General features: G+C 45.2%; 3 protein-coding genes and 1 pseudogene across 6 annotated transcripts; 1 reads left to right on the forward strand and 3 right to left on the reverse strand.

The window, feature by feature from the left end:
- The first annotated feature begins 8,539 nt into the window (after positions 1-8,539).
- Positions 8,540-17,692, forward strand: LOC121538281 (innate immunity activator protein-like). Its single transcript, XM_041846150.1, has 8 exons — positions 8,540-8,550; positions 8,813-8,867; positions 9,135-9,375; positions 14,372-14,425; positions 14,529-14,931; positions 15,160-15,321; positions 16,065-16,890; positions 17,226-17,692. The coding sequence occupies exons 1-7, from the start codon at positions 8,540-8,542 to the stop codon at positions 16,264-16,266; spliced, it is 1,128 nt and encodes a 375-aa protein (XP_041702084.1). The 3' UTR covers positions 16,267-16,890; positions 17,226-17,692.
- Positions 17,693-21,539: 3,847 nt separating this feature from the next.
- On the reverse strand, positions 21,540-25,862 carry LOC121538290 (annotated as a pseudogene).
- A 720-nt stretch (positions 25,863-26,582) lies between these two features.
- Positions 26,583-37,251, reverse strand: fance (FA complementation group E). Of its 3 annotated transcripts, none has more exons than XM_041845027.2 (10): positions 36,788-37,243; positions 35,992-36,619; positions 35,852-35,896; positions 35,710-35,766; positions 35,477-35,620; positions 34,787-34,910; positions 34,520-34,595; positions 34,334-34,400; positions 27,362-27,487; positions 26,583-27,088 (listed from the first exon to the last, which is right to left on the reverse strand). In XM_041845027.2, the coding sequence occupies exons 1-10, from the start codon at positions 36,994-36,996 to the stop codon at positions 26,984-26,986; spliced, it is 1,581 nt and encodes a 526-aa protein (XP_041700961.1). In that variant the 5' UTR covers positions 36,997-37,243; the 3' UTR covers positions 26,583-26,983. The 3 variants fall into 3 exon arrangements, with proteins under 3 accessions (XP_041700961.1, XP_041700963.1, XP_041700962.1); XM_041845029.2 differs by having other exon boundaries at positions 27,001-27,289; positions 27,324-27,487; positions 36,788-37,251; XM_041845028.2 differs by having other exon boundaries at positions 27,005-27,088; positions 27,294-27,487; positions 36,788-37,251.
- Positions 37,252-55,201: 17,950 nt separating this feature from the next.
- LOC121537838 (peroxisome proliferator-activated receptor delta-like) lies at positions 55,202-69,851 on the reverse strand. 2 transcript variants are annotated; one of them, XM_041845439.1, is made up of 8 exons: positions 69,403-69,851; positions 66,168-66,613; positions 65,723-65,874; positions 65,350-65,488; positions 64,912-65,111; positions 60,280-60,486; positions 56,286-56,529; positions 55,202-55,946 (listed from the first exon to the last, which is right to left on the reverse strand). In XM_041845439.1, exons 2-8 carry the CDS (start codon positions 66,538-66,540, stop codon positions 55,705-55,707), a joined length of 1,557 nt encoding a protein of 518 aa, XP_041701373.1. In that variant the 5' UTR covers positions 66,541-66,613; positions 69,403-69,851; the 3' UTR covers positions 55,202-55,704. The 2 variants fall into 2 exon arrangements, with proteins under 2 accessions (XP_041701373.1, XP_041701374.1); XM_041845440.1 differs by lacking the exon at positions 60,280-60,486.
- Between the last annotated feature and the right edge of the window lie 1,793 nt (positions 69,852-71,644).

Consider the following 71,644-nt stretch of genomic DNA (forward strand, 5'->3'; position numbering starts at 1 on the left):
CTCATACACAGTATGAAGGCTATGGTTACGTGTAATGTTAATATGATGATGTCAATGTCTTGGCAATTAGCTACAAGCTACAGAAAAGTTCTGATGTGTTGCCCACATTCTCCACGCTCATTCACAGTATGAAGACATTATGGCTCATACACAGTATGAAGACATTATGGCAAATGATGTTTGTCTTGGCATAGGTTTACAACTTATAGAAAGGTCCTGAATCCTTTCCACTGTCTCAGTGTAGGCCCCTACCTCAGCCACTCAGCTCTGTTCCTTTCCCCTCTCCTCCTCCTGTAAGTCACACTGGATAAAGCATCTGCTAAATGACTAAACTGTAAAACAAATTCAGGGGATTTGTTTGCCTCTGTGTTTTCAGCCAGCAGTGGTGGGTTCACAGTAGACTACAGATATGAGTTACTATGCTGAATGGGAAGAGGATGGGCCAATATGGGCCGACTCAGCCAGTGGGATTCAACACAATAACATCATGGCCAGGGGTTTCTCATACATGGCACCCTATTCTCTGTATAGACGATATGGGGCCTGGTCAAAAGTAGTGCACTATAAAGGGAAAAGGGTGCTATTTGGGACGCTCACAGGGTGATGTGTCCTCCCCATCCCTACAGGAACAGGCCCAATACCCATCTCTAAACATCACTGCTCTAGATAGGACCAGTGGAGTGTCCTCCCCATCCCTACAGGAACAGGCCCGATACCCATCTCTAAACATCACTGCTCTAGATAGGACCAATGGCCCTTGGCCCTCCTGTAGCTCAGTTGGTAGAGCATGGCGCTTGCAACGCAAGGGTTGTGGGTTTGTTTCCCACGGGGGGCCAGTATGAAAAATGTATGCACTCACTAACTGTAAGTCGCTCTGGATAAGAGCATCTGCTAAATGATTAAATTGGATCACAAAAAAAAATACAGTGGATTACTTGGGCTTGGTAACCCACAGCGGCTAAGGCTACATGACCTGAACGTGTAGAGACGTGAGCTACATGAGTTCCAACATGACCTGAATGTGTAGAGACGTGAGCTACATGAAAGAAGTTTACATACACTTAGGTTGGAGTCATTAAAACTAGTTTTTCAACCACTCCACAAATTTCTTGTTAACAAACTATAGTTTGGCAAGTCGGTTAGGACATCTACTTTGTGCATGACACAAGTAATTTTTCCAACAATTGTTTACAGACAGATTATTTCACTTATAATTCACTGTATCACAATTCCAGTGGGTCAGAAGTTTACATACACTAAGTTGACTGTGCCTTTAAACAGCTTGGAAAATTCCAGAAAATGACGTCATGGCTTTAGAAGCTTCTGATTGGCTAATTGACATAATTTGAGTCAATTGGAGGTGTACCTGTGGATGTATTTCAAGGCCTACCTTCAAACTCAGTGCCTCTTTGCTTGACATCATGGGAAAATCCAAAGAAATCAGCCAAGACCTCAGAAAAAAAATTGTAGACCTCCACAAGTCTGGTTCATCCTTGGGAGCAATTTCCAAACGCCTGAAGGTACCACGTTCATCTGTACAAACAATAGTGCGAAAGTATAAACACCATGGGACCACGCAGCCATCATACCACTCAGGAAGGAGACACGTTCTGTCTCCTAGAGATGAACGTACTTTGGTGCGAAAAGTGCAAATCAATCCCAGAACAACAGCAAAGGTCCTTGTGAAGATGCTGGAGGAAACAGGTACAAACGTATCTATATCCACAGTAAAACGAGTCCTATATCGACATTACCTGAAAGGCCGCTCAGCAAGGAGGAAGCCACTGCTCCAAAACCGCCATAAAAAAGCCAGACTACAGTTTGCAACTGCACATGGGGACAAAGATTGTACTTTTTTGAGAAATGTCCTCTGGTCTGATGAAACAAAAATAGAACTGTTTTGCCATAATGACCATCGTTATGTTGGCGGAAAAAGGGGGATGTTTGCAAGCCGAAGAACACCATCCCAACCGTGAACCACAGGGCTGGCAGCATCATGCTGTGGGGGTGCTTTGCTGCAGGAGGGACTGGTGCACTTAACAAAATAGATGGCATCATGAGGAAGGAAAATTATGTGGATATATTGAAGCAACATCTCAAGACATCAGTCAGGAAGTTAAAGCTTGGTCGCAAATGGGTCTTCCAAATGGACAATGACCCCAAGCATACTTCCAAAGTTGTGGCAAAATGGCTTAAGGACAACAAAGTCAAGGTATTGGAGTGGCCATCACAAAGCCCTGACCTCGATCCTATAGAAAATGTGTGGGCAGAACTGAAAAAGCGTGTTTGAGCAAGGAGGCCTACAAACCTGACTCAGTTACACCAGCTCTGTCAGGAGGAATGGGCCAAAATTCACCCAACTTATTGTGGGAAGCTTGTGGAAGGCTACCTGAAACGTTTGACCCAAGTTAAACAATTTAAAGGTAATGCTACCAAATACTAATTGAGTGTATGTAAACTTCTGACCCACTGGGAATGTGATGAAAGAAATAAAAGCTGAAATAAATCATTCTCTCTACTATTATTCTGACATTTCACATTCTTAAAATAAAGTGGTGATCCTAACTGACCTAAAACAGGGAATTTTTACTAGGATTAAATGTCAGGAATTGTAAAAAACTGAGTTTAAATGTATTTGGCTAAGGTGTATGTAAACGTCCGACTTCAACTGTATATACCTTTCATAATATTTCCCCTAATGTTATTAGCCTACCTCCTCTTTCTCTCTATATTGTTGCTTCATTCATTCCTCGCTTTCAACAGTTTAAACTGAAATGAAATAAGTTTTGTTGTTCTTATCTTCATCATTGTAGAATTAGATGCAGAAGGCTTTCAGTTCTCTTCACAAAGATTGAATGGTTATGGGTCTGAATAAATAACTGCTATAGCCTACTGCCATCGCGCGTTCGCTCTTCTTTCAAACTACCCGTGAGTTCTATTGGCTGCTGTCTTCGAATACTCTATTGGTATAAGAAATGCAAAAACAGAAAAATGTCCAGCAAGCTATTCAAGTCTAGCTTTTCCTGCATTGGACTATAAGAGCTAAGGAGCGTTTTTTAAGGAGAGAGGCCAGCGGAGCACAGGTGCTTGCGTACTGCACTAGAGACAGAGGCTATAAGTTAGAAGCTTATTATCAAATAAAATAAAATGTTATTTGTCACATGCGCCGAATACAACAGGTGTAGACCTTACAGTGAAATGCTTACTTACAAGCCCTTAACCAACAATGCAGTTTTAAGAAAGAATACACCTAAAAAATCACAAAAAAATACAATATAAAATAATACGAAATAAAAGTAACAAATAATTAAAGAGCAGCAGTAAAAATAACAATAGCGAGGCTATATACAGGGGGTACCGGTACCGAGTCAATGTGCGGGGGCACCGGTTAGTCGAGGTAATTGAGGTAATATGTACATTAGGTAGAGTTATTAAAGTGACTATGCATGAATAATAATAATAAACAGAGAGTAGCAGCAGCGTAAAAGAGGGGGTGGGGGGGGCAATGCAGATAGTCTGGGTAGCCATTTGATTAGATGTTCAGGAGTCTTATGGCTTGGGGGTAGAAGCTGTTTAGAAGCCTCTTGGACCTAGACTTGGCGCTCCGGTACCGCTTGCCGTGCGGTAGCAGAGAGAACAGTCTATGACTAGGGTGGCAATTTTTAGGGCCTTCCTCTGACACCGCCTGGTATAGAGGTCCTGGATGGCAGGAAGCTTGGCCTCAGTGATGTACTGGGCCGTACACACTACCCTCTGTAGTGCCTTGTGGTCGGAGGCCGAGCAGTTGCCATCCCAGGCAGTGATGCAACCAGTCAGGATGCTCTCGATGGTGCAGCTGTAGAACCTTTTGAGGATCTGAGGACCCATGCCAAATCTTTTCAGTCTCCTTAGGGGGAATAGGTGTTGTTGTGCCCTCTTCACGACTGTCTTGGTGTGCTTGGACCATGTTAGTTTGTTGGTGATGTGGACACCAAGGAACTTGAAGCTCTCAACCTGCTCCACTACAGCCCTGTCGATGTGAATGGGGGCATGCTCGGTCCTCTTCTTTTTCCTGTAGTCCACAATCATCTCCTTTGTCTTGATCACGTTGAGGGAGAGTTTGTTGTCCTGGCACCACACGGCCACATCTCTGACCTCCTCCCTATAGCCTGTCTCGTCGTTGTCGGTGATCAGGCCTACCACTGTTGTGTCATCGGCAAACTTAATGATGGTGTTGGAGTCGTGCCTGGCCATGCAGTCATGAGTGAACAGGGAGTACAGGAGGGGACTGAGCACGCACCCCTGAGGGGCCCCTGTGTTGAGGATCAGTGTGGTGGATGTGTTGTTACCTACCCTTACCACCTGGGGGCGGCCCGTCAGGAAGTCCAGGATCCAGTTGCAGAAGGTGTTTAGTCCCAGGGTCCTTAGCTTAGTGATGAGCTTGGAGGGCACTATGGTGTTGAACGCTGAGCTGTAGTCAATGAATAGCATTCTCACAAAGGTGTTCCTTTTGTCCAGGTGTGAAAGGGCAGTGTGGAGCGCAATAGAGATTGCATCATCTGTGGATCTGTTGGGACGGTATGCAAATTGGAGTGGATATTACGCATAACACATCATTAATTAGCTAAATATAAGACTAATACTGCATTGAATGTATTACCTGAAAGAGGTAGGCTAGGACATCTATATATAGGGCTATATATATATAGGGCTATATATCAATCTAGAACAGGATTATCTATTTTGGATGCAATTTGAATGGAACTGATGGAGAGAGAAAGACCTGTGAGAGAGTGCTAGGCTGTTTCAAAACTCTGCAGCTGCAATAAAAAATTAAGAAATCTTTTCAATTAAAAAACAAGTTGACCCCTGAAAGCCAGATGGAGATGGGTAAATTAGACGTGCATTCGGTCTTTATATTACTGTACCATAGGATATGCTGCAGCAAATGTAGGCCTACCTGTCACAAGAAAAAAAGTTACAATGGTGAGATGATACGTAGGTCTATATGCATTGTGAACTGCGCTCCTACTGAGATGGACTGTCTGTCCCCACCCTGAGCGTTGATTCATCATGCAGAGGATGTAGAGAAGCCAGATTTAGACATTGCATATAATTTAACAGTTCCATTTCACGCCATGCTGTTCATATAAATAATGTATTATAATTTACCGGTTTCTCTCAGTTATTTATCCTGGGGAACACACACACACACACACACAATAGAATGGACCATAAACATTGTTTATGTGTTCAACAGTGTGAGAATGTGTAAGTGAAATCCTAGATGTGCTATATCATGAATCTTCAGTGTCTTTATGTGAGCTGGCTGATGCTACAGAGACAGGCTCAGCATTGAGATATTGTTCCACTTCAAAAGCCCCTCGAGGGTTGTTTCTCTGGACACTGGTTGAAAGGAGAGCTGTCGGAGTGTGTGTGTGTGTGTGAGAGTGTGTGAGAGTGTGTGTGTGTGTGTGTGTGTGTGACTCTGGGAGGGGGGAACAGGTGAAGTCCATGAGAGGTGTAATTCCCTTGCCCTGAAGCCATCTGCTTTCCTGTTCTCTTTTTTGGGGTGCGACGGTGCGTCCCTTTAAACGCCTTCTGACATTCCTAATGGCAACACACACACACACACTCCCTTCGGAGAACAGCGGTGCGCACTGTGACTGTTGCCATAGAGTCCGGTTTCGGATTAACCCCTGGTCCCATCCCACATGTGCCGAGTCAAGCATGGGGGCTGCTGTCTATTGTGATGGGAGAACAGGGCAGGAGGGAGAAGGGAAAGGAGGAGAGGGAAGGAAGAGGAGGAGGAAGAGGAGGAGGAGGGGGAAAGGAGGAGGAAGAGGAGGAAGAGGAAAAGGAGGAGGAGGAGGAGGAGGAAAGGAGGAGGAGGAAGAGGAGGAGGAGGAAGAGGAGGAGGAAGAGGAAAGGAGGAGAGGGAAGAGATAGGAGGAGGAGGAGGAGGAAGAAGAGGAAGAAGAGGAGGATGAGGAAGAGGAGGAGGAGGAAGAGGAGGAAGAGGGAGATGAGGAAAGGAGGTGGGGGAGAGATATGAGGAGGAGGAGGAGGAGGAGGAGGGGGTAGCTAGTAGGGAGTGGATCAGTATTAAAAGAGACATTCAGCATCAGGAATGGAAACTGATATTTTTTAGGTGAAGCAATTTTCCCCTTTCCTGAGTGATCATAACATTGGCTATGTTTTCTAGTGAATAATGATGATTTAATAAATCTGATTGAATTATTTCTCTCTTTTTCCAACAGGTGTTGTTTTAACACTGTGAAAAGGCCTTCCAACAGCCATGGTGGATAAAGAGGTCAGTGACACGGACACTGGGATCATTCTCAACTCTGGTAAGAGCTTAACACATCAACAATGCTGAACCATACATTTGAAAGCTTTAGATCCATTCTAGGTTCAGATATAAATCCTTACGGAAAGCACAGAACGTATTACTAATGCTAAGACCTAAATCTATCGTATCAAATATTGAACTTCAGGGATAAATTCAGGAGCTAGAAGTTTATTGATAGTAGGGTAGCTAGCTGAAATATCTATAATCTATTAATCTGTTAATTCTGTGATAAAAGCTCCAAATGTGATGCCTGCATGAGGCCTGTGCTCTGTGGAAAAAGCCCAATTAACATAATCTCAGGTCCCGACAGCTCCACATCGCCGGGAAAGGACCTGACCACCCACACCCGGGTCATGAGGCTGAAGCAGCAGGTTCTAGAGGAGCAGCTAGTAGACCTCAAGAAGCTCTGCATTAGAGAGGCTGTGAGTAGTCACACTGTTGTATTTATGCATATCTATACCGTTGTTGAGATATATACAGTTGAAGTCGGATGTTTACATACACATTAGCCAAATACATTTAAACTCAGTTTTTCACAATTCCTGACATTTAAACCTAGTAAAAAATGCCATGTCTTAGGTCAGTTAGGATCAGCACTTTATTTTAAGAATGTGAAATGTCAGAATAATAGTAGAGAGAATTATTTATTTCAGCTTTTATTTCTTTCATCACATTCCCAGTGGGTCAGACGTTTACATACACTCAATTAGTATTTGGTAGCATTTCCTTTAAATTGTTTAACTTGGGTCAAACGTTTCGGGTAGCCTTCCACAAGCTTCCCACAATAAGTTGGGTGAATTTTGACCCATTCCTCCTGACAGAGCTGGTGTAACTGAGTCAGGTTTGTAGGCCTCCTGGCTCGCACAAACTTTTATAGTTCTGCCCACAAATGTTCTATAGGATTGAGGGCAAGGCTTTGTGATGGCCACTCCAATACCTTGACTTTGTTGTCCTTAAGCCATTTTGCCACAACTTTGGAAGTATGCTTGGGGTCATTGTCCATTTGGAAGACCCATTTGCAACCAAGCTTTAACTTCCTGACTGATGTCTTGAGATGTTGCTTCAATATATCCACATCATTTTCCTTCCTCATGATGCCATCTATTTTGTGAAGTGCACCAGTCCCTCCTGCAGAAAAGCACCACCACAGCATGATGCTGCCACCCCGTGCTTCACAGTTGGGATGTTGTTCTTCGGCTTGCAAATTCTCCCCTTTTTCCACCAAACATAACAATGGTCATTATGGCCAAACAGTTATATTTTTGTTTCATCAGACCAGAGGACATTTCTCCAAAAATATGATGATCTTTGTCCCCATGTGCAGTTGCAAACCGTAGTCTGGCTTTTTTATGGCGGTTTTGGAGCAGTGGCTTCTTCCTTGCTGAGCGGCCTTTCAGGTAATGTCCATATAGGACTCGTTTTACTGTGGATATAGATACTTTTGTACCTGTTTCTTCCAGCGTCTTCACAAGGTCCTTTGCTGTTGTTCTGGGATTGATTTGCACTTTTCGCACAAAAGTACATTCATGTCTAGGAGACAGAACGTGTCTCCTTCCTGAGCGGTATGACGGCTGCGTGGTCCCATGGTGTTTATACTTGCGTACTATTGTTTGTACAGATGAACGTGGTACCTTCAGGCGTTTGGAAATTGCTCCTAAGGATGAACCAGACTTGTGGAGGTCTACAATTTTTTTTCTGAGGTCTTGGCTGATTTCTTTGGATTTTCCCATGATGTCAAGCAAAGAGGCACTGAGTTTGAAGGTAGGCCTTCAAATACATCCACAGGTACACCTCCAATAGACTCAAATGATGTCAATTAGCCTATCAGAAGCTTCTAAAGCCATGACATCATTTTATGGAATTTTCCAAGCTGTTTAAAGGCACAGTCAACTTAGTGTATGTAAACTTCTGACCCACTGGAGTTGTGATATTATAGTGAAATAATAAATAATCTGTCTGTAAACAATTGTTGGAAAGATTACTTGTGTCATGCACAAAGTAGATGTCCTAACAGACTTGCCAAAACGATAGTTTGTTAACAATAAATGTGTGGAGTGGTTGAAAAATGAGTTTTAATGACTCCAATCTAAGTGTATGTAAACTTCCGACTTCAACTGTATATATTCTATTTTTTTGGGGTGCATCAGGGAGGCTGTGACTGTCTAACCTAGCCTGAGACCTGAAGACTTATGTTAGCTCCCTGAGGTAATGCCTAGGCTGTAGTTCAGTGGGCTAACATAGTCTTGTGACGTGTAGGAGACCTGAGACTCATATATACATACAAATGGTTCAGATAAGTTACAGACTGCTCTTTCAGCAGTAACAGAGTTACAGACTGCTCTTTCAGCAGTAATCTCTTAGGGGTATGTTTAGAAACGACTTCATTTGACTTTGGATTGTATTTATTTTACAGGAGCTGACAGGTAAGCTGTCTTCAGACTACCCTCTACTTCCTGATGAGAAGCCCCCTCGTGTCCGCAGGAGAATAGGAGCTACCTTTAAACTGGACCACAGTCTCATCTACCAGGATGGAGAGGTACAGACCAATATGAACCCTTCCCACGGTCACCCTTTACACTTCCTATATTACACAGTATTGGTAATCGGTAGGGTCAGGAGTTTTTCCTAACAATATGTTGTAAAGCCTATAAGCAAAGGCAAAGTGCATATCTGATAAGAGCGATTTGAACACAGAATACAGTATTTACTTACTTAAACCCAGCTCAATCAAGAAGGCTATTAAATTGATAATTCATGGTTATTCTTCTAAGCTGAAAAAATATATATACTTTCTCTCCCTCAGGATTCAGAGCTTCACTCCTTAGAGACAGACCTGGCCTTGCAGCTCCAGATCGTTGAAGCGGCTCGTAGACTCTCAGTGGAGGAGCACCTGTCCAAACCACAGAAGAAGAGCAGGCTGCAGCAGTGTAACAGGGAAGAGAGGAAAGTCAAGGATCTCCAGGAAGCTGTGTTTCAGCACAGGATCAGGAACGATTGCTCCTCTCCACCGACCAACAAGAAGAACAACAACACAGCCAAACACAGTGAGTGCTGTGCCTGTGCTACTGCTGCCACCATATGGCCACATTGGGCTCTGCAGTCTGCAGGGAGCTTAGGTTATACAGTATCTGTCACGGTTCAGACAGACGACAAGAGGACCACAATTGCGTCACACCAGAAAGTTTATTTAAACTTAAGGGGAAAGGGATGTAGGGAGTGAGTGAAGGCTCCAGGGGTTATCCCGTCCGATGTGCTGGGTCTGTGCCTCCCCCCAGTGGCAGCGATGCGTCCGATGACGCCGGTGGTTGGTGGTCCAGAAGTCCTGGGGGGAGGAAACACAGACACAACGGGGCGAAATGAAACCAGGCAGCAGTACAGTTCAAGGGAAATCCAAAATACGTAGTAGCAAGGCAGAAGGCTGGTCAGAGTTACCGGGATAGAAGAGTAGTCAGGAGTCGTAATGGCAGAAGCAGGTCTGGATCTCCTGAGGCAGAAGAGTATCCAAAAACCAGGCAGGTCCGGGGGTCACAAAACCAGGGTGAGCCAGAAGCGCGAGCAAACAGGTTCGGGTGTGAGCTTTGCAGACGATCTGACACAGGAGAGCTGAAAGACAGGGCTATAAATACTGGGAGAGGTTAGTGGGTAATGCAGCGCAGCTGGCAGAGTAATTAGAGCCGAGCAGAGCAGGGACAGGTGGAGCTAGTTAGGCTGAGTAGAGAGAGAGTGGTGAGCAGAGTGGAAACAACTTAAGGTGGTAACCCAGTGGAGTGAGAGGGCTCATGACAGAACCCCCCCCCCAAGGGACGGCCCCAGAAGTCCCAAGAGCAACACCACGCCGGGCGGGAGGAGGGGAGCCGGAAGAGGGCTAGAACTCCTCCGAACGGTCCGAGCGAACGTCCTCATCCTCGGAGGAAGCCGGAGGGCCGTGGTCGGGAGATGGGACAGGTCCCGAGACAGGATCAGGCACAGGACAGGAAGCCGAGCGGGCAGGACGGTTAGAGACCCCTCTGGGGCGGCCCCCTACGGATTGCAGGTTGATCAGGATGCCGTTGGTGGAAAGCGGTGATGAGAGTCCTATCCACAATCCGACTAGCTGGCACCCAGGTCCTTTCCTCAGGTCCATAGCCCTCCCAGTCAATGAGGTACTGGAGACCCCTACCCCTCCGTCTGGACCGAAGCAGGCGGCGGACGGTGTAAACCAGACCACCATCGACGAGCCGTGGAGGAGGAGGACAAGGCGCAGCAGGGACCAGCGGACTCCTGGGCACAGGCAGGGGCTGCAGCAATCCGGCTGGGGGGCTGGCAGGACGACTTGTGTTGGTTGCAGATGGGGCAGGCTCGGACGAATTCCCCGTACATCCTTCCTCAGAGAGGGCCACCAGAACCTCTGGGCGAGCAGGTTGTAAGTGCGGGTGGAGCCAGGGTGACAAGCTAGGCGGGAGTCATGTCCCCACTGAACGACCTGGGACCTCAGGTCTTCGGGGACAAAAAGGCGGTCAGCTGGGCAAGTGCTGGGACCTGGCTGGTTACGGAGAGCCTCCAGCACCTGTTCCTCAACAGCCCAGGTCAGAGCTGCAACGATGCAGGGACTTGGCAGAATCGACACAGGGTCCTTGGAGGGGTCAGGAGCGGAGTTAGTAGGTACTGGCCGAGGGGGTAGTGCGGCGGCAAGCAGGCAGGTTCGGTGGCAGTCCTCTCCCCACTCCCTGATCACCCCGGTCACCCAGTCGAGCTGAGGGTTGTGCCGGGCGGAGCCATGGGTAACCCAGGATGAGGGGTTGGCCTGGAGAGGGGAGCAGGTGAAACTGGATAGTTTCTTGATGGTTTCCGGACAGACCCATCGAGACCGGGGCCGTGACATGAGTGACCGATCCGAGTAAGTGTCCGTCCAGTGCCCGGGCAGGAATAGGAGGTGTCAAACGGAGGTTCTCCAGTCCCAGTTGGCGTGCCAGCTTGATGTCCATTATGTTGGCTTCGGGCGCCAGAATCCACCAGAGCAGCCAGGGTGTGAGTTGAGTCAGGGAGGCGGAGGTGAACTTGCAGCAGGGGTTTGCGGTCGGAGGACTGGATGGTCATTGAACTCAACCGGACTCCCCTATGCCCGGTGAGCTTCGGCCCTTTAAAGGGCAGGTTACCACACGATGTCCATCACCTCCACAATAGAGGCAGAGGTTTGAGGTGAAGCGTCGCTGGCGCTCTGCAGGAGTGAGAGAGGCTCGCCCAATCTCCATAGGCTCAGACTGATCAAGCTGAACTGGGTGAGTGGCAGTAGATGACAGGAGCCCAGTCGGATCTCTCCGAATGCCGGTAGTAGGTGGACCTTGGCGCCCCCTCTCACGACGACGGGTCTGTATCCCTCTGTCGATCCTGACAGTCAGTGCGATGGCTTCATCAAGAGTGGAAGGCAGTTCATGGGAGACCAACTTCGTCCTTGATATAGTCAGCCAAACTATGGAAGAACGCGTCCACCAACGATGGTGTGTTCCAAGAACTTCGTCTAGCCAGGGTTCGGAAGTCGATGGAATGGTCTGCGACTGTACGTCTGCCTTGTCGAATACTGAACAGTTCACGAGACGCCTCTGCGGTTGGTGAATCCAGGTCAAACACCTTCAGCATCTCCTCGGCAAACCGGTCGAAGGTTGCACATGCGGGGGGTTTGACGTTCGAACTCTGCTGTTCCCCAGAGTCGAGCTCGGCCCGTCAGGTGAGTGATGGCATACCCAACCTTAGCCCCCTCCGTGGCGAAGGTCCTTGGCTGCAAGGAGAACTGAAGTCGGCAGCTAGTCAGGAATGGCCGGACCTGGGTAGAATCGCCGTTGAACCGCTCGGGGTTTCCAATCTTGGGTTCGGAGCAGCGGCTGCAATGACCGGGGCAGGTAACTCGGGGCAGGGGCTGGTGGGCAGACTGGCTGGGGTCAGGTTGGTGAGGAGTTGAATGATCATGGCGAGTTGTTGTTGCTGCTGCTGGGACTGCTGCTGGTGCTGCTGGAACTGCTGATGCTGTTGGTAGCCGGCCTGAAGCAGAGAGGTGATGTCGCCGCTCATGCGGCCTAGCTCTCTCTCAGTGTGTTCCAGGCGTAGCATGGCGGTGGGTTGCTCAGGTTCTTCGGTTTCCATGTCGGGGGAAGTGTGCGCTGAGTCCATAATGGTCAGATCGTACTGTCACGGTTCAGACAGACGACAAGAGGACCACAATTGCGTCACACCAGAAAGTTTATTTAAACTTAAGGGGAAAGGGATGTAGGGAGTGAGTGAAGGCTCCAGGGGTTATCCCGTCCGATGTGCTGGGTCTGTGCCTCCCCCAGTGGCAGCGATGCGTCCGATGACGCCGGTGGTTGGTGGTCCAGAAGTCCTGGGGGGGGGAGGAAACACAGACACAACGGGGCGAAATGAAACCAGGCAGCAGTACAGTTCAAGGGAAATCCAAAATACGTAGTAGCAAGGCAGAAGGCTGGTCAGAGTTACCGGGATAGAAGAGTAGTCAGGAGTCGTAATGGCAGAAGCAGGTCTGGATCTCCTGAGGCAGAAGAGTATCCAAAAACCAGGCAGGTCCGGGGTCACAAAACCAGGGTGAGCCAGAAGCGCGAGCAAACAGGTTCCGGGTGTGAGCTTTGCAGACGATCTGACACAGGAGAGCTGAAAGACAGGGCTATAAATACTGGGAGAGGTTAGTGGGTAATGCAGCGCAGCTGGCAGAGTAATTAGAGCCGAGCAGAGCAGGGACAGGTGGAGCTAGTTAGGCTGAGTAGAGAGAGAGTGGTGAGCAGAGTGGAAACAACTTAAGGTGGTAACCCAGTGGAGTGAGAGGGCTCATGACAGTATCACAGAGTTTCTAAACCCAGAGGCACAACATCGCGATACTTCTGGGAACGCTTGCGAAGCAGACTAAGCAGACCAAGCCCGGGTTTGAGGTTTGATAAGTCAATGAAAGAAGTAAGAAGTTAGAAATTATTCCTTAGTTGTTAATTTTCTCAAAATGTAAAGGCACAACCTAGATTGGAGCCAATGTCTTAAGTAGTTGAACATGGTATTACTCCAACCTCGTGAAAGTGACAAACTGACACCTTGTGCCTTAGATTTTTATAGTACTGTCGTTCATGCTTAATTGGGACCAATTAATTTATACAGATATTTTATGGATGATAGTAACAGGATCACAGGCGGCCGGTGGCACCTTAGTTGGGGAAGACGGGTCATAGTAATGGCTGGAATGGAATAACTGGAATGGTATCTAACACATCAAACACACAGTTTCCATGTGTTTGATGCCATTCCATTGACTTCATTCCAGCCATTATTATGAGCCGTCCTCCCCTCAGCAGCCTCCTGTGAACAGGATATACTGAAAAAGTATTTCAGCTACTATTTTTATTGGACTGTTAGACCCAATTACATGTTTCTAATCATGAGCTTAGCTAACCCAACGTCTCCATGACATCACCTAAGCGTGATCAGGGATTTCTATTGGAGAAGCAGTTTCTGCATATCAAATGTATTTATAAAGCCCTTTTTACATCAGCAGTTGTCACAAAGTGCTTATACAGAAACCCAGCCTAAAACCCCAAACAGCAAGCAATGCAGATGTAGAAGCACGGTGGCTAGGAAAAACTCCCTAGAAAGGCAGAAACCTATGAAGAAACCTAGAGAGGAACCAGGCTCCGAGGGGTGGCCAGTGGGGATTATAAGAGATTATACGAGTTATATGGAGATTATAAGAGTACATGGAGATTATAAGAGTACATGGAGATTATAAGAGTACATGGAGATTATAAGAGTACATGGAGATTATAAGAGTACATGGAGATTATAAGAGTACATGGCCATTAAGGCTATGTCTATCTTTATACTGTACGGTTTCTGGTTATATTCTCACTCAGTCTGATGGAGGTTGGAGTTTTTTTTTCCTCACAATTGTTTAGTTATTGAATCACATAAGCAGTACATGTCATAAGAATTACACTGTAATGTTGATAATTTCCACAACCCCTTCCCCTAATTGAATGAAGTCTTAAATAAGCCTTATTTTATTTCTGTCCCCAGATCTGTGCATGTCTGACGACAGCTCCCTGTCTGATGCAGTGGCCCTGGACGATGGTGAGTTATCAACTAACACAGTAGAAATGCCAATGCAATTCAACTATACCAAAGTGTCATCATGTCTGACCCTTTGTATTGTGTCTCCTCTGTCTATCCATAGACTCTCTCTCTTCCTCATCGTCTGTAGACCCACTCATACAGTCCTCTTTGGGCTCCCTGTCCTCAGCCCAGAGCCAGAGCCTCGGCTCCAGCTGCAGTGTGGAGCAGACCCAGACCCAGAGCCAGAGCCTCGGCTCCAGCTGCAGTGTGGAGCAGACCCAGACCCAGGGCTCCAGGATGGGCTCCAGCTGCAGTGTGGAGCAGACCCAGACCCAGGGCTCCAGTCTCGGCTCCAGCTGCAGTGTGGAGCAGACCCAGACCCAGGGCTCCAGGATGGGCTCCAGCTGCAGTGTGGAGTTTCCTGAGCGCTCCCCCATCCAGAACTCCCCCTGGAGGGAGTCTAATCTGGACCAGCCCTATCTGAAACCTAACACACCCCTCTCTGTCTGCAGCAGCAGGCCCAGGTAAGAGTCCACATCCTTTTTGGATCGGAATTCTGTTAACTAATAAAGGTGGAGCAACTGAGTTTGCAGGTCCTACTTTACTTCTATAATATTTATTCTGCCTAGAACCCCATAAAAATAGATTTGCTTTTGACTACATAAACTGTACTACTCTAGCAGTTGTCTAACTCCTGCCCTGCCCCCCCTCCCCCCTCCCCCCTCTCTCTCCCTCCCTGTTTCTCTGAGCAGCACCCCAGTAGGGACCCCAGTGTTCCCTGCAGACAGCAGAGTCCTGCCCTCCCACTTCCCCTCCATTAAGAACATGGCTCTGAGACATGGACAGACCAACTCCTCCAGCGCCCCCTCTACTCCAGAGCTGCACGTACGCAGACAGTACTCCCAGTCCTTCAGGTAACCAACCAACGCTTCGCAACGTCACCACCGTTACACAGAACGATGACACCATAACACAGAACGTAAACACTATAACACTGAATGTCGATACCATAACACAGAACGTCAACACCATAACACAGACAGTCCACACCATAACACAGAACGTCAACACCATAATGCGGAACGTCAACACCATAGCGCAGAACGTCAACACTGTAACACAGAACATCAACACCATAACACAGAACATCAACACCATAACACAGACTGTCAAGACCATAACACAGAACGTCAACACCATAACACAGACTGTCAACACCATAACACAGAACGTCAACACCGCAACAAAGAACGTCAACACCGCAACAAAGAACGTCAACACCGTAACACAGAACATCAACACCATAACACAGACTGTCAAGACCATAACACAGAACGTCAACACCATAACACAGAACGTCAACACCGCAACAAAGAACGTCAACACCATAACACAGAACGTCAACACCATAACACAGAACGTCAACACCGCAACAAAGAACGTCAACACCATAACACAGATTGTCAAAACCGTAGACTGTGTTGATTACCTTTATTGTGTTTTGTGTGTCTATTGTTGTGGGTGTGTAATAAATTATATTGATAAAATACATTGACTAGACTAGATCACGTTTAATAATGAAGTTGCTGTATTAATTGCACAATATAGGGAGACAGTAGCTCACTTTTCTCTCCCCTGTCTTTTTTCCACTTCTCAGGCTTCCCAGAAGTCAGTCACTCATGACCTGGGTGAGGGACGTGGGCGAGCCAGGTTGCCACGCCGACGGCCAGAGTTCCTGGTTCGGTCTCCACAGTATGCCCACCAGCGGCTGTACCAGTCCAGCTCTGAGGACAGCAGCTCTGAACACTCTCTCCCCTCCTACACCAGCCCCCTTAGCGGCTGTACCAGTCCAGCTCTGAGGACAGCAGCTCTGAACACTCTCTCCCCTCCTACACCAGCCCCCCCAGCCGGGACAGGGATAAAGATAATCACAAAGACAGGGAGGGCCCCGCATCCACCGAGATCCCCAAGCTCTGCCCTCCTCCCTATGGCTTCCACTACAGAGCCCAAAGTCCGACCAGCCCTGCGTTGAATGTCTCCAACAGCCCCAGCTTTTACAAGAGTAACACCAAGCACCAGTCCTCTCCCAGCTTGAGAAGAAGAATGGCGGCGGAAGGCACCTGTTCCCCTCTTTCCCCACAGGACCTGGATAGTCCCTTGGGGAGGGTTCTTCACCTGTCCCCCTCCCGGCCCCCCCAGCAGCAGCACAGATACTGGCAGCAGGCCCCCCACCGTCATCCCCCAGGAGAGTTCTGAAGCCTCCACCCCCCTACACCCGCCTGGTACGTACCCCGTCACTGAGGGAGTACCCCAACCAATCCGCCCGGGTGCTGCCCAGGGAGATGGCGTCAGAGCTCAAGTCCTGGAACCAGCGGAACCAGTTCCAGAACCAGTTCCAGAAGACACACCCTGGTTCCCTGGAGCGCCTGGGGTCATTGAGAGTGAAGAGCCCCACATCCCCTCACCTCCCACCCTACATGCAGGTGAGGATGCCCCCTAACACTCACGACCATAGCATTACTAGCATTTCCCATTGATATTAGAACAGAAAGATGTCGAGCTAAAGGAACAGGAATGTAATGTAGGGCGGCAGGTAGCCTAGCGGTTAAGAGCGTTGGGCCAGTAACCGAAAGGTCACTGGTTTGAATCTCCGAGCCGACTAGGTGAAGAATCTGTCAATGTGCCCTTGAGCAAGGCACTTAACCCTAACTGCTCCTGTAAGTCGCTCTGGATAAGAGCGTCTGCTAAATGACTAAAATGTAAAGTGTAAATATACATGTAATGAACATGAATGAAATGTGTTGTTGTTGTGTTTCAGGGTCCCCATCAGAAGCTGGTCCTTCAGAGGGCTGCAGATGGAACTCCAGTACAGTGGTTCGTTGAGCCAGAGCCAGGTGTAACCACAGCCATAAACGGTATACGGTACATAATATATATTATATGTATATCTATGCAGTATATGGCTCTGGCTGTAACCCGGGGGAGTTGCCCTACTGCAGTAAGCTATGCTAAACACGATGAGGGAAGGACCTTCTCTAGAGGATTGAGTATGTCTGTATTTATTTAGTCAATGGACTCTCTGTTAGATTATATGTCCCTGGTGAGGGACAACTGTCCTCGACAAAATGCAGAAGAAGACCTTGGCTCCATGGGTAGTTGGGTACCATGATAAGTATCTAGCTTTAGCACTATTTTATCTAATGCTTTATGTAAAGCAAGTTTGACATTTCTATAAAACACGCTTTGCCAATTTATTTATTTTATTTGAAAAATAAAGTTATTATTATTTCAGGTGAGTCAATTAGATTATTTTCTACAGGTTAAATATGATATGTTTTTGTAACGAGTTTCATAAATTCGTTAATGACTATAACATTTCAAGATAGCTTACTGTAAAAGTTATTTGTGTCTGGCACAACAAGGTCCAAATGAAGTTACGGCATTCTTAATATAATGATTTCTTTCTTTAATTGAATTTCTATATATTTGTTTTCTTTCTTTATCGATTACATTCGGAGTAATAAAGCTGCAACATTCCTAATATCATTATTTCTTTCTTTAATTGAATGTCTACAGTATCTTTGTTTTCCTTCTCTATCTATTAGCAGTATATGCACAACATAACTATCACAAAATCCTTAATATAATTGTATTATGTTATTTTTAACATCATTTAGAAAATAGAACTAGAAAATGCTAGAAGCTGTTTCTCCGTAAGCTGGAGTACACTAACAATAACATGAAATAAGCTGAACGTTAACCTGTTAAACTATTAATATATATTAACCTAAGATGCATTTGTTTCTAATTGGTTTGTTTGAAGCATGATTGTGTTGGAGGTTTTCACTGCATTGCGGTTTTGTTGTGGTACTAACCAGTTGATTGTGCACGTTTTGATATCGTTTCCATATTTATAATTAAAGGGCTTGATATGACTGATCGTCAAGTGGCATTTCTTTTTAGAGAGATTCATTTGCAGAGGTGCTTGTTTCTAGTCAGTATAAAATAACTTCATAACAATATGATTAACATCTTTTAAAACTCAGGCATGCGCCATGTGACAGCTTGCAATAGAAGATAACACGAAGCATGTTACTTCTGCCACTACATGCAAATTAACACATTGTCATACTTCAATTGATTAATCACAGAATTGAGACATGAAGATTCTTTCAACTCCATGAAATAGGAACGTTTTATTGAGTGAAGCTGTTCAATGACCAATCTGAAGCCAGGGGCCAGAACCAGGAAGGGCTGTGTCTATCTGTCTCCTTCAGGAAGTGTTGAAGCTCATCACCAGAAAGGATCTTTGTCTTTCACAGCAGACGTTTAGGACTGAGCCAGAAGAGGATGATCTGTAGTACCACAGCAGAGCACTAACAGATACACGCTGAGGACAACCCAACGGCAGTGCCACAGCCAGTGTGCCAGGGGGCGCTCTTTGCACACAGGGCCACACCTAAAGAGAGAAGCTGGGTGTTGCCTTCATGGCAGTAAAGTATGGAAGCATATGTCTGCGCATACATTTTGACAGCAATATGCTTCCACAGTAGTGACATCAGAGGAAAAAGTATAGCCACAGATTGAACAATGAGCCAGATATTTCACCGGATGTAGAAATTTGAAGCATCCGGTTGGAGTTGCCACTCCCTACCAAATATGGTGATGAGAGAAGCCCAGTGGCCGGCAGTGGGAGAAGAATTTTGGCCAACATTCTGCTAATTGTCAAAACTAGAATATGTAACAGAGACTGCGTTTTGTAGACTTTACCCTTTGCCAAAGTTGTAAAATATTGCGTTGTTTAGAAGGAGTGCAAGGGTGAATTGAGTTATTGCACACACGAACTTCACAGAGTAGGCGTTCCCTCACGGAAATATGCAAATAAATGCTAGAACGCGCCAATAGGATCTCACTACCTCATGCTTGGCTCTGCCCACCTCCTTGCTTGTTCTACCCACTATGATTCATTTGTTACCATTGGAAACGACAGGCTCTGGTCTATCTTGGGTTAGTCATACAACTCTTTGGTATACTGTAACTGTTACATTATAAGTGACTTACATTCCAGTGGTGCGTTGGTTGGTGAGTCCACTTTGTTTTCTCTCCACCCTTTCCTTGCCTTTATGTCTGTGCCTTATTAGAGTATCCAAAGGTGAACTTCCACAGACACGCGTCATGGTAGAATACAACAACAAGCCCCTTGTTTGGACAATGCCTTGTTGTGTTACTGTGCCTTTGTCATGTTAATATTGTACCACTGATCATGGTTGATCAAGATGATATACTGTACCTGATGATGTTTTTCTTGGTGACCACTTCGTTTGGCTTGTGAGTGGACAGGGTGCTGGACAGACTGGAGAGGGGTCTGGCTCTGGTGGTGACTGGAGAGGGGTCTGGCTCCGGTGGTGACTGGAGAGAGGTCTGGCTCCGGTGACTGGGCTGAGCTGGACCCCTCTCCAGTCTGTTGGCTAAAGACGGCACGCTCAAGAGTTTTGGAGAGAAAAGAAAGAAAGGATACTGGTCTGTAGTTGTTGACATCGGAGGGATCGAGTGTGGTTTTTTTGAGAAGGGGTGCAACTCTCGCTCTCTTGAAGACGGAAGGGACATAGCCAGCGGTCAAGGATGAGTTGATGAGCGAGGTGAGGTAAGGGAGAAGGTCTCCGGAAATGGTCTGGAGAAGAGAGGAGGGGATAGGGTCAAGCGGGCAGGTGTTGGGCGGCCGGCCTTCACAAGTCGCAAGATTTCATCTGGAGAGAGAGGGGAGAAAGAAGTCAAAGCATAGGGTAGGGCAGGACCAGCAGTGTCATTTGACTTAACAAACAAGGATCGGATGTCGTCAACCTTCTTTACAAAATGGTTGACGAAGTCATCCACAGAGAGAGAGGGGGAGGGGGGTTCAGCAGGGAGGAGAAGGTGGCAAAGAGCTTCCTAGGGTTAGAGGCAGATGCTTGTGTGTGTGTGTGTGTATACAGACTGGTTACTAATGACAACCAAGGTGATTTGATCAACTACTCCCTGTCCCTTGGACTAAATATGAAAGTGGAATACAGGGCAAATAATCAGGTAGGCAAGAACAAGATCAGATCTCTTCACTCTCTCTGTCAGTTCCAGAGGACTGCACTCAGGATGTCATTAATCCTACTATGAGATCCAGTCAGTCAGGGAACGAGACCAGGACAGGTACTGTGTGTGTGTGTGTGTGTGTGTGTGTGTGTGTGTGTGCGTGCGTGCGTGCGTGCGTGCGTGCGTGCGTGCGTGCGTGCGTAATGTTACGAAATCACATACATCAGGGCTGGCTGTGCCCTGGTTAGAGCCAGAGGTTAAGAAGCAGTCTGTTGTCTGTTCTCATACAGTACATCAGGGCTGGCTGTGCCCTGGTTAGAGCCAGAAGTTAAGAAGCAGTCTGTTGTCTGTTCTCATACAGTACATCAGGGCTGGCTGTGCCCTGGTTAGAGCCGGAGGTTAAGAAGCAGTCTGTTGTCTGTTCTAAACGGACATCTGGACGCCAAGACTGACTCTCTCCCACCTACTTACTTACACTAATCATCTTGAAACGACGTGTTGTTTAGTCAAGCTAATGCATTTCTGTTATTGACACAGATAAGTTGTGTATGGCTTCTGCTGTATATTTTCAGATCTACACTACCACACTATTTATTCAAGTCCACTCTATTAAAGTCCACTGTTTATTTTTAGTCCACTGTTTATTAAAGTCCACTCTTTATTGAAGTCCACTCTTTATTGAAGTCCACTGTTTATTAAAGTCCACTGTTTATTAAAGTCCACTCTTTATTGAAGTTCACTGTTTATTAAAGTCCACTCTATTAAAGTCCACTGTTTATTAAAGTCCACTGTTTATTAAAGGTGTCTTAGAGAAAAAGTTCACAACTAGAACACAAACAAGACAGAAGATTGGAGGATCTTGGCAGGTTTATTCATAGAAAAAAAGAAAGACAGTTTGACAGCTAGTTCAAGGCACAACAATAACCAAAGGAGTTGGCAAGACAGCACAAACAGATCTGGGACCAGGCTAGTTTGGTTCTCTAGGAGAGGCGTTGGGGTTTTCCCATGGTGATCCTGATTCACAGGGCAGTGTGATTCTCTAGTAGACTCTAGTGGAGAACAATAGAGACTAGGAGAGGCGCTGAGGTTTTCCCATGGTGCTCTTGATTTACATTTACATTTACATTTTACATTTTAGTCATTTAGCAGACGCTCTTATCCAGAGCGACTTACAGTTAGTGAATACATATTTTTTTATACTGGCCCCCCGTGGGAATCGAACCCACAACCCTGGCGTTGCAAACGCCATGCTCTATCAACTGAGCTACATCCCGGCCGGCCATTCCCTCCCCTACCCTGGACGACGCTGGGCCAATTGTGCGCCGCCCATGAGTCTCCCGGTCTTGTCACCTTGATGTAGAGGGCACGTACGTTCTGCCAGTTCTTCTTGAGCAGAGAGACCAGGAAGTTGATGGCCAGGTGGATGTTGTACACCAGCTCCTCCTCTGTCATCTTTATGTGACCCACCGCCACAGCCAGACACAGTACCTGGAACACACACAGGGAGGGACGGAGGGACGTTTAGCACAAAACCAAAAGTGTTGCAATAAGAAGAGTGTTGTCAATCTCAATCAGTGAGATTCTCCACCATTCTCCCCGAAATGTGTACTTGTTCACCCACTCCTTGATTTACGAATGGACTGGTGGAAGGAAAACGTTGACTACTCCCTCTAGCCCATGCTAACGCCAATTCAATGCTTCAAACCCATTAGGGAAAGTGATTCGAGCTTCAGGGATAAGACCAGAGAATCGGGACACAACCATTGACTGAGGATGGTGAAGCCCATTTACCTTCTTCATCTGAAACTTGATGGTGGATTTGACCTCGTCCACCTTGTTGCTGAGGTTCTCGTTGTGTGTGAGCAGCGAGGGTAACTTGCCAGCCTTGTTGAGGCCAGGCCCCGGGATACGAGGGATCTGCTTGATCAGAGACTCGGACGCCAGGAATGCGTCATACTTCTTGGCTGAAAGACAGAAACACAGAAAAGAGGTTAGTCACAATATACCTTTCGACAAGGTGTGGTGTTGTGCGGTATGTACTCTGTAGAGGGAGCTAGAATCTTCTAGAAGCCAGAGTATGCACCGTTTCCTACTACATGCCCATCCTTCTGCAATTATGCAGCAACAAGTGTCCCTCGTGTCTAGGCAATGTTTGTATGTATTGGGAAACTACTTTGTGACAATACATTCATATTGTCACGTTGTCATGACCACTCATCTCTCTGTAGCAATATTGATGTTACACTCATATTGATATACAACACAAAGCACATTGAAACACTCCCTACAGAGTTTCTTGACAAGCTTCTTGTTCTTGTTGAGTTTCTTCAGGGCTTCAATGTCCATGTGGGGCAGGTCTGCAGCCTTAGCCTCATCACAGTGCTGCTGGTCTCCCCTAAGAACTTGGGCCTGGGCAGGGTCTTCAGCCTGGGGTAAGAAGGGGGGAGGAGAGAGAGACACACACAGAGAGAAAGACAACATTGACCCTCACTGGATAACGTCTGCAGTTGACCCTCCCTCTAGCCTGGTCCCAGATCTGTTTGTGTCATATTGGGAGTTGTCAAGACGGCACAAATAGATCTGGGACCAGACTACCCTGCCTCTTCCAACAGACTCAACATAGAAGCTTTACCCACCTTGGCTGGCTTCCAAACAGTCAGTCAGACGGTCTACCTCCAACGACTGGTACAGTATTTCATAGCACCATGGTCGGCTTGGGGACATGGAATATTTCACCCTCAGCCTACCCTCATATTTTAAAAGACCCAGGGTAGGGGTCCGGCTGCTTTGCTTGCCCCTGAAGTGGTACAGGCTCAGTTAGATTACACATTAATTATTCAATGAATTGTCCTACCCAACCTGGACTTCGCCTGGGGGTTGTGGGTGCATCTCAATACTCTAAAATGGCCTCCTTTCCTCTGCTTGTCTTCTTTCCTTCAGAACTGGACAGGTGAAAGAAAATTCCCAATTCATCACAAGCCATTGCTTTTCTGTTTTGATCCATTTTGTTAAAGAGGATGACATGTTAGACTATTGAGAGACAGGCTGTGATTGTGAATGTGGCCAATTTGTTGCCAACTTGCCATACAGAGGTGGATTCTCACTCTTCAAACAGTGTTAGGGTTAAGGAGCAGACAGAGAGAAGGTTGGGTTAGACAGTAGAGGACTGGGACCAGACCTGACGGTACCAGAGAAACGCTTGTCCTTCTGGGGATCGTAGTTCTTCAGGCTGATCTGTAGTTCCACCATCTCCACAAACCTGAGCAGAGAGAGAAGATACAATTGAAAGATGTGTCATGCATATCAAGGCTTTAAAGGGGAAATCCGTAGTTTAAACAATAAAGCAGACACCCCGCCTCTGTTTTGGTAAAAAAGCTAAGGGGTGGGCCTGGAGAAATTTAACCACTCTTAAATTCATAAACAGAGCTGACCATCCAAGATATAAAAATTATAGTTTTAAGCACATTTTGAGGCTATACAGTGGTTGTTAACATTTACGTTTACAAACATTTAAGTAAAACAAGCTTATATTTCGGCTTCTAATGGGGTACGATAGTTGAACAAAGCTCATGAGGCATTTACAAGTTATATTCAAAACTATGAAATAAGATATGGAATCATCTAGCAACCAAAAAAGTGTTAAACAAATCTAAATATATTTTATATTTGAGATTCTTCAAATAGCCACCCTTTGCCTTGATGACAACTTTGCACACTCTTGGCATTCTATCAACCAGCTTCATGAGGTAGTCACCTGGAATGCATTTCAATTAACAGGTGTGCCTTGTTAAAAGTTACTTTGTGGAATTTCTTTCCTTCTTAATGCATTTGAGCCAATCAGTTGTGTTGTGACAAGGTATGGGGGGGGGGGGTATATAGAGAAGATAGCCCTATTTGGTAAAAGACCATGTCCATAATATGGCAAGAACAGCTCAAATAAGCAAAGAGAAATAACATTCCATCATTACTTTAAGGTGAAGGTCAGTCAATACGGAACATTTCAAGAACTTTGAAAGTTTCTTTAAGTGCAGTTGCAAAAACCATCAAGCGCTATGATGAAACTGGCTCTCATGAGGACCGCCACAGGAATGGAAGACCTAGAGTTACCTCTGCTGCAGAGGATAAGTTCATTAGAGTTACCAGCCTCAGAAATTGCAGCCCAAATAAATGCTTCACAGAGTTCAAGTCACAGACACATCTCAACATCAACTGTTCAGAGGGGACTGTGTGAATCAGGCCTTCATGGTCGAATTACTGCAAAGAAACCACTACTAAAGGACACCAATAAGAAGAAGAGACCTGCTTGGGCCAAGAAACACGAACAATGGACATTAAGACCGGTGGAAATTGGTCCTTTGGTCTGGAGTCAAAATTTTCGATTTTTGGTTCCAACTGCCGTGTCTTTGTGAGACGCGGTGTGGGTGAACGGATGATCTCTGCATGTGTAGTTCCCACCGTAAAGCATGGAGGAGGTGTTATGGTGTGGGGGTGCTTTGCTGGTGACACTGTCTGTGATTTATTTAGAATTCAAGGCACACTTAACCAGCATGGCTACCACAGCACTCTGCAGCGATACGCCATCCCATCTGGTTTGCGCTTAGTGGGACTATCATTTGTTTTTCAACAAGACAATGACCCAACACACCTCCAGGCTGTGTAAGGGTTATTTTACAAAGAAGGAGAGTGATGGAGTGCTGCATCAGATGACCTTGCCTCTACAATCCGCTGACCTCAACCCAATTGAGATGGTTTGGGATGAGTCGGACGGCAGAGTGAAGGAATAGCAGCCAACAAGTGCTCAGCATATGTGGGAACGCCAAGACTGTTGGAAAATCATTCCAGGTGAAGCTGGTTGAGAGAATGCCAAGAGTGTGCAAAGCTGTCAAGGCAAAGGGTGGCTATTTGATGAATCTCAAATATAAAATATATTTTGATTTGTTTAACACTTTTTTGGTTACCACATAATTCCATATGTGTTATTTCAGTTTTGATTTCTTCACTATTATTCTACAATGTAAAAAATGAAAAACTCTTGAATGAGTAGGCGTGTCCAAACCTTTTACTGGTGCTGTATAATTTATTTATAAGTCCCAAAAATGGATGTAGCAACTGCAGATTGCCCCTTAAAAACATACTAAATGTTGTTAGCTAAGTGTCATACAATTACTTTTACACTTAGGAAAGACTATTCAAGGTCATTCAGCTATGGTATATCTCTAAATCACAGAAATACAATAATGTGCAATATTTGCCATTACAGTACTATTACACTTTATATTTTGTTATTGTAATGACAAAGTAATGCTCAGTGGTCTTACTTTCTGGGCTTAGCCAGAGAGCCCTGCTGGACCTCCCTAACAGCCTCGTATAACGTGTCCCTGGAGACCTTACTGTGAATGGGGGAAAAAACAGGACAAACAACAAATTACTACATACAATTATAGTATAGGGCAGAAAGGGATTTATTTACCACAACCCCCCCAACAAAAAAAAAACACAAGGTATTATGAAGTTAATTTTTTCAAGGCTAAAAGAAACTTAAGCAAAGCTTTGTGCTCCCCCTCATAGCAGGCTATAATTAGATGGTTTAACATACAGTATGTTGACACATGACTCTTGAACAATTGTTGCTTTAACAGTAATAAATCATCAAACTGCTTTATGTATTCGATTAGATAAGATTTAATTTAACTAAATCAAGGATTTAAAGAAGAAATTATAATTATATTGTTAGAAGTGTCTCCAGAAGTCCTTGGGTAAATTTGACATTCCAATTTTTTTTTAAATCATGTGCCCACAGATGTTAGTTAAAAATGTTCTCTGTAACTATGTAAATCCATCCATTAGACGATTTTTGAAGTTCTGATTTACAGAAATATATTCCTTAATAATTGTCAAAAAATAAAATAATAATAATTAGAAGAGATTTATAAATTCATTTTGAACTGACCTCATATTGGCGGTTTCGCCTTCTTCACCCTGCGCTGGAAAGGAAGTCTACCCGGAAATTGCGCTAAATAAACTGGACACGGAGTTCAGCCATATTGGTAGTGGCAAATATTAAAATATTTTTCCATCATGCCACCAAAGAAAATCTGATAGAGGCTTAAAGAGAATGCTGTGGTACCATCTTTATTTTCCCTTCCTCTCTGACAGCAAAATAAAAGTTTAAACAGTCAGACATTATACTCTCCAAAAGGTAACCAATAGTTAAGGGCATGTTGGCTTTTACACAACCGGTGGGACTAATCCTGAATGCTGATTGGTTAAAACCGCATTCCAGACATTTGCAACATTGTTTATACATACATGCTTATGTATGCTATGTAAGTTCTTGCAGAATTCCAGAATTTTGACATTTAAATCAATATGAAACAACAAAAGTCCCACTTGTAATAAAAAAACACTGCTGACATACTATTGTAGTAAAATGACTTTAAAATACCCTACCATGTTCTCAGGCATTATCATTCATTTAATAGTTCATTAAGGTATAGGGATTCAGACAGTATTTCATGAATGTTTGATTCTCTTCAGGGCAGCTTGAAGGGACTTCTTCAAGAATGTCTCATTGGAGGACAAGCAGCAGGACAGAGTGTGTTTGTGAGCCATAGTGACCTGGACAAATACAACCAGACAAGAATAGGAGTGTGTCAGTAAACAGACTAAGTTACAGTTGTAGACTGGACTTAAGGGGTTTTCATAACCAACGTGCCTCTGCTTCCTCTTTAGGATCTAGGCCAGGTTACTGTACAGCTCTTTTCGACAACTGCTGATGTAAAAAGGGCTTTACAAATCCATTTGATTGATTGGTATAACCTACATGCGTGTTATACTTGGTGAGCACAGTAACCTACATGCGTGTTATACTTGGTGAGCACAGTAACCTACATGCGTGTTATACTTGGTGAGCACAGTTAGCATCATCTTGGCAAACTTCATGGACTTGGTGAAATGAGGTGCCTGGGAGCTTAGCTGGTCAGTGAAGAGTGTGAACAGCTCTTGATTCAGCTCCAGCTGAAAAGTGATACAAACAGATTCAAATCAATGAGAGACTAGGGATTTTATGAATACTCTTGTTTTCACATACAATACGGTCAAATCAATTGGTCTGGTTTGGATAGGTATGGTACATTAGAGAACTATACTGAACATAAATATAAAATGCAACATGTAAAGTGTTGGTCCCATGTTTCATGTGCTGAAATAAAAGATCCCAGAAATGTTCGATACGCACAAAAATCTTATTTCTCTCAAATGTTATGCACAAATATGTTTACATCCCTGTTAGTGAGCATTTCTCCTTTGCCAAGATAATCCATCCACCTGAAGATAATCCATCCACCTGACAGGTGTGGCATATCAAGAAGCTGATTAAACAGCATGATCATTACACAGGTGCACCTTGTGCTGGGGATAATAAAAGGCTACTCTAAAATGTCACACAACACAATGCCACATGTGCAATTGGCATGCTGACTGCAGGAATGTCAACCAGAGCTGTTGCCAGATAATTTAATGTTAATTTCTCTACCATAAGCTGCCTCCAACGTCGTTTTAGAGAATTTGGCAGCACGTCCAATCGGCCTCACAAACGCAGACCACATGTAACCATGCCAGCCCAGGACCTCCACATCCGGCTTCTTCAACTCAGCTCCATCATTCATTGAATCAGATGCCTCATTCATCACAAAACCAACTGATATTGCCAACTACTTTATACTTTTTTCATTGGCAAGATTAGCAAACTTAGGCAAGACATGCCAGCAACAATTGCTGACACTACACATCCAAGTATATCTGACCAAATTATGAAAGACAAGCATTGTAATTTTGAATTCTGTAAAGTGAGTGTGGAAGAGTTGAAGAAATGATTGTTGTCTATCAACAATGACAAGCCACCGGGGTCTGACAACTTGGATGGAAAATTACTGAGGATAATAGCATACGATATTGCCACTCCTATTTGCCATATTTTCTATTTAAGCTTAATAGAATGTGTGTGCCCCCAGGCTTGGAGGGAAGCAAAAGTCATTCCACTACCTAAAAATAGTAAAGCCCCCTTTACTGGCTCAAATAGCCGACCAATTAGCATGTTACCAACCCTTAGTAAACTATTGGAAAAATGGTGTTTGACCAGATACAATGCTATTTGCTATTAGCCACAGCTAGCGGTGTTTTCACCCAGAACATTGGATTTTTTTCCGCGGGATTAATTTTTAATCATTGGACATTGATCACCGGATATTCGGCCAGTCTACACAGCGCGTTATCGACCCAGAACATATCAGTTTTTCCGCGGAATCACTGATTCACTGGACCTTTAACTCCGGATTAATCGCTACCAGCTGGCTACAACAAATCGGACGCTGTGGTCTGGCTAATCAACCTGAGCTAGGCCCATCTCCCGGCTATCTACCTCTCTATCAACCGGACGGGACCACATAGTATTGACACGGAGCCCCGCCGATCCTACACGACTGGTCTGCCGACGAAATCGTCTGATGTGGTTACGACGTAACCACGAAGATTCCATCCATCTGCTAGCCCTGGCCCGTTAGCACACGCTTACTCACTAAACTGAACTAGCTACTGGACTAGCTACTTGCTATTAGCCACAGCTAGCAGTGTTTCACCCAGAACATTTGATTTTTTTCCGCGGGATTAATTTTAATCACTGGACTTTGATCACCGGATATTCGGCCAGTCAGCACTGCGCGTTATCGACCCAGAACATATCAGTTTTTCCGCCGGAATAACTGGACCTTTAACTCCGGATTCTTCGCTACCAGCTGGCTACAACAAAACGGACGTAGCACACGCTAGCCGTGGCCTCTTACTCACTAGCACTTCACCACCGGACCTTATGATAACTCAGCTATACAGCTGATATCTGCTGGACTGTTCCCTTTTTACGGTACTACATCCTGTTTATGTTTAGCCTCAGCCCAAACATGGTTAGTTTATTGTTGTTTCGGTTATTTCTAATTGTACTATATCACTGTAGACCCCCAGCCTAGCTAAACCTGCCTTAGTTAGCTCTTTTGTCCCTCCACCCATACACTCAGAGACCGACTCAATTGATGCCTCTAGAGATACTATCTCTTTCAGTGTTACCCAACGCTTAGGTTTACCTCCACTTTACTCATATCCTTCCATATCCTTGTCTGTACATAATGCCCTGAATATTTTCTATAACACCCGGAAATCTGCCCCCCTTTATTCTATGTACCCAACGCACTAGAAGACCAGTTCTTAAAGCCTTTAGCCGTATCCTTATTCTAGTCCTCCTCTGTTCCTCTGGTGATGTAGAGGCTAACCCAGGCCCTGTAGCCCCCAGTATCACTCCTACTCCCCAGGAGCTATCATTTGTTGACTTCTGTAATCGCAAAAGTCTTGGTTTCTTGCACATAAATATCAGAAGTCTACTTCCTAAGTTTGAGTTATTCACTGCGTTAGCACACTCTGCCAACCCTGATGTTCTAGCAGTGTCTGAATCCTGGCTCAGGAAGGCCACCAAAAATTCTGAAATTTCCATCCCCAACTATAACATTTTCCGTCTAGATAGAACTGCCAAAGGGGGTGGAGTTGCAATCTACTGTAGAGATAGCCTGCAGAGCTCTATCATACTATCCAGGTCTGTGCCCAAACAGTTTGAGCTTCTACTTCTAAAAATCCACCTTTCCAGAAATAAGTCTCTCACTGTTGCCGCTTGCTACAGACCCCCCTCAGCCCCCAGCTGTGCCCTGGACACCATATGTGAATTGATTGCCCCCATTTATCCTCTGAGTTTGTACTGCTTGGTGACCTAAATTGGGATATGCTTAATACCCCAGCCATCCTACAATCCAAGCTAGATGCCCTCAACCTCACGCAAATTATCAACGAACCTACCAGGTACAACCCTAAATCCTTAAACATGGGTACCCTCATAGATATCATCCTGACTAACATACCCTCTAAATACACCTCAGCTGTCTTCAACCAGGATCTCAGCGATCACTGCCTTATTGCCTGCGTCCGTAACGGGTCCGCGGTCAAACAACCACCCCTCATCACTGTCAAACGCTCCTAAAACACTTTAGCGAGGAGGCCTTCCTAATTGACCTGGCCCAGGTATCCTGGATGGATATAGATCTCATTCCGTCAGTAGAGGATGCCTGGTTGTTCCTTAAAAGTAATTTCCTCTCAATCTTAAATAAACATGCCACATTCAAAAATACAGAACTAAGAACCGATATAGCCCCTGGTTCTCCTCAGACTTGACTGCCCTTGACCAGCACAAAAACATCCTGTGGCGTACAGCATTAGCATCAAAAAGCCCCCGCGATATGCAACTTTTCAGGGAAGTTAGGAACCAATATACACAAGCAGTCAGGAAAGCAAAGGCTAACTTTTTCAAACAGAAATTTGCATCCTGTAGCACTAACTCCAAAAAGTTTTGGGACACTGTAAAGTCCATGGAGAATAAGAGCACTTCCTCCCAGCTGCCCACTGCACTGAGGCTAGGAAACACTATCTCCACCGATAAATCTACAATAATCGAGAATTTCAACAAGCATTTTGCTACAGCTGGCCATGCTTTCCATCTGGCTACCACTAACCCGGCCACCAACTCTGCACCCTCTGCTGCAACTTGCCCATGCCCCCCCGCTTCTCCTTCACACAAATTCAGACAGCTGATGTTTTGAAAGCGCTGCAAAATCTGGACCCCTACAAATCAGCTGGGCTAGACAATCTGGACCCTTTCTTCCTAAAACTAGCCGCCGAAATTGTCGCAACCCCTATTACTAGTCTGTTCAACCTCTCTTTCATAACGTCTGAGATCCCCAGAGATTGAAAGCTGCCGCGGTCATCCCCCTCTTCAAAGGGGGTGACACTCTAGATCCAAACTGCTACAGACCTATATCCATCCTGCCCTGCCTTTCGAAAGTATTCGAAAGCCAAGTTAATAAACAGATCATCGACCATTTCGAATACCACCGTACCTTCTCCGCTATGCAATCCGGTTTCCGAGCTGGTCACGGGTGCACTTCAGCCACGCTCAAGGTCCTAAACGATATTATAACCGCGATTGATAATAGACAGTACTGTGCAGCCGTCTTCATCGACCTGGCCAAGGCTTTCGACTCTGTCAACCACCGCATTCTTATTGGCAGACTAAATAGCCTTGGTTTCTCAAATGACTGCCTCGCCTGGTTCACCAACTACTTCTCAGATAGAGTTCAGTGTGTCAAATCGGAGGGCCTGTTGTCTGGACCTATGGCAGTCTCTATGGGGGTGCCACAGGGTTCAATTCTTGGGCCGACACTTTTCTCCGTGTATATCAATGATGTCGCTCTTGCTGCTGGTGACTCTCAGATCCACCTCTACGCAGACGACACCATTTTGTATACATCTGGCCCTTCATTGGACACTGTGTTAACAAACCTCCAAACGAGCTTCAATGCCATACAACAATCCTTCAGTAGCCTTCAACTGCTCTTAAACACTAGTAAAACTAAATGCATGCTTTTCAATCGAACGCTGCTAGCACCCGCCCACCCGACTAGAATCACCACTCTCGACGGGTCTGACCTAGAGTATGTGGACAACTACAAATATCTAGGTGTCTGGTTAGACTGTAAACTCAACTTCCAGACTCACATAAAGAATCTCCAATCCAAAGTTAAATCTAGAATCGGCTTCCCTATTTCGCAACAAAGCCTCCTTCACTCATGCTGCCAAACATGCCCTCGTAAAACTGACTATCCTACCGATCCTTGACTTCGGCGATGTCATTTATAAAATAGCCTCCAACACTCTACTCAGCAAATTGGATGTAGTCTATCACAGTGCCATCCGTTTTGTCTCCAAAGCCCCATACACTACCCACCACTGTGACCTGTACGCTCTTGTTGGCTGGTCCTCACTACATGTTCGTCGTCAAACCCACTGGCTCCAGGCCATCTATAAATCACTGCTAGGCAAATCCCCGCCTTATCTTAGCTCATTGGTCACCATAGCAGCACCCACCCGTAGTCTGCGCTCCAGCAGGTATATCTCACTGGTCATTCCCAAAGCCAACACCTCCTTTGGCCGCCATTCCTTCCAGTTCTCTGCTGCCAATGACTGGAACGAATTGCAAAAATCTCTGAAGCTGGAGACTCTTATCTCCCTCAATAACTTTAAGCATCAGTTGTCAGAGCACCTTACCGATCACTGCACCTGTACACAGCCCATCTGAAATTAGCCCACCCAACTACCTCATCCCTATATTGTTATTTAATTTGCTCTTTTGCACCCAAGTATCTCTATTTGCACATAATCTCTTGCACATCTAGCATTCCAGTGTTAATACTATTGTAATTATTCTGCACTATAGCCTATTTACTGCCTTACCTCCATAACTTGCTACATTTGCACACACTGTATATATATTTTCTGTTGTATTTCTGACTTTATGTTTTTTTTTTCCCCATATGTAACTCTGTGTTGTTTTTGTTGCACTACTTTGCTTTGTCTTGGCCAGGTCGCAGTTGTAAATGAGAACCTGTTCTCAACTGGCTTACCTGGTTAAATAAAGGTGAAAAAAAAAAAAAGTAACAGTAACACACTTTCAGCATGCTTATAGAGAAGGAGATTCAACAAGCACAGCACTTACACAAATGACTGATGATTGACAGAGAAATTGATGATAAAAAGATTGTGGGGGCTGTTTTGTTAGACTTCAGCGCAGCTTTTGACATTATCGATCATAGTCTGCTGCTGGAAAACATATGTGTTATGGCTTTACTCCACCTGCTATATTGTGAATACAGAGTTACCGGTCTAACAGAACACAGAGGGTGTTCTTTAATGGAAGCCTCTCCAACATAATCCAGGTAGAATCAGGAATTCCACAGGGAAGCTGTCTAGGCCCATTACATTTTTCAATCTTTACTAATGACATGCCACTGGCTTTGAGTAAAGCCAGGGTGTGTATGTATGCAGATGACTCAACACTATACATGTCAGCTACTACAGCGACTGAAATGACTGCAACACTTAATAAAGAGTTGCAGTTAATTTCAGAGTGGGTGGCAAGGAATAAGTTAGTCCTAAATATTTCTAAAACTAAAAGCATTGTATTTGCGACAAATCATTTACTAAACCTCAACTAAATCTTGTAATAAATAATGTGGAAATTGAGCAAGTTGAGGTGACTAAACTGCTTGGAGTAACCCTGGATTGTAAACTGTCATGGTCAAAACATATATAACGGTAGCTAAGATGGGGAGAAGTATGCCCATAATAAAGCGCTGCTCTACCTTCTTAACAGCACTATCAACAAGGCAGGTCCTACAGGCCCTAGTTTTGTCACACCTGGACTACTGTTCAGTCGTGTGGTCAGGTGCCACAAAAAAGAACTTAGAGGACAATTGCAATTGGCTCAGAACAGGGCAGCACGGCTGGCCCTTGGATGTACACAGAGAGCTAACGTTAATAATAGTGTGTTGTGAAATCTGTAAATGTATTGTAATGTTTTTTAAATGGTATGAACTGCCTTCATTTTGCTGGACCCCATGAAGAGTAGCTGCTGCCTTGGCAGGAACTAATGGGGATCCATAATAAATACAAATACCTGCGGGATCGTCTGAGACCAGCCACCCGGACAGCTGATAAAACTGAGGAGTATTTCTGTCTATAATAAAGCCCTTTGGTGGGGAACAACTCGTTTTTTTAATTGACTGATTTCCTTATATGAACTGTAACTCAGTAAAATCGTTGAAATTGTTGGATTTTGCGTTTATATTTTTGTTCAGTATAGTTTGGTCTGGTTTGGATAGGTACGGTACATTAGAGGACTAGTTTGTATGTGAGTGGAGTAGATTCATGGTTCACCTTCTTGTCCAGCAGGGCATGAATGACGGACAGCACTCCTTCACACCAAATCCCTTTGAGTGTCATCCTGGACAAAAGAAGAGCTTATGAGACTGTAAAAGAGTATTAAAATGCATATAACCATTACAACCAGAACACTTCACTAGTTGTTAGATCCACTACACCCACTGGGTTGATTTGTCTTACTGAAACATCAGCAGTCTGTAGTGGGGATCAAGGCAGTCTTCTATCAATCTGATGAGCAGCTCAGCCTGTGCACTGCCTGATGGGACATTCCAGATTTAGATATACGTGGTAAATAAAAATAAATTATATATAAACAGAACGATTATTAGTGCCTGAATAGAACATCATAGGTGGTGAATAATATATCGACGGCTAAAATCATTGACTGACAGTTAATGCTTGTCTATTTTGGAGTCCACAATTGATCAATGCGTGTTTCCCACTCACCTGTCTGCCCTTCCTCCAGGACTGGTCCAATCAAAGCATGGCAGGTTGGCCTGGGGTAGCGACTGCATAGTGACGTCACAGCCATGACTAGACAGCGGGAGGCAGGTTCAGAAAGGGACAGGACCTGCCAGAGGTAAACAGTATGGGAGACAGTTAGCCTAACAAGCCACTGTCTTACTCACACTATAGGGCCGACTCAAATTGTGCTGGCTCTGATTTTTATTTTCACATTGTCCTTTCCAGCAAAGAAACTATGATGGATTGGTAAACGTGGTCCTGAGTGGCGCAGTGGTCTAAGGCACTGCATCGCAGTGCTAACTGTGCCACTAGAGATCCTGGTTCGAATCCAGGCTCTGTCGCAGCCGGTCGCGACCGGGAGACTCATGGGCGGCGCACAATTGGCCCAGCGTCGTCCAGGGTAGGGGAGGGAATGGCCGGCAGGGATGTAGCTCAGTTGATAGAGCATGGCGTTTGCAACGCCAGGGTTGTGGGTTCGTTTCCCACGGGGGGCCAGTATAAAAAAAATATATATATGTATTCACTAACTGTAAGTCGCTCTGGATAAGAGCGTCTGCTAAATGACTAAAATGTAAAATGTAAAATGTAACCAGGCCAGCCCAGTGCAGCTTGGCTTGGCTCAGTTTTGGTCAGTAGTGTGAAAAGGGTACATGTGAATGAACTGTGAGGTACCTTTCCCAGCAGGATACTCTTGATGAGTGTGACTGCTGTGCTGTGACTGAGATCAGGCGAGAGGTCCAGCAGGCAGCTACAGAGCTGAGGTAGGGTCTGTTCTGGAGTCTCAGACAAACTCAGCATCCTACATAAGACCTCTACCTACAGAGAGAAGGGTTGTTATCGGAAGCAGTGATCATGAGTGACCTGATTTTGTGTACGTTTTAGTGTCAATTTTAGTCAAGTCCAACCTGGGAGGGATCACAGTCGTTCAGCACCTTGAAGACATCCACTGAGCTCTGGTCCCACTAAACAAAGAGGACACAGGGGATTAAGGCACTTTCATGTGAGTGTATCTCAGACATGATCACTTAGTTAAAATAGGTATCTTACCTCCACCTCACTTTCCAATAGTTCCTTGATTTGAGGGATAGATGCCTGAACCAAGAAAACACATAAGTTAATTTCAGTTCTTCTGTGTTGTCAACAGAATACTAATGTGACTGAAGAGCCAAGTTCTTTATTTGTCTCACCTGTACTTGCTCAGGCAGGGCATCACTTGGACTTTCTGCTGCTGGCTGCTGTGGTTCCACAGCTGGTTCTGGGATGACACCATCCACCCGGTCCGTCTCCATCTCATCTTTCAAACCCTCCGTTCCCACCGCATACACCATACTGCTACACCTCCTCTCAGTGTCCACAGGAGAGAGACTTATCTTCATCCTCTTACGCTGCTGTCCGGAGTCCTCCTCAGGTTCTGAGTCCAGATCCACACAGCTGCTCTTCCTCTTCCTCTGTGGAACCACATCATCTAGCCCACTCTGTGAGGATGAGGCCGGTTGTGGCTCTATTGGTCCACCTAAACATGAGGCCCATCCTGTTGCTTGATCACCACCACTACCCCTCAAACGCTCACATAGTACCCTTAGTCTTTCTCTGCACTGGGGGGTGATTAGAGGCTCCTTCCCCCCAGGGGCTCCAAGGTCTCTCCGGAGCTGTACGACCAGGGCAGACACCCAGGGGTTTGGGGCATGCTCCCCCTGGCTGAGGCAGTCTAGCAGGCAAAGGACACTGGTCCGGGAATGCAAAGGGTGGGTGAGATGGAGGAAGGACACGAGGCTCCGTTGGAAGGCAACTGGAAACAGGCACACGAGTGGTTTGCTAAGGACAAGAGCAGTGGGTTATCGAAGAGAATCGTATATTGTATGTATTTTTTCACATTAAAATACACATCACTAGTCTGGTCAGTCTAGAGAAGTCAAACAACGAGGCCAAAAAGCCTAGCTGATTAACTTTAGTGGAATAAACGAGTTTGGACTATTTTCTCACGTTGTCAGGGTTTGAGCATCACTATTCGGGCATATTTCCTGCTGGCAAAGAGTCTCGAGACAGTTGTGCAGGCAGAAGTCCGGGTCTGACCGTCGCTGCCGCTGAAACACCCACAGACCTCGACGGGCACCGGTAGCTCCCAAGAGTAGAGAACGCAGCAGCAACCGGGAGCGTCCATCAAACCGGAGCAACAAAGTATTTGTGTCCATGGTCGTCTTATAGTTCAAGTAACTGCCTAAAATAAGCGTAATGTCTTGTCAATTTGGACCTCTGGTTTTTGCCACCAACTAACCAGTGACACAAAATGTCATGCTTTGTTTACGTTTTCACAAACTTTGAGATTTCCCTCTTCCTGAGACGTGAACGTGTAACATGAGGGTCTGGCGCCGCCTACTGACCTGGAGTGGTAAGATCGATAACTGCTGGTCCCGGGTGATGTAGCTCTTGCTGGCTGACTAGAGTCCTGGACATACAGTACATTAAACACATTCAAATGGTTTTTCCCTTTTTGGGGGCTATACTGAACATGTGTGTTTGAGTCATCCATACCAAGCAGTCTTTATGACAACCGCTGTGTACAGTTTTGGCTTCAGTATAAAAAGGTTAAACAAAAACAAACCAGTGCCCAAGTTTGATGTGAAGTCAACCAAGACATACAGGGGTCTCAATATTTATGTAAATAAGGTATTTCTGTTTTTTATTTGTAATACATTTGCAACAATTTCTAAAAACCTGTTTTTGCTTCGTCGTTATAGGGTATTGTGTGTACATTGATGAGGAAAAACATTAATTTAATCCATTTTAGAATAAGGCTGTAACGTAACAAAATGTGGAAAAAGGGGTCTGGATACTTTCCGAATGCAGTGTAGCACTTGTGCATATGTGGGAATTCACTAACATTAGACATGGCCATTGCCTGCAGCAGGAAAAAAATGAGTAGCGAATTAAAAAAAATAGGCAAACTGTGAAATAATATTTTATTCTCTTTTCTGTGTGCGTGAAAATACAAACAAGTTAGAATAAATAAAATCTGACATTGGGTCTTCAATCAGCATGTCAACACCGCAACAAGAGTGTCTGTCATTCATGCCCTGTCAACAGTAGAGGTAAGCATCTCAAGTATGTAAGACAAGTGAAAAATAGCAGGGCAAGGTATTGCCCTGAGGCATGGCTAGATTATTATGGCACTATAGGAGTCTAGCCATATCTCAGAGCAAGGCAAAGTATACTTTCAATCTAGACTTACATAAAATATATAAACTACACATATCACAACATTATTAAAATTTCACTAACTTACTAAATGGTGCAAACGACAATAGTGACACTTCGTTGGCACAACAGGACCAACCAACAGATGGCAAACCAACGGGTCGGAGCCCACCACATCAATTAACCTACTCATTAATTAACCCATCAACTTGAAGAGCCAATCTCCCGGTCTAAGAGGATGACTCCAAGCAACAACCAACACAGCCCTGGGATCCAATCAAAAGGTCAGTACATGGTAAGGATTGTTCAAGTCAAGTCTGAGAGGCTTAACAAGACTAGTAAGTGAACCAGTGGTAGTCCTAGCATTTGGTACAGATCTTGAGGCAACAGGTCTGCAAGTGCTAGGCCTATAACCTCACATTTCTTTTTCCCCACCAGGAAATATTATTTGTACCAGCATCTATAGGGACTAACAGTTCAGAAAGGCTATCAGGGGCAGTGACTGAACAAATATTATTCTTAAAATGGGGCCAGAGTAAAGGCCCTAGTCAACCCATTGCAGTCCAAACCCACAGGGCAGGCTGGCGGTGCTTAGAATAGGTTATACTCGTCGTATTCACTCAGGTACAGCAGGAAGTCATCATCATACAGCAAGTCATCCAGTAGAATCAGTGCAATCAATAAATATTTCCATGTGCCATTAGAGAATACTATTGATGTATACAAAGCAATAACAACATTGTCACATGCTTCGTAAACGGGTGTAGACTAACAGTGAAATAGTTACAGGCAATGCAGAGAAAAAAGACAAGTAATAAACACGTAATAAATACACAATGAGTAACGATACCTTGGCTATATACAGAGGGTATGAGTACCGAGTCGATGTACAGGGGTATGAGGTAATTGAGGTAGATACAGTGCATTCGGAAAGTATTCAGACCTCTTGACTTTTTCCAAATTTTGTTACGTTACAGCCTTATTCTAAAATGGATTAAATAAACACATTTCCTCAATCTACACACAATACCCCATAATGACAAAACGAAAACAGGTTTAGACATTTTTGCAAATTTATTTAAAAAAAACAACATAAATATCTTATTTACATTAGCATTCAGACCCTTTGCTCTAAGACTCGGAATTGAGCTCAGTTGCATCCTGTTTCCATTGATCATCCATGAGATGTTTCTACAACTTGATTGGAGTCCACCTGTGGTAAATTCAATTGATTGGACATGATTTGGAAAGGCACACACCTGTCTAGATAAGGTCCCACAGTTAACAGTGCATGTCAGAGCAAAAAACAAGCCATGAGGTCGACGGAATTGTCTGTAGACCTCCGAGAAATGATTGTGTCGAGCACAGATCTGGGGATGGGTAGCAAAAAAATTCTGCAGCATTGAATGTCCCCAAGAATAAAGTGGCCTCCATTGTTCTTAAATGGAAGAAGTTTGGAACCACCAAGACTCTTCCTAGAGCTGGCCGCCCGGCCAAACTGAGCAAACGGGATTGAAGGGCCTTGGTCAGAGAGGTGCCACTCCTCAGTAAAAGGCACATGACAGCCCGCTTGGAGTTTGCCAAAAGGCACCTAAAGGACTCTCAGACCATGAGAAACAAGATTCTCTGGTCTGATGAAACCAAGATTGAACTCTTTGGCCTGAATGCCAAGCGTCACGTCTGGAGGAAACCTGGCACCATCCCTACGGTGAAGCATGGTGGTGGGGATGTTTTTCAGCGTCAGGGACTGGGAGACTAGTCAGGATCGAGGGAAAGATGAACGGAGCAAAGTACAGAGAGAACCTTTAGGAAAACCTGCTCCAGCGCTCTGAGGTCCTCAGACTGGGGCGAAGATTCACCTTCCAACAGGACAACGACACTACGCACACAGCAAAGACAACGCAGGAGTAGCTTCGGGACAAATCTCTGAATGTCCTTGAGTGGCCCAGCCAGAGCCCGGACTTGAACCTGATCGAACATCTCAGAAAAGACCTGAAAATAGCAGTGCAGCGATGCTCCCCAAATACAGGTGTGCCAAGCTTGTAGCGTCATACCCAAGAAGACTGTAATCACTGCCAAAGGTGCTTCAACAAAGTACTGAGTAAAGGGTCTGAATACTTATGTAAATGTCATATTTCAGTTAATCTTTAATATATTTGTAAAAATGTCTCAACCAGTTTTTGCTTTGTCATTATGGGGTATTGTGTGTAGATTGAGGGAAAAATACTATTTAATCCAGTTTAGAATAAGGCTGTAACGTAACAAAATGTGGAAAAAGTCAAGTGGTCTGAATACTTTCCGAATGCACTTTATGTACATATAACTAGGAATAAAGTGACTAGGCAACAGGACAGACAACAGTAGCTGCAGCGTATGAAGAGTAAAAATTAAAAATTAAAAAGCTACCCGGACTAACTATTTAGCAGTCTTATTGCTTGGGGGCTTGCTACCGCTTACATTTACATTTTAGTCATTTAGCAGATGCTCTTATCCAGAGCGACTTACAGTAAGTGAGTGCATACATTATTTTTTGTATATATATATATATATTTTTTTTTTCATACTGGCCCCCGGTGGGAATCAAACCCACAACCCTGGCGTTGCAAACGCCATGCTCTACCAACTGAGCTACATCCCTGCCGGCCATTCCCTCCCCTACCCTGGACGACGCTGGGCCAATTGTGCGCCGCCCCATGGGTCTCCCGGTCGCGGCCGGCTACGACAGAGCCTGGATTCGAACCAGGATATCTAGTGGCACAGCTAGCACTGCGATGCAGTGCCTTAGACCACTGCGCCACTCGGGAGATGCCGTGCGCTTGCCGTGCGGTAGCAGAGAGAACAGTCTATGACTTGGGTGGCTGGAGCCTTTGACAATTTTTAGGGCCTTCCTCTGACACCGCTTGGTATAGAGTTCCTGGCTGGCAGGTAGCTCGACCCCAGTGATGTACTGGGCCGTACGCACTACCCTCTGTAGTGCCTTGAGGTCGGATGCCGTGCAGTTGCAATACCAAGCAGTGATGCAGCCAGTCAAGATGCTCTCAATGGTGCAGCTGTAGAACTTTTCAGTATACTCAACTGACTTTGAGACAGCATAAAACATTCCATGAGGTAGAAAGTAACACCAGAATAGTCTTATTTTGAGAACATACTGACAAACTTGCTGACTGACTGGGGGCCTCCATTCACCTGCTTGAGCTGACCGTGTGCTGGATGGAACTGTAGTTTGGGCCAATGTCTCGGAACACTGTTGGACCAAAGCTTGGGAAACTGACGTTAGTGTGTGGTGACTCCTCTGCGAAAAATGGGCCATCGGTACAACCAAGTCCTGCCTGGGTATAGTCAGAAATTCCTCTGTACAGCACTACAATATACTAGCCTGGTCCCAGATCTGTTTATTCCGTCTTGCAAACTCCTATGATCAGTCATGCCAAACATTTGAGTTGGCAAGATCGCACAAACAGATCTGGGACCAGGCCAACAGTATACCCCAGTACCAGGGTAAAGCCTAAGGGGACCAATTAAGGTCATACCCATAACCTGTTGCGGTGAAGTTGGCTATGAACCCTCTGCTGTATCGTTCTCTGTAATATCAGTGGTGCGATGGCCATAGTTGTGCTGTAGATGGGTCTTCATGGACTCTGAGCCCCTGCGAGACTGTTCTTTGCTGGAGAATCCCTGTTCCTGTATTAGACAAGGTTCGGAGCCTCTGCGATCAGGCAGTGCACGGCCAACCCAAGGGGTGTGAACAGCAGATGCTGAACCCCTCCTATTCAACCCTGTACTGGCTGCCTCAGCATCAGTGATGTGGAGATATCTTGAGAATATGAGGAAGGGAATTCAATGAGAAGGGCTTAGAGAAAGTGGGTAGTGAAAATGTTTAGAAGGTAGGCAACTGAAAAGTAAGAGTCAGGCCAATATGCATTTGATAATGTCTCACCTGCAGAGATCTCCAAACCAGCATCCACCTTTCCGGAAGTACCTGCATATTTGGGATGTCGGAGGCAACACTGATGGCCACTCGTAATGACAGCTTGAACCGAATCTGCACGAACTGTTCATGAATTGCCTGTAAATAAATGTTTTTATGGAGCCATCAATATGACAGCATACAACAAAATCTGTCAAGACTATAAACTCAAGCTCTTCGTTATGGGTGTGGTCAGAGACGTGTATTTAAAGTTGGGTATTATGATGCATCTACAGTGCCGTGAACAAGTATTTGCCCCCTTTCTGATTTTCTATATTTTTGGTACTGAATGTTATCAGATTTTCAACCAAAATCTATTATTAGATAAAGGGAACCTGAGTTTACAAATAATTAAATAAGTAAAACATTTTTTTGTTAAAGTTTTGTAACACCCAATTCCCCTGTGTGAAAAAGTTATTGCCCCCATACACTCAATAACTTGTGTGCTTTGCTGCCTCAGGACCTGGACGACTTGCCTTAATAGAAGGAACCATGAATTCTGCTCTGTATCAGAGAATTCTACAGGAGAAGCTGAAGCACAGCTGGGTCATGCAACAAGACAATGATCCAAAACACATAATCAAGTCTACATGAAAATTGTTTAAAAGCAACACATTTTAAGTTTTGGAATGGCCTAGTCAAAGTCCAGACCTAATACCAATTGAGATGTTGTGGCAGGACTTGAAATTAGCAGCTCATGCTTGAAAACCCATAAATGTCGCTGTGTTACAGCAGTTCTGCATGGAAGAGTGGGTCAAAATTCCTCCACAGCGACATGAGACTGATCAACAACTACAAGAAGCGTTTGGTTAGAGTCATTGCAGCTAAAGGTGGCAATTACTTTTTAACACACAGGCATTGGGTGTTGCATAACTTTGTTTTTGAAATAAATGAAATAAGTATGTCATTGTTGTGTTATTTGTTCCTTTATCTAATATTAGGTTTTGGTTTAAGATCTCAAAACATTCAGTATCAAAAATATGCAAAAGTAGAGAATTTGAAAGGGGGCAAATACTTTTTCACAGCAATGTACATGACACTACAACATTCTATGGAAGCCATGTTTGTCACGATCGTCTGGGTAAGGAGTAGACCAATACGCAGCGTGTTGAGCGAACATGATTGACTTTATTATACTAACGCACAAAAACCAAAACAATAGACGACTCGTGAAGTCCACAGTAACAATGACCGTAAAGGAACAAAAACCCACCAACACAAAGTGAAACACAGACAGTTAAATATGGCTCCCAATCAGAGACAACCAGCACACAGCTGACACTCGTTGCCTCTGATTGGGAGTCACTCAGTTAAACATAGAACTAAACAACCTAGAACACCCAACATAGAAACAGAAAACATAGAAACAAACACACTCTGGCTCAATAACTAGAGTCCATTAGCCAGGGTGTGACAGTACCCCCCCCTAAAGGCGCGGACTGCGACCGCGCCTAAAATACGAGCAAAACAGGGGAGGGCTGGGTGGGCATTCCTCCTCGGCGGCGGCTCCGGCTCCGGGCTTGCCCACCACCCTCCAACAAACCCCCCATAGCGCCCCTGGTCCGGTCTGGCCCCGCTGGCTGGAGCTGGACTGGACGTAGCAGGAGCGGTAGGCTTCAGCTCCTTAGTGGAGCAGTAGAGCGGTACCTGAATTGGCACCGATGACCCAGGCACGGGTTGTGCCGGACTGACGACTCGCACCCCTGGCTTGGTGCGAGTGGCAGGAACGGGCCGGGCCGGGCTGGCGACGCGCACCGTAGACTTGGTGCGAGTGGCAGGAACAGGCCGGACCGGGCTGGCGACGCACCCCGTAGGCTTGGTGCGTGGAGCAGGGACAGGCCGGGCTGGGCTGACGACGCACACCGTAGGCTTGGTGCGTGGAGCAGGGACAGGCCGGACAGGGCTGGCGACGCACACCGTAGGCTTGGTGCGTGGAGCAGGGACAGGCCGGGCTGGGCTGGCGACGCACACCGTAGGCTTGGTGCGTGGAGCAGGAACAGGCCGGGCTGGGCCGGCGACGCACACCGTAGGTTTGGTGCGTGGAGCAGGGACAGGCCGGGCTGGGCTGGCGACGCACACCGTAGGCTTGGTGCGTGGAGCAGGGACAGGCCGGACTGGGCTGGCGACGCACACCGTAGGCTTGGTGCGTGGAGCAGGGACAGGCCGGGCTGGGCTGGCGACGCACACCGTAGGCTTGGTGCGTGAAGCAGGAACAGGCCGGGCTGGGCTGGCGACGCACACCGTAGGCTTGGTGCGTGGAGCGGGAACAGGCCGGGCTGGGCTGTCGACGCACACCGTAGGCTTGTTGCGTGGAGCAGGGACAGGCCGGACTGGGCTGGCGACGCACACCGTAGGCTTGGTGCGTGGAGCAGGGACAGGCCGGGCTGGGCTGGCGACGCACACCGTAGGCTTGGTGCGTGGAGCAGGAACAGGCCGGGCTGGGCTGGCGACGCACACCGTAGGCTTGGTGCGTGGAGCAGGGACAGGCCGGGCTGGGCTGGCGACGCACACCGTAGGCTTGGTGCGTGGAGCAGGGACAGGCCGGACTGGGCTGGCGACGCACACCGTAGGCTTGGTGCGTGGAGCGGGAACAGGCCGGGCTGGGCTGTCGACGCACACCGTAGGCTTGTTGCGTGGAGCAGGGACAGGCCGGACTGGGCTGGCGACGCACACCGTAGGCTTGGTGCGTGGAGCAGGGACAGGCCGGGCTGGGCTGGCGACGCACACCGTAGGCTTGGTGCGTGGAGCAGGGACAGGCCGGACCGTACTGGGAACACACACCACTGGCTTTAAACGGGGATCAGGAACGGGCCGGACCGGACTGGCAATACACCTCAGTACCTCTCGCCGTGCCTCTACGACTTCCTTCCCTCCTCTCGCCAATGGCTCCCGTAACCCGGTGGCCTTCTCTCCTCGTCTCCTATTTCGCCCCTGTGGCAGCCTCCTGCTGCCCAGTCGCCACGCCGTGTGCCCCCCTAAAAAATTATTGGGGGTGCCTCCCGTCCGTCCGACGATGGCACTGCTGACGCCGCTGCTCCTCTCCTGCCTGGGTCTCCCCCTTCATAGCCCTCCGGTACCGGACGGCCTCCTCCTCGGTAATCTGCCCCCAACCGAGGAGGACATCCACCAGCGTCACCTCCTGCGTTTGTTCCTGGACACGCTGCTTGGTCGTTGTATGGTGGGTTTTTCTGTCACGTTCGTCTGGGTAAGGAGTAGACCAATACGCAGCGTGTTGAGCGAACATGATTGACTTTATTATACTAACGCACAAAAACCAAAACAATAGACGACTCGTGAAGTCCACAGTAACAATGACCGTAAAGGAACAAAAACCCACCAACACAAAGTGAAACACAGACAGTTAAATATGGCTCCCAATCAGAGACAACCAGCACACAGCTGACACTCGTTGCCTCTGATTGGGAGTCACTCAGTTAAACATAGAACTAAACAACCTAGAACACCCAACATAGAAACAGAAAACATAGAAACAAACACACTCTGGCTCAATAACTAGAGTCCATTAGCCAGGGTGTGACAATGTTACCTCCCCATTAACATTGGGAATATTTAAACAATGTTGTGTAACAGTGAATGTCTAGAATTCTAAAAGTTGGCCTGAGTAAATATATGGGTCTGGGTGTGGTGTGACCAGGGTTCTAACCTTTTTTTAACTGAACATTGAAGTTGTTAACGCTTTAGCTAGCGGAAGCTAGAGGTGAACAACTCCTGGATGTTTGGAGTCGACTCTGACTCCGACTCCTGTGGTTGAAGTGGAATCTTCCTCGACTCCCAAAACAAGCTGAAACGGCTGAGTATAGTCTACACACCAACTCATTTTTGCAGAGTCCTACTAAAAATACATTTTGCGTTCTAGAGAGAACTGGCATGAACATGATGCTTATCAACTTATAAAATGCCCATTTGGTTTGAATATAGAAGGTGGTGTAGGAACTAGAATATTTCAGTCATATTTCTGCTGTGCGCAGCCTTGACAGATCACATGGGATGGTGTGGCGCACTCTATGCTGATAACCCATTATTTGCTGTGTTATATAGCCCTATTCGGACGGGACTAGTATTACTTGAGATGTTTATTATGTAATTATTATCCAAGCATGTACGTTATTCCAGAGGACGATTCGCACAGGTTTAGTTTTTCCAAACTGCCCCCTGTATTTATTTTTAATTCAATTGACGGAGGCCTGGAGTGCATTTTTTTTTTTTTAAGGTGTAAAGACACAGTATTTCAAAGTCATGTCTAGACGGGGCTACACTGATAACTTGTGCTTGGCTGCCAAATGTATAGGTGTCCCCATAATATTTACATTGAGGAAGTGTGATCATAATCATTATTTTAGCAATCTATGGCAAACCTCCCTCTTAATAAAAATGCCCCCCCATCCTGCTGATTTGAGCTGCTGAACAGTATAGGCATAATTAAACTGAATATGGCAACCACTCAGTCTCCTCCGTTGCAAAAATCTTAGGAGAATGGGTGTCGACACCGGGAGTCGACTCTCCACAACTATAGCAACTGGAGGCAGTAAAGTCCATAGCAAGGACATTTCAAATTCAAAGTTTGAATAATGTTATACTGATTTTCAACTACAAGCTAAATTAATAACATAAATCAGTTATGCTTTAGTCACACAAGTTCACCAAAACAACTTTTGTGCGCTTCAACCGGATATGTTAAACATTTTAGCAGATCGAAGACTGAACAATTTTATTTTTTGAATAAATTGGCTGTGTTAGAAACCTCACCCAGTTCTGAAAAAACCATACCTGCAAATCCCTCTACTCAAAGGAAACCCGTATTATTCCATTATTGTTTTTCATGAACAGACTTCCCCAAAGTTGCACATACACCATGTCTAAACAAACCAGTGCATCTTGTGCTCAAGCATCAGTCACTCAACTTCACCTTTCTTCATGTTTTTCAACATTATTGTAACAAGTTTGCAAACATTTGAGTCAAGAGACCTGTGCAGCAGCACATTTTCAGGATTTTTTTTTTTAAAGCCTGAACACAAATGAAGTGCATTTTGTCACAGATTGCTTGAAAACAAATTGCATTGAAGGCCATATGTTACAAGTTAATCATGGGATGCCTACCAAGTTACACCACTACAAACAGACAAAGTTCGACCTATCCCTGTGTCCATTTTCTGGCCTGCCTCTTGTATGTCTTGCCTGTTCTTGCACCAAAAATCTAGTTAAAAGCTTTTCAGCTAAATAGAAAGTGGGCGTTGCGTTCCAACTTATCCAAATAGGAAAGGAACCAACGAAAAGCATTGATCAAACACGTCACAGGACGGCTCATAGCCTGTGGCAAAAATGAGGGGACATGAACAACAGGTATAGGCCAATCAAAAGGTTATTTATTGTAAACCAAAAACTATTAACTTTAAACAAAGAAAAAGGAATGAGGTGTGGAAATGTCATAATGTAGGGTGTAGGTAAGGTGCATGGATGCATGAATCGGTGTGTGTGTGAACATGACTGAGTGGAAACTAAGTAAACCTACAAAGGAACAAACAAACCAGGATCATACCTGGAGGAGCAGGGAGAGAGAGAGAGGGGTGAGTGAAGCAGTTTTAAATACCCTGAGCACAGGTGGCTCCAATCACACCAACTCCAATCACTACCGACCCTCCTCTGCCTGCAGGAGGAACCGCCCCTGCACTGCAGAGGAGGGGCCGTGACAAACATGACATCTGACCAATAGGAACACCACCCTAATTAGGCAGAAACGTATATATTTTTTATTAAATTGATTTTATGTTCATATAGTACAGAAATGTACTAAAGACAATATGAGAGACACAATCATGTACAAAAAACATTAAAGTGCTGCACATTGTATCTGCTCATTATTTGGGCATAGTACATACAGCTAGTCACAAAAATAATGTTGCTTTTTTCACCCCAGATTTCCTTAAAAACTGTTTCAACTGAAGAGAGGGAGGCATATGAGAACTTGGGCCAGCTCAGGTCACAAGAGCATTGTGGCCAAGCGATACATTGGGAACAATAGAATATGCTAAAAACATTTCCCTGGCCGCCCAGAGAGACACAGACTTCTAAAACCTACAAGACATTTAATTTCTCACTTTACATTTCCAATGTACTTCCAGTTGTGCGGTGCCTTGATTAATTTACTATGGCCCTATGCATGAGTTAGTTGAGACCCACAACGTTATATAAACAAACACTTGATTTGCCATTTAGCGTTTAATAAAGGCCTAACCCCAGATAGTGTAAGGTTACGAGTGCAGACCTAGAAACAACAATTACACTGTAGCCAGAACAACTACTAACATATCACATACAATCGTTGAAAAGTGGATGCAGAGTTCAAAGGGCTTTGTGACTTTGGTAGAGGCTTGATAGTAATCTCTCAGCATTCAAATGTATTATGGCAGATATTGCTTTCATCCACAAGGCAGCTCCGTTGTCTGTCCTGAGTCGTGGTAAGCCATGCAGACACCACTACATTACATGAACCGGTAATGTAAGCAATACACTAAAAGTTTTAGGGACTCCATTCATTCATCTAGAGTAGAAATATAATCACACTTCTAAAAGTGAACTCATCTAGAAAATATAATTTTCACCATCTCAGTATTTTTACAAAACATGTTGGGGTAGTCACATTTCACAATGGTACCTGTCCATAACCAAATGATCACTGAATGGTGAGAATAAAAATAGAACGATTAGAAAAGGCGTCTCCATTCAAGTCAATGATGGCATAATGGGTGGACTGGCAGCCATTGAGTGTACTCAAGCCAGGACGTAAAAACAGGAAGTGTACCCTTCAATCTGTGCTGTGATTTGTTGAGTCAACTGACATTACTAAAAACACATACCATCAGCATAGATGTGGTAAAGAGGTCAATAGAACGCAGACCGTTGGGGGATAGGAGGACGCCGGAATAGCGCACATTCAACAAGTCTGATCTAACAAAGTGGATATTCTAACTGTAAGTCGCTCTGGATAACAGCGTCTGCTAAATGACTAAAATGTTAATGTATTTGTCAAATCCGACATGAGCGATATATTGTAACATGCCCACAATGTGGTTACTAAAGTCAGAGTTTTATATATTAGGCTGTTTTAGAAGTTGTCCCTTGTCAGGTTCAGAAGAAGTAACTGCTAAATGCTAACTCCCGTTCGTATAAACTGGTAGCATAGCTAGCATAGAGAAATTGGTGGTGCTAGTCAGGCATTTTTAACTAATGCAGTTGATTGGTGATAACATGAACATGTATTGGGGTTGACATCCATACTAGCATTATACTCAGACTTTTACCTCAACATAGTGTGAAATACACAAACATCCTAAACGTAGGCTAATTTTGCCGAGGGACAATGAGGTGATTTGGGATCATTCCCCCATGCATTTCCATTGTTTTGGTCGAGTTCCATTGACCTCTTTACCAAATATATCATTTGAATGAACATTCAACATTACCATGGCAATCCAGCATCAGTTAATAGAACATTACAAAGCACCATGGAAATGATTGCATCACAATACCAGGCAGTCATTGCGAGTGTAACCATGAGTTTACCAGTCAATTTGCCAGGGTTAGGAGCTTCCAAGCCCGTTATATTCATTCTATTTTTATGGGTGAGAGCCTAAAAATAAAATGTTAGTCATTATAATAATCTATACATTTATAATGTGTACCCAGGTATGTTAACAATACAACTCACCACATAGGTACATTGGCTAGCACACATCTGTACAATGTAAGAAAAACACCGCCATTCTTCTTGTGAACAACTAAATTAACTAACTTGTTCATTCCCAAACTACAATTAAATTCCCTTAAAACAACCACAAACATGGGTGCTTATAAGACACCTCAAGGAGTCAAATTAACATGATGTGAGTCAGAAAAGCTGATTCAGCAGATTCTGCTCAACATTGACAATAGGAAAGAATAGTAAAATATTGCACAAAATAAACTATTATTAGATAGCTCTACTGCTAGAAGTACCAATAGACCCAAGGTAGTGTGTGAAACGATCCTGAGATAGAGGTAGGAGTAAAATGTTAAACAGTATAACCAGGACGGGTAGACTATAGGCTCATATGTTAAATAGAAACTAACACTAAACCATATTAAAATGAACATCAGTTTCCCTTTTGACCTAAACCATTTGTTGTTAAGAAACTTCCATCTACTCTCTTTAGAATGTAAAAATACTTTGTAACATAAAAGTAATTTCCTTAATAGCAAACCTCATAATGCACTCATGTTCTCCATTTTACTCCTAATATGACGTGAAACCAGAATTTGATTTGGGGCAGTAGTACCCATTCACAACATAACTTTGGAAGAAGAGCTCTATATGAATGTTCTCCTTTCTCCATTAGTGTTACTGGGTCATTCCACCTAATTCAGTGCCTTTTGAGAAGTGTAACTTGGTCAAAAATTACTTTGGATTTTTTTTTAAATGTAACATTCTGTCATAAAGAGCACATGCTCATAAAAAATTAAAATAAACGTTTTCCAATCCCAAGACGTTAAATTAAAGTCTATAGCAAGTGCCTATTAAGTGCCAAATAAAGTAACAGGGTTGACCGTAACAGGGATGACCGTAACAGGGTTGACGTTTTCTTCTTAAAAATCAGCCATGAATCCCCTTGTGACAGGGGGAATGGAAGCTTGTTGTGAGCAACAGGGAGTGGCAACTGAATGCAAGCTTCACAAAAAAAAAAAAAAAAAGAGGAAATTGTTAAAACATGTTTAGCCTGTCCACATATGGGTAACATGATTGACGTATAATGCTCTACCCGCTCAGTTTTCCACCACAAAACGGCCAAAAACAGTAGAACCAGCTCACCTAATAAAGTGCTGCTCTACCTTCTTAACAGCACTATCAACAAGGTAGGTTCTCTACAGGCTCTAGTTTTATCGCACCTGGACTACTGTTCAGTCGTGGGGTCAGGTGCCACAAAGAGGAACTTAGGACAATTGCAATTGGCTCAAAACAGGGCAGCACGGCTGGCCCTTGGATGTACACAGAGAGCAAACATTAATGTCAATCTATCTTGGCTCAAAGTGGAGGAGAGATTGACTTCATCACTGCTTGTGTTTGTGAGAGGTGTTGACATGTTGAAAGCCCCGAGCTGTCTGTTTGAACGACTGGCACACAGCTCAGACACCCATGCATACCCCACAAGACATGCCACCAGAGGTCTCTTCACAGTCCCCAAGTCCAGAACAGACTATGGGAGGCGCACAGTACAACATAGAGCCATGACTACATGGAACTCTATTCCACATCAGGTAAGTGATGCAAGCAGTAGAATCAGATTTAAAAAACAGATAAAAATACACCTTATGGAACAGCGGGGACTGTGAAGCAACACAAACACATGCATACACACGATAACATACGCTCTATACACACACACGTACACATGGATTTTGTGTTGTAGATATGTGGTAGTGGAGTAGGGGCCTGAGGGCACACAGTGTGCTGTGAAATCTGTTATTAATGTATTGTAATGTTTTTTAAATGTATAACTGCCTTACTTTTGCTGGACCCCAGGAAGAGTCGCTGCTGCCTTGGCAGGAACTAATGTGGATCCATAATAAATACAAATAACTGACGGAACTATGATTTGACTATTAGATGTTCAATGTTTCTTTCGGAAAACATTTAAAAAGGAATAGTTTCACCATATTAAAATGAGAGTTCAGTTCACGTAACAGGGTTGAACTTAAAATGGACGGACAGATGTAAACGAATCACATGAAATAAATAATCTTCAGAAATTACTGTCAAAGCAACAATATAATGATGGTGAAACTTGGGAGAAATGTTGGAATTAAGTTAGTTAAAATCTTCCTAGAAGTGACACAGGGTTGACGGAGGGACATGTCAAAATGCAGAATATTGGCACAATGGCAACCCTTTATTCATATTTAAAAATAATAATCAGATGGTCTATTTTAAAAAGGGCACTTCATATAACAGGCTTTTAAAATTAAATATAGCCGTTAACCACGTCTATCCATCTAGCTAGCCGTTAACCACGTCTATCCATCCAGCTAGCCGTTAACCACGTCTATCCATCCAGCTAGCCGTTAACCACGTCTATCCATCCAGCTAGCCGTTAACCACGTCTATCCATCCAGCTAGCCGTTAACCACGTCTATCCATCCAGCTAGCCGTTAACCACGTCTATCCATCCAGCTAGCCGTTAACCACGTCTATCCATCCAGCTAGCCGTTAACCACGTCTATCCATCCAGCTAGCCGTTAGCCACGTCTATCCATCCAGCTAGCCGTTAGCCACGTCTATCCATCCAGCTAGCCGTTAGCCACGTCTATCCATCCAGCTAGCCGTTAGCCACGTCTATCCATCCAGCTAGCCGTTAGCCACGTCTATCCATCCAGCTAGCCGTTAGCCACGTCTATCCATCCAGCTAGCCGTTAGCCACGTCTATCCATCCTGCTAGCCGTTAGCCACGTCTATCCATCCAGCTAGCCGTTAACCACGTCTATCCATCCAGCTAGCCGCTAACCACGTCTATCCATCCAGCTAGCCGTTAACCACGTCTATCCATCCAGCTAGCCGTTAACCACGTCTATCCATCCAGCTAGCCGTTAACCACGTCTATCCATCCAGCTAGCCGTTAACCACGTCTATCCATCCAGCTAGCCGTTAACCACGTCTATCCATCCAGCTAGCCGTTAACCACGTCTATCCATCCAGCTAGCCGTTAACCACGTCTATCCATCCAGCTAGCCGTTAACCACGTCTATCCACCTAGCTAGCCGTTAACCACGTCTATCCACCTAGCTAGCCGTTAACCACGTCTATCCACCTAGCTAGCCGTTAACCACGTCTATCCACCTAGCTAGCCGTTAACCACGTCTATCCACCTAGCTAGCCGTTAACCACGTCTATCCACCTAGCTAGCCGTTAACCACGTCTATCCACCTAGCTAGCCGTTAACCACGTCTATCCACCTAGCTAGCCGTTAACCACGTCTATCCACCTAGCTAGCCGTTAACCACGTCTATCCACCTAGCTAGCCGTTAACCACGTCTATCCACCTAGCTAGCCGTTAACCACGTCTATCCACCTAGCTAGCCGTTAACCACGTCTATCCACCTAGCTAGCCGTTAACCACGTCTATCCACCTAGCTAGCCGTTAACCACGTCTATCCACCTAGCTAGCCGTTAACCACGTCTATCCACCTAGCTAGCCGTTAACCACGTCTATCCACCTAGCTAGCCGTTAGCCACGTCTATCCACCTAGCTAGCCGTTAGCCACGTCTATCCACCTAGCTAGCCGTTAGCCAAGTCTATCCACCTAGCTAGCCGTTAACCACGTCTATCCATCTAGCTAGCCGCTAACCACGTCTATCCATCTAGCTAGCCGTTAGCCACGTCTATCCATCTAGCTAGCCGTTAACCACGTCTATCCATCTAGCTAGCCGTTAACCACGTCTATCCATCTAGCTAGCCGTTAACCACGTCTATCCACCTAGCTAGCCGTTAACCACGTCTATCCACCTAGCTAGCCGTTAACCACGTCTATCCACCTAGCTAGCCGCTAACCACGTCTATCCATCTAGCTAGCCGCTAACCACGTCTATCCATCTAGCTAGCCGCTAACCACGTCTATCCATCTAGCTAGCCGCTAACCACGTCTATCCATCTAGCTAGCCGTTAACCACGTCTATCCATCTAGCTAGCCGTTAACCACGTCTATCCATCTAGCTAGCCGCTAACCACGTCTATCCATCTAGCTCGCCGTTAACCACTATCTAGCTATCAACCACGTCTATCTAGCTAACTATTAACCATGTATATCTATCCATCTAGCTATTAACCACGTCCATCTATCTACAGTGCATTCGGAAAGTATTCAGACCCCTTGACTTTATCCACATTTTGATAAGTTACAGCCTTATTCTAAAATTGATTAAATTTGTTTTACTCAATCTACACACAATTCCCCATAATGACAAATCAAAAAACAGGTTTTTATAAATATCACATTTACATAAGTATTCAGACCCTTTACTCAGTACTTTGTTGAAGCACCTTTGGCAGAGATTACAGCCTCGAGTCTTCTTAGGTATGACGCTACAAGCTTGGCACACCTGTATTTGGGGAGTTTCTCCCATTCTTCTCTGCAGATCCTCTGAAGCTCTGTCAGGTTGGATCGGGAGCGTCGCTGCACAACTATTCTCCAGAGACGTTAGATCAGGTTCAAATCCGGACTCTGGCTGGGCCACTCAAAGACATTGAGACTTGTCCCGAAGCCACTCCTGCGTTGTCTTGGCTGTGTGCTTAGGGTCGTTGTCCTGTTGAAGGTGAATCTTCGCTCCAGACTGAGGTCCTGAGCAGATTTCCACCAAAGAACTCCGTACTTTGTGCCGTTCATCTTTCCCTCGATCCTGACTAGTCTCCCTGCCCTCTGAAAAACATCCCCACAGCATGATGCTGCCACCACCATGCTTCATTGTAGGGATGGTGCCAGGTTTCCTCCAGACGTGACGCTTGCCATTCAGGCCAAAGAGTTCAATCTTGGTTTCATCAGACCAGAGAATCTTGTTTCTCATGGTCTGAGAGTCCTTTAGGTGCCTTTTGGCAAACTCCAAGCGGGCTGTCATGTGGCTTTTACTGAGGAGTAGCACCTCCCTGACCAAGGCCCTTCAATCCCGATTGCTCAGTTTGGCCAGGCGGCTAGCTCTAGGGTCTTGGTGGTTCTAAACTTCTTCCAGTTAAGAATGATGGAGGCCACTGTGTTCTTGGGAACCTTCAATGCTGCAGAATGTTTTTGGTACCCTTCCCCAGATCTGTGCCTCAACACAATCTTTTCTGAGGTCTACGGACAATTCCGTCAACCTCATGGCTTGGTTTTTGCGCTGACATGCACTGTCAACTATGTGACCTTATATAGACAGGTGTGTGCCTTTCCAAATAATGTCCAATCAATTGAAATTTACCACAGGTGGACTCCAATCAAGTTGTAGAAACATCAAGGATGATCAATGGAAACAGGATGCACCGGAGCTCAATTTTGAGTCCCATAGCAAAGGGTCTGAATACTTATGTAAATAAAAGGTATTCGTTAATAAAGGTAATACATTAGCAAAAATGTCAAAAAAAACTGTTTACTGTCATTATGGGGTATTGTGTGTACTTTAATCAATTTTAGAATAAGGCTTTAACGTAATAAAATATGGAAAAAGGGAAGGGTCTGAATACTTTCCGAATGCACTAAATATATACATGTGAAATGTACATTAATATATACACAACATCATAATGTCATGTATTGCTATGAACCACAGTCAGTATTTGCCCTAAGGGGACAATAAAGTTGTATTAAATTGAACAGTCTGTAGTTGTGCTTATGAAGAAGTAGTACTGGGGGCAGCGAGATCCGGTCTGGTCCAGTTTAATCCGGTTTAGTCCAGTTCCTATCTAATCCAGTCAGTTCATATATTTATAGATCTGCTGTAGTAGCAGGTGCAGCGAGGGCTCAGACTCAGGTGCGTCCCAAATGGCCCCCTATTCCCTATATAGTGCACTTCTTTTGAGGTGACCAGTACATGTCCTTGTAGTTCTACTGCAGTAGTAGGTGCAGCAAGTTCTAGTCCAGTTTATTCCGGTCAGTACAGGTCTGATCTGTTTCAGTCCAGTCCAATCCGTTTTAGTCCAGTCTGTACAGGTTCAGTCCGGTCCAGTCAGTACATGTCCTTATAGATCTCCTGTAGTAGTGGGTGCAGAGAGGTCTCAGACTCGGTCTTCTTGATCTTCTGCACCAGCAGGGTGTTCTCTGTGACCAGCTGTCTGAGGTCGGCCATCTTGTTCAGCAGCTTGGGGAAGAGGGAGTCCTGGTGGTTTTCCTGTAGGTGCTGGTCCATAGCCTGGAGAATACCATCCTGACTCTGTTCTACCTGCTTCACGTTCATCAGCCCTGGACGGTCTGCAGATAGATCGAGAATAGTTAGATGGGTAGATCACAGACGTGAAAGTTACCAACTAATAGCACAACCTTTCCGCTATTCCTCGCATCATATCTTCACCACCTTCTCAACCATATTGGAAGAAAAAAAAGGTAATGTTCCCTCCCCTCTGACCTTCCTCTCCAATGTGTTTTGAGGAGGCGAGAGGATACCAGGAATATAGGGAAAGATTAATTGAGAAAGAGCTCCCCTCAACTCCACACAGGATGATAGCAGCTACGAACAACGTTAAGGTCAGGGTTATCAGGGCAGAACAGTACTAGTGTCAGAGTTACTACTAGTACAGAAGTACACCATACCTCCACACAGGATGATAGCGGCCACGAACAGAGCCAGGTCACTGTCATCCAGCTCCAGAGCATTGAACTTCACAGCAAACTCAAACTTGGGCTCCATGATCTCACTGAAGGGTTTACGGAGGCTCCTCAGGAACTCCCGGGTCACAAAGCCCTTCCCGTTGGCCACCAGGAGGCCATCTTTGTTCATGAGGGAGGGCAGCATGGCGAAGATGGCCTCGTGGACGCCATACTTCAGTAGTGTTACCTGAGGCAGATAAGCAGAAGAAAATAATAAGAGCATTCTCTCCCTTCATCTGAGGAAGACGGGCAAACACGTAAGCAAACTGTCAATCCATATCAGGGTTTTTCAAATTATACAGTACGTGCCCAAAAGCAATTGTGTGCTCTTTTAGTTGTAGCTAGCCATCAGGGAGATATTGTATCACATAATCCCTATTAACATTTTAAAAAACTGGGGGTTGGTAAAGTTAGCTCAGTTTCAGTTCTCAGTTTCAAGTTTGTAATGTCACATGCACAAACAAGTACAGTGAAATGCCTTTCTTGCAAGCTCTAACCCTCTGGTGATTGAAGACCATGCCATACCATAGAAATAGGTAGATCTATATACATTGAGTATAACAAACATTAGGAACATCTTCCAAATAGGGAGTTGCACCTCCCCCTTTTGCCCTCAGAACAGCTTCAGCCTGCTACTCCTACTGCTCTCTCCTCGTCTGACCATGTGTTCTCGCATACCCCGAGAGCATCTGGTCAGCGGGGTGGTGGCACAGGAATCCTCATCTCTCCCAAGTGGACATTCTCTCTTTCTCCCCTGACCCACCTGTCTATCTCCTCATTTGAATTCCATGCTGTCACAGTCACTAGCCCATTCAAGCTTAACATCCTTCTCATTTATCGCCCTCCAGGTTCCCTTGGAGAGTTCATCAATGAGCTTGACGCCTTGATAAGTTCCTTTCCTGAGGATGGCTCACCCCTCACAGTTCTGGGTGACTTTAACCTCCCTACGTCTACCTTTGACAAATTTCTCTCTGCCTCCTTCTTTCCACTCCTCTCCTCTTTTCACCTCACCCTCTCACCGTCCCCCCCTACTCACAAGGCAGGCAATACGCTTGACCTCATCTTTACTAGATGCTGTTCTTCTACTAATCTGCAACTCCCCTCCAAGTCTCCGACCACTACTTTGTATCCTTTTCTCTCTCGCTCTCCTCCAACACTACTCACTCTGCCCCTACTCAGATGGTAATGCGCCGTCGCAACCTTCGCTCTCTCTCTCTCTCTCTCCCCGCTACTCTCTCCTCTTCCATCCTATCATCTCTTCCCTCTGCTCAATCCTTCTCCCTCCAATCTCCTGATTCTGCCTCCTCAACCCTCCTCTCCTCCCTTTCTGCATCCTTTGACTCTATGTCCCCTATCCTCCCGGCCGGCTTGGTCCTCCCCTCCTGCTCCGTGGCTTGACGACTCATTGCGAGCTCACAGAACAGGGCTCCGGGCAGCCGTGCGGAAATGTAGGAAAACTAGACCCCTGCGGACCTGGCATCTTTTCACTCCCTCCTCTCTACATTTTCTTCCTCTGTTTCTGCTGCTAAAGCCACTTTCTACCACTCTAAATTCCAAGCAAATGCCTCTAACACTAGAAAGCTCTTTGCCACCTTCTCCTCCCTGCTGAATCCTCCTCCCTCCTCCCTCTCTGTGGATGACTTCGTCAACCATTTTGAAAAGAAGGTTGACGACATCCGATCCTTGTTTGTTAAGTCAAATGACACCGCTGGTCCTGCTCACACTGCCCTACCCTATGCTTTGACTTCTTTCTCCCCTCTCTCTCCAGATGAAATCTTGCGACTTGTGACGGCCGGCCACCCAACAACCTGCCCGCTTGACCCTATCCCCTCCAGACCATCTCCGGTGACCTTCTCCCTTACCTCACCTCGCTCATCAACTCATCCTTGACCACTGGCTATGTCCCTTCAGTCTTCAAGAGAGCGAGAGTTGCACCCCTTCTCAAAAAACCTACACTCGATCCCTCCGATGTCAACAACTACAGACCAGTATCCCTTCTTTATTTTCTCTCCAAAACTCTTGAGCGTGCCGTCTTTAGCCAACTCTCTTGCCATCTCTCTCAGAATTACCTTCTTGATCCAAACCAGTCAGGTTTCAAAACTGGTCAAGACCAGTCAGGTTTCAAGACTGGTCATTCAACTGAGACTGCTCTTCTCTGTGTCACGGAGGCTCTCCGCACTGCTAAAGCTAACTCTCTCTCGTCCTTCTAGACCTATCTGCTGCCTTTGATACTGTGAACCATCAGATCCTCCTCTCCACCCTCTCCGAGTTGGGCATCTCCGGCGCGGCTCACTCTTGGATTGCGTCCTACCTGACAGGTCGCTCCTACCAGGTGGCGTGGCGAGAATATGTCTCCGCACCACGTGCTCTCACCACTGGTGTCCCCCAGGGCTCAGTTCTAGGCCCTCTCCTATTCTCGCTATACACCAAGTCACTTGGCTCTGTCATATCCTCACATGGCCTCTCCTATCATTGCTACGCAGACGACACACAATTAATCTTCTCCTTTCCCCTTCTGATAACCAGGTGGCGAATCGCATCTCTGCATGTCTGGCAGACATATCAGTGTGGATGATGGATCACCACCTCAAGCTGAACCTTGGCAAGACGGAGCTGCTCTTCCTCCCGGAGAAGGACTGCCCGTTCCATGATCTCGCCATCACGGTTGACAACTCCGTTGTGTCCTCCTCCCAGAGTGCAAAGAGCCTTGGCGTGACCCTGGACAACACCCTGTCGTTCTCCACTAACATCAAGGCGGTGACCCAATCCTGTAGGTTCATGCTCTACAACATTCGGAGAGTACGACCCTGCCTTACACAGGAAGCGGCACAGGTCCTAATCCGGGCACTTGTCATCTCCCGTCTGGATTACTGCAACTCGCTGTTGGCTGGGCTCCCTGCCTGTACCATTAAACCCCTACAACTCATCCAGAACGCCACAGCCCATCTGGTATTCAACCTTCCCAAGTTATCTCACGTCACCCCGCTCCTCCGCACACTCCACTGGCTTCCAGTTGAAGCTCGCATCTGCTACAAGACCATGGTGCTTGCCTACGGAGCTGTGAGGGGAACGGCACCTCCGTACCTTCAGGCTCTGATCAGTCCCTACACCCAAACGAGGGCACTACGTTCATCCACCTCTGGCCTGCTGGCTCCCCTACCTCTACGGAAGCACAGTTCCCGCTCAGCCCAGTCAAAACTGTTCGCTGCTCTGGCACCCCAATGGTGGAACAAGCTCCCTCACGACACCAGGACAGCGGAGTCACTCACCACCTTCCGGAGACACTTGAAACCCCACCTCTTTAAGGAATGCCTGGGATAGGATAAAGGAATCCTTCTACCCCCCCTTACCCCCACCCCCCAAAACATTTATAAAAATATATTTGTAAAGTGGTTGTCCCACTGGCTATCATAAGGTGAATGCACCAATTTGTAAGTCGTTCTGGATAAGAGCGTCTGCTAAATGATGAAAATGTAAAAATGTAATTCGTCGGGGCATGGACTCTACAAGGTGTCGAAAGCGTTCCACAGGGATGCTGGCCAATGTTGAATCCAATACTTCCCACAGTTGAGTCAAGTTGGCTGGATGTCCTTTGGGTGGTGGACCATTCTTGATACATACGGGAAAATGTTGAGCGTGAAAAACCCAGCAGCATTGCAGTTCTTGACACAAACCGGTGCGCCTGGCACCTACTACCATACCCCTGTCAAAGGCACTTAAATATTTTGTCTTGCCCATTCACCCTCTGAATGGCACACATACACAATCCATGCCTCAAGGCTTACAAATCCTTCTTTAACCTGTCTCCTCCCCTTCATCTACACTGAAGTGGATTTAACAAGTGACATCAATAAGGGATCATAGCTTTCACCTGGTCAGTCTGTCATGGAAAGAGCAGGTGTTCTTAATGTTTTGTATACATCTCTATGTGCCGTACCTGGTCGTTAAGGAAGAGATCCACAAACCCTGGGATGCTCTTGGCGAACTTAGTGAGCTCCTGTACGGTCTCCACCGTGGTGCACTGACAGCGGTAGAACACGTGTACCCCTATCTCCTTGGTGAGGGGCGCACCCGGGACTAACTGGTCCCATACTAAACCACTCTCTGCCTGCCACAGGGTGTCCACATCATGGATCACAAATGTCTGAGGGGACAGAGAGAAAGCATTCATCTTTAATGTTCCTCTTATAAAACTCTTTAGCTTGTTATAGGTCTCGGGATATACAAAAACATCTATATGTAATAATTGGTCATTTAGCAGACGCTCTTATCCAGAGCGACTTACAGGAGCAATTAGGGTTAAGTGCCTTGCTCAAGGGCACATCGACAGATTTTTCACCTAGTGGGCTCGGGGATTAGAACCAGCGACCTTTCGGTTACTGGCACAACGCTCTTAACCACTAAGCTACCTGCCACCCTTGTAAGTGTTCACGTCAAGTTAAAATCATTATGAAAAACAGATTGATGAGAGGCAGTCTGTAAACTTCAGAGCTCTACAAATACCCTTTTCAAATAAGCCACTAAACTTTTCCATGAGGTTACTAGTAACATTCATCTAGATTGGTGCAACCATAAAAAACATCCCCATCATCAAAACTCAGAGGGGTTGTTTTGAGTTGTGACCATAAACATACAGTGTCTTCAGAGTATTGACACCCCTTAACCTTTTCCACATTTTGTTGTGTTAGCCTGAATTTAAAATTGATTAAATTGAGATATTGTCACTGGCCTACACACACACTCACATAATATCAAAGTGGAATTGTGTTTTTAGAAATGTGTACAAATTAATTAAAAAATGAAAAGCTGAAATGTCTTAAGTCAATAAATATTCAACCCCTTTGTTATGGTAAGCCTAAATAAGTTCAGGAGTAATAATTTGCTTAACAAAGTCACAAAAGTAGCATGGACTCACTATGTGCAATAATAGTGTTTAACATGATTTTTGAATGACAACCATGCTCAAAGGGATGAGATGAGGTAAAGTTATGAATTACACTTTGGATGGTGTATCAATACATCCAGTCACTACAAAAGATACAGGCATACTTCCTAACTCCGTTGCCAGAGAGGAAGGAAACCGCACAGGTATTTCACAATGAGGCCAATGGTGACTTTAAAACAGTTAAGAGTATAATGGCTGTGATAGGAGAAAACTGAGGATGGATCAACAACATTGTAGATACTCCACAATACTAACCTAATTGACAGAGTGAAAACAATGAAGCCTGTACAGAATACAAATATTCCAAAACATGCATCGCTTGCAACAATGCACTAAAGTAATACTGTACAGGCACCTTGACTTACACATTTTCTTGTGTTACAGCCTGAATTTAAAATAGATTATCCCTCCTCACCAATCTACACACAATGCCCCAGAATGACAAAGTTAAAACATATTTAGAAATTTGAACACATTTATTGAAAATGAAATACAGAAATCTCATTGCCGTGACACTCCAAATTGAGATGTAACTACAACTTGATTGGAGTCCACCTGTGGCCAATTCAATTGTTTGGACATGATTTAGAAATAAACTCACCGGTCTATATAAAGGCTCCACAGTTGACAGTGCATGTCAGAGCAAAAACCAAGCCATGAGGTCGAAGGAATTGTCCGTAGAGCTCCGAGACACGATTGTGTCGAGACACAGATCAGGGGAAGTGTACCAAAACATTTCTGCAGCATTGAAGGTCTCCAAGAACACAGTGGCCTCCATCATTCTTAAATGAAAGAAGTTTGGAACCACCAAGACTCTTCCTAGAGCTGGCCACCCGGCCAAACTGAGCAATCAGGGGAGAAGGGCCTTGGTCAGGGAGGTGACCAAGAACCCAATGGTCACTCTGACAGAGCTCCAGAGTTCCTCTGTGGAGATGGGAGAACCTTCCAGAAGGACAACCATCTCTGCAGCACTCCACCAATCAGTCCTTTATGGTAAAGTGGCCAGACGGAAGCCACTCCTCAGTAAAAGGCACGACAGCCCACTTGGAGTTTGACAAAAGGCACCTAAAGACTCAGACCATGAGAAACAAGATTATCTGGTCTGATGAAACCAAGATTGAACTCTTTGGCCTGAATGCAAAGGATCACGTCTGGAGGAAACCTTTCACCATCCCTACGGTGAAGCATTGTGGCAGCATCATGCTGTGGGGATGTTTTTCAGCGGCAGGGACTGGAAGACTTGTCAGGATCGAGGGAAAGATGAACGGAGCGAAGTACAGAGAGATCCTTGATGAAAACCTGCTCCAGAGCGCTCAGCACCTCAGACTATGGCGAAGGTTCACCTTCCAACAGGACAACGACCCTAAGCACACAGCCAAGACAACGCAGGAGTGGCTTCAGGACAAGTCTCAATGTCCTTGAGTGGCCCAGCCAGAGTCCGGACTTGAACCTGATCGAACATCTCTGGAGAGACCTGAAAATAGCTGTGCATCGACGCGCCCTTTCCAACCTGACAGAGCTTGAGAGGATCTTCAGAGAAGAATGGGAGAAACTCCCCAAATACAGGTGTGCCAAGCTTGTAGTGTCATAGTGTCATTGTGTTTCCTGAGTGGCGCAGTGGTCTAAGGCACTGCATCGCAGTGCTAACTGTGTCACTAGAGATCCTGGTTCGAATCCAGGCTCTGTCGCAGCCGGCCGCGACCGGGAGACTCATGGGCGGCGCACAATTGGCCCAGCGTCGTCCAGGGTAGGGGAGGGAATGGCCGGCAGGGATGTAGCTCAGTTGATAGAGCATGGCGTTTGCAACGCCAGGGTTGTGGGTTCGATTCCCACAGGGGGCCAGTATAAAAAATATATATATATGTAAGTCGCTCTGGATAAGAGCGTCTGCTAAATGACTAAAATGTAAATGTAAAAATACCCATGAAGACTCGAGGCTGTAATCGCAACCAAAGGTGCTTCAACAAAGCACTGAGTAAAGGGCCTGAATACTTATGTAAATGTAATATTTCAGTTTTTTATTTTTAATACATTTGCTAACATTTCTAAAAACCTGTTTTTGCTTTGTCATTATGAGGTATTGTGTGTAGGTTGAGGGGGAAAAAAGCAATTTAAATCAATTTTAAAATAAGGCTGTAACGTAACAAACTATGGAAAAAGTCAAGAGGTCTGAATACTTACATACACATTATCCACACTTTTACACTCATTTGCTTCTGCTACTCTGTTCTTTATTTTACTCTTATTATTATTATTATTATTATTATTATTATTAATCCTGATGCCTAGTCACTTTACCCTGCCTTCATGTACATATCTACCTCAAATACCGTATTATTATCTATCCTGATGCCTAGTCACTTTACCCTGCCTTCATGTACATATCTACCTCAAATACCTTATTATGATCTATCCTGATGCCTAGTCACTTTACCCTACCTTCATGTACATATCTACCTCAAATACCTTATTATTATCTATCCTGATGCCTAGTCACTTTACCCTGCCTTCATGTACATATCTACCTCAAATACCGTATTATTATCTATCCTGATGCCTAGTCACTTTACCCTGCCTTCATGTACATATCTACCTCAAATACCTTATTATGATCTATCCTGATGCCTAGTCACTTTACCCTACCTTCATGTACATATCTACCTCAAATACCTTATTATTATCTATCCTGATGCCTAGTCACTTTACCCTGCCTTCATGTACATATCTACCTCAAATACCTTATTATTATCTATCCTGATGCCTAGTCACTTTACCCTGCCTTCATGTACATATCTACCTCAAATACCGTATTATTATCTATCCTGATGCCTAGTCACTTTACCCTGCCTTCATGTACATATCTACCTCAAATACCTTATTATTATCTATCCTGATGCCTAGTCACTTTACCCTGCCTTCATGTACATATCTACCTCAAATACCGTATTATTATCTATCCTGATGCCTAGTCACTTTACCCTGCCTTCATGTACATATCTACCTCAAATACCGTATTATTATCTATCCTGATGCCTAGTCACTTTACCCTGCCTTCATGTACATATCTACCTCAAATACCTTATTATTATCTATCCTGATGCCTAGTTCCCTGCCTTCATGTACATATCTACCTCAAATACCTTATTATTATCTATCCTGACGCCTAGTCACTTTACCCTGCCTTCATGTACATATCTACCTCAAATACCGTATTATTATCTATCCTGATGCCTAGTTCCCTGCCTTCATGTACATATCTACCTCAAATACCTTATTATCTATCCTGATGCCTAGTCACTTTACCCTGCCTTCATGTACATATCTACCTCAAATACCGTATTATTATCTATCCTGATGCCTAGTTCCCTGCCTTCATGTACATATCTACCTCAAATACCTTATTATCTATCCTGATGCCTAGTCACTTTACCCTGCCTTCATGTACATATCTCCCTCATACCTCGTACCTCTGCACATTGATCTGGTAATAGCTCCATTTATGCGTTTTTATTTCTCGTGTTACTATTTTATTTTAAAACTCTGCATAGTTGGGAAGGGCTCGTAAGCAAGCAGGTCTACGCCAGTTGTAGTCGGCTCATGTGACAAACACCATTTTATTTTTACCGATGTGCAGCTGGTCTTGCCGGTGAGGATACTGCGGGCCTTCTTCTTGGTCATGATGAGGTTCTGCAGGTAGGCTTGGTACACCTGTTTAGTAAGGGTCTTGAGGTCCAAGCCTCCAGGGTGTTGGGTATCTAGCTCCTCAGCTAGCAGGCCAGCCATAAGCTTCTTCTCAGCCTCCGGCATACGCCCATACCGGATCGCTGGGGAAACAGACAGGATAGCATTAAAGTACTAAAAATAAACAGTCAATGTTGATCTATATAACCCAAATGATGCGTGTGTAAATGTAAGTAAATATGCCTGAGAAGAAAAACAAGATGTGTTATTGAGAATATTGAAATACCGGTAACTAGGTAATGAAATTGTTACATTAAGCAGCTTGTAATGTGTCAAAGTATCATATTCAAACTTTCCCACCAGTGTCAGTCCTATTCTCACCATCATGTGACATGCCAAGGGCTAGGCACTTCTGGAAGCGACAGTATTGGCACTTGTTACGGTTTTTCGTCAGGATCATACAGGCTCTCTCACAGCGCTCATACTCCAGCCTCAACCGAAGGGTCCGCCGGAAGAAGCCCTGGACCACATGATACACACACAGACAGAGGTGGTCAATGAACTTGAGTTTCAGGTTAACTAACTTCAATGGCTGGAATGCTGCCACACAGGACACAAACTAAACTCAAGCTAAGCTCTGGTTGAGGATGTTAGCAGCCATGCCAAAACCTCCAAGATTTAAGACCTAAGAACATTAGGCTAATGTTTTTCTGATGAAGAAGACCCATTGGTAGATCGGCGGAATCGCGCTCACCTTGCAGCCCTCGCAGGCATGCACACCGTAGTGAAACCCTGAAGCTTTGTCCCCACAGATCCTACACTCCACGTTGATCCCAGGGCCGGTGGCCTCGTCCCGGCCCAAACACAGCTGCTCTGACAGTGAGGCAGATGACGTGCGAGACAGGTCTGACACACAGAGAGAGACACACACAACACCCATCTGAGCATCACAACGATTAATAGGAGAACATTCTTGTACAGACTCGTATCACCCTCACCTCAACCCAAATCTGTTTGTGCCAACGACAATAGGAGTTTGCAACAAGACAGCTCAAACTGATCTTGGACCAGGACGTACCCATATGCTCTGCTGATGTATTCACTATAAGTCCAAAACATTACAGTGAAGCACATCACCTCCCGCTTAGCGTCTTATTTCGAATATAACCAACGCCACATGTATTTAAATGTACTCTTACCTGTGTAGTTGGTAGCAGCAGCTGGACTGTCTTGTCTGCTGTGGCTGGTCTTCACCTTCTCCAGTCTCTCCTCTTCCCCTCCTCCTCCATTCTGTTGGCTGCCAGTCCCATTCCTTGATACCATCGAGATGGGGGACCTCGACCTCTCCGCCCCACTGCCCTCAACAACCCCCAGCAGGTCTCCAAAGTCAGAGCCCACTGCCTCCACCTCCTGTGCAGTCCATATGATATCAGCTGCTGTGTCCAGGGTCTGTGGAGAGTTTGGGCCACACAGGGGCAGTGTGCCTGTGCTGTTAGCCCCAAGCGTAATCCTAGTTTCCCCATTCACCTGTTCAAGGTGCTCAGGGGAAGGTAGCTGCTGTAACCATTCCATGGCTCCTTGCCTTGTGGTCAGGCTGCTAAAGCGCCTCTTCCCAGTCTGTCATGATGTTGCGGACATGGCCTTCCTATTCACGTGAGGAACCGGGTAATTACTCAACGACAACCAACCCATTTAGGCCTATCACTAAATGATATCACCATCTCGAAACAAAACCCAGGTAGTGTTCATTAGGCCACACTGTAGCAAAACCTTTTGAAACAAATTAGTGATTCTTATTGGACAAGTCCTGGATGTTCCAGACTGTTTTCTTCAGTTTCATGCCAGCAAGTCAATTAAGGACACATTTTTATTTACAATGAAGACCTACCAAGAGGCAAAAGGGCTCCTATGGGGACGGGATATATATATATATTTTTTAATGTAGGACAAAAACATGCATCACAATAAGAGACACCACTACTCTACATAAAGAGAGACCCAAGACAACACAACACGGTAGCAACACAACATGGTGGTACAAAACATGTAAAGGAAGGAAAAGATGTGCCAAGTGTGGAGGGGAACATGATTACGGTGCATGTGGGAGCAATGTGAAGGTTGTGTTGTCATTGTGGGGGGAACATAGTGCAGCATTTGGTAGAAGTTGGTAGGGGTTTACTTGTTTTGGTTTTCATGGTAGTACAGAATTGGGCAGATCATGATTGATTGTACATTCTAGCACTGTAGGTGGCGGCATGCACTTAAATGATTGTTTGCGGACCGCCATGATGTCATAGAAAGAGGAATGAGGAAATGGTGACTGTGCTTGAATCTGAAAGTGCAGCAAGTGAAGTGTGATAATGAATGGAAAACAGTGAAATCAAAGAACGGAACAAAATGAGTAAAAGTTGTAGCAGAAGACAAGGACGGGTCCCATAATGCATTTCTTATTGGACTGCGTTTTTTGGACAAGGAGATTCATTTGGGAAATCCATTTGTAATATCCAGGACTGTGAAGAAAGCAGTGGGAAAGGTGGATTCAATCAAGGTGACTAGAAGCGGACTTGTTTTGGTTAATTGTGTTGATGAAGAACGGAAGAAGCATGCACTGGATCTGGCAAAATTGTCCACGTCAGAAGTAACATGTATTGATATTCGGAGCAGGGCGCCTACCAAAGGAGTTATAGCTGGATTCTCGTTGAATATAGATGACGAGTATCTTAGTCAGAAAATCCCAGGAGTGGTCAGTGCACATCGCCTGACCCGTATGGTAAATGGAAGGAAGGAGAAAAGCCTATTAATATTGTTGTTTGAGGAGACTACCTGAATATGTGAAGCTTGGATTTGTGAGGTGAGAGCGTGTGTCCAAACCATTACAGTGTGGGAATTCTAAAGGATATGGTCATGTGTCAAATGTTTCCAGACTGGAGAAGTATGATATTTAAGAATCTGAAAATGTTGCAGCGGTGGTGGGGATCATACTCCGGACTTCCTTGAGTGCCCTGTTAGGGTGAAGGAGGTCCAGGTGTCAAGGATCAGGGCTGCGCAGCGGATCTCCTATGTGGAGGCGGTGAAGAGAGTCAAAGGGGCAAGAGGCAACAGTGTTGAAGATATGGCAGTGGATGCATTGCAACCAGTTGCTAGTGTTAAGTCAATCGAGTGATCTGGATACACCCATTGTGAAGAAGGTAGATTTTGTGGCATTTATAGCCACAGTGATTAATTGTACAGCACAAGTGTCTAAGAAGTCCTCTGTAGCTCAATTGGTAGAGCATGGCGCTTGTAACGCCAGGGTGGTGGGTTCGATCCCCGGGACCACCCATACTTAAAAATTTATGCACACATGACTAAGTCGCTTTGGATAAAAGCGTCCGCTAAATGGCATATTATAAGTCCAAGAAGCTGGGTATCATTATCTCTGCTGCCGATACGTTTTTGGGGCTCAAATGTTTTCCTTTTTGGGATCCTTATTATCCATCCGCACAGTAGGTGGCAGAATGCACATTTAATTGTTGCGAACGCCATTATACCATAGAAGAATACCAATAAATCACGCGAAGCAGCCACAAGTGTCAGTAAGAGTCTCGATGATTGAGTCTTTGAATTAAGAGATGGAGATAAAACTGTCCAATTTGAGTGTTTTTTTGCAGCTCGTTCCAGACGCCAGCTGCAGCGAACCGAAAAGATGGACGTTGTGTGCTTGGGGAACTTTAACATAATGTGACTGGCAGAATGGGTGTTGTATGTGGAGGATGATGGTTGCAGTAGGTATCTCAGATAGGGGGGAGTGAGGCCTAAGAGGGTTTTGTAAATAAGCATCAACCAGTGGATCTTGCGCCGGGTATACTGAGATGGCCAGTGATGTGTCCTATAAGGAGCATTGGTGGCCGAATGGTAAAGAACATCTAGCCGCTCGAGAGCACACTTACCTGCCGATCTATAAATTACGTCTCCGTAATCTAGCATGGGTAGGCTGGTCATCGGAATCTGCTATTGGGTCAGTGTGATATAGGCTAATCATGAGACACTTCTGTTAAAATTAAATTTACATTTTAGTCATTTAGCAGACGCTCTTATCCAGAGCGACTTTCAGTTACTGAGTGCATACATTATTTTATATTTTTTCATACTGCCCCCCCGTGGGAAACGATGACAGAAGAGATGGAATATATCAAAATTACATGCAATTCCATACCTCAAAACATGCATAAAAAATAATCAGAATGACAGAAAATGAAAACATTCCTTAAACAATTGTTTAACTAGCTAGTTATCCTATACAACGTTTAGTTTAGGAGTGCAGATAGCTATGCTAGAGGCCCAGCTGCAGAACACAAGTTCCCGAATAACTTTGTTTTTGTCTTGGGGAACATGATAGTTAGCTAACTAACCGTTTGGGTTATCGCTAGCCTGCCTTTGTAAATCCATTCTTACCTTTATCAATGGCGTTGCTTGCCTTCCAAAGAATGCGTGGGTGAGGTGTAAAGTTACCACGCCGTGTCCATAACCACTTGATTCAATAGGTTGGCTGTGTTGTTTGCTAGCTAGTTGGTTTAACGTCAGTTAGATAGCAAACTTTAGCTCCCTGAACTTTCCCAATTCATCAGTCAATACTGTTATATAATCCATCCAATAATCTATATTGAAAGTTTGCAGTGAAGTCACCATCTTCTGGTGGCTGGCTAGTACATCGGGATATCAAACTTTTCAGTGAGCTATTGCAAACATGTACTAGCCCAGTGTCAACCTTCTCTGTACTCTCGCCAGAGCACCCCCTGACGTTCAACCGATTCATGGCACAGTTCATCCTGCCATGTGACTTTGCAAATGTGTTTATAGGCTTTAGGGCAGGGGTGTCAAACTCGTTCCATAGCGGGTCTAGTGCAGGGTTGCCCAACCCTCTTCCTGGAGAGCTACCCTCCTGTAGGTTTTCGCTCCAACCCCAGGTGTAACGACCCTGCCCCTGGTCCTCTGTAGCTCAGCTCGTAGAGCACGGAGCTTGTAACGCCAAGGTAGTGGGTTCGATCCCCGGGACCACCCATACACAAAAAATGTATGCACGCATGACTGTAAGTCGCTTTGGATAAAAGCGTCTGCGAAATGGCATATTATATTATTATCAACCTGCTAATTATTAGAATCAGGTGTGCTAGATTAGGGTTGGAGCAAAAACCTACAGGACGGTAGCGCTCCGGGAACACGGTTGGCCAGTCCTGGTCTAGTGTCTGCAGTTTTTTTTCTCTCCTTTCAATAGGCCCTTTTCACGTGACGTCAGACAACTTCCGTTCTGCCGCGATGCAGGTTATGTTTACATCCGGTGTCGCTTAGGAACGCTTAGCTAGTAGCACATCATTATGGAGTTCACCCAGTCCCTTTCACATCTGCCACCAATACGACTTAACGACGTAGAACGACTTGCTGACAAGTGGTCCCTTACTTCAAGATCGAAGCTTGATAAAGGCTACAAGTTCTTCGTTGAAGGTTACCTGTTTGATTATGAAGGTGCGTGTTTATCTTTATTTAGCTTAAATTAGCCCTATGCTAGCGAAGGTTATGAGCTGACGAGTTTCTGTTTTGCAGCCTCTTTTTAATATTACTGCTGTTTGTATCGACCGTAAGATAAGAGTCAGTAATGTATTAATGGCTAATGCTGCGCCCTTTCTCCCAATCACTGTATTGAAACAGTCTCAAGTGTAGTTAACGGTGAGGTGACAGTGAGAGGGCGATGTTACAGGTCCATGAAGAAAAATGAGGAGGCTCATCGGCTTCAGGTTTCTCAGATAAACAGTTCTCTAACATTATGATAAGATAGGTTAAGATAGATAAGTTTTCTTTTTGTTGTGTTTTGCTGCGGTTGCAGATTTAATAAGAATGATTCCACAAAGTTCCACTGTGGATCAGTTTGTTTCTCAGTCTGAGCTCTGATTTTGTATCATTAAACTTAATACACAACGAAATTCTTACAAACCGATGTGGGTTGTTGACGGCAATAAAGACTGGGAAAGATTCTGTGATAACTCAAAATGTTCAAATTTGACAAGTGTTGGCACTACTTGTCAAAGGTTTCAGAACAGCCAATTTTTCTTAATTAAAAAAAGAAATTGGGTTTTGAAAATTGTGTACAGTAGTTTATAATGAAACGCAGAAAAAATGTTTTGTAAGTACAGCACTAATTGTTATGTCTCTATGAACAGGTTACACTAGACTCTGCAGAGGTTCCTGTGGTACTCAATCACATGTCATGTTCCTGCTCTGCTGGGAAAGCACTATGTAATCACATAGTAGCACTTCTTTTTCAAAGTGCTCACTATGTTACCATGGGCTTTAAGACAGTGCCATTGCCTCTGTCATGCACCAGCGCACTGCAGACCTGGCACCGGCCTAGGACACAGGTCAGACATTATTTGTTACACTGATGCAGAACTTTGCAGTTTGTATTGACTTTTGACAATGTATTGTTCATCATTATTATATCACAGGGAATTGTACCAGAGGCCACCAATGATATGGCGGTGTGTAAACCAGCGGCTAAGAAAAAAACAAGTGTCAGAGCTGGTGTGAAGTGCACACTGTACCAAGCCTATGATGGTGAGTCTGAATGAGCCCCCGCCTGTACTAGAGCACAAAGACTTTAGTGCATTTCTAAAATAATACAAACATAAAAGTGATTATTATT

This window comes from Coregonus clupeaformis, chromosome 24 (genome assembly GCF_020615455.1).
Source record: "Coregonus clupeaformis isolate EN_2021a chromosome 24, ASM2061545v1, whole genome shotgun sequence".
NCBI classification, from domain to species: Eukaryota; Metazoa; Chordata; class Actinopteri; order Salmoniformes; family Salmonidae; genus Coregonus; species Coregonus clupeaformis.

What these genes read in the sequence shown, in the direction of transcription:
- LOC121538281 (XM_041846150.1), top strand. An exon ending in TCATCTACCAGGATGGAGAG is followed by an intron (nt 8,868 to 9,134) that starts GTACAGACCAAT and finishes TCTCTCCCTCAG; the next exon opens with GATTCAGAGCTTCACTCCTT. An exon ending in CAGTACTCCCAGTCCTTCAG is followed by an intron (nt 15,322 to 16,064) that starts GTAACCAACCAA and finishes TCCACTTCTCAG; the next exon opens with GCTTCCCAGAAGTCAGTCAC.
- fance (XM_041845027.2), bottom strand. Translation starts at nt 36,996, where the DNA reads ATGGACACAAATACTTTGTTGCTCCGGTTTGATGGACGCTCCCGGTTG. An exon ending in ACGACTGTGATCCCTCCCAG is followed by an intron (nt 35,621 to 35,709) that starts GTTGGACTTGAC and finishes TTCTCTCTGTAG; the next exon opens with GTAGAGGTCTTATGTAGGAT. An exon ending in AGAGTATCCTGCTGGGAAAG is followed by an intron (nt 34,911 to 35,476) that starts GTACCTCACAGT and finishes TACCTCTGGCAG; the next exon opens with GTCCTGTCCCTTTCTGAACC.
- LOC121537838 (XM_041845439.1), bottom strand. Translation starts at nt 66,540, where the DNA reads ATGGAATGGTTACAGCAGCTACCTTCCCCTGAGCACCTTGAACAGGTG. An exon ending in ATGCCTGCGAGGGCTGCAAG is followed by an intron (nt 65,489 to 65,722) that starts GTGAGCGCGATT and finishes CATGTGGTCCAG; the next exon opens with GGCTTCTTCCGGCGGACCCT. An exon ending in GCAAGACCAGCTGCACATCG is followed by an intron (nt 60,487 to 64,911) that starts GTAAAAATAAAA and finishes CTGTCCCCTCAG; the next exon opens with ACATTTGTGATCCATGATGT.